The sequence below is a fragment of the Herpailurus yagouaroundi genome, unplaced genomic scaffold (assembly GCF_014898765.1).
Source record: "Herpailurus yagouaroundi ecotype Mexico unplaced genomic scaffold, PumYag 142, whole genome shotgun sequence".
NCBI lineage: Eukaryota > Metazoa > Chordata > Mammalia > Carnivora > Felidae > Herpailurus > Herpailurus yagouaroundi.
This window is the reverse complement of record NW_024412397.1, coordinates 8,906,421-8,978,509: the sequence shown is the minus strand read 5'-3', so window position 1 is coordinate 8,978,509 and position 72,089 is coordinate 8,906,421. Positions and strand designations below refer to the sequence as shown.

General features: G+C 35.9%; 2 long non-coding RNA genes across 2 annotated transcripts; one reads left to right on the top strand and one right to left on the bottom strand.

Annotated features, from left to right (window-relative positions):
• Positions 1–30,331: 30,331 nt before the first annotated feature.
• LOC121032818 (uncharacterized) lies at positions 30,332–58,558 on the top strand. Its single transcript, XR_005791502.1, has 5 exons — positions 30,332–30,773; positions 33,593–33,642; positions 45,984–46,058; positions 46,988–47,091; positions 58,042–58,558. It is a non-coding gene; the product is annotated as an uncharacterized LOC121032818 (long non-coding RNA).
• A 4,242-nt stretch (positions 58,559–62,800) lies between these two features.
• On the bottom strand, positions 62,801–63,728 carry LOC121032815 (uncharacterized). Its single transcript, XR_005791501.1, has 2 exons — positions 63,119–63,728; positions 62,801–62,873 (listed from the first exon to the last, which is right to left on the bottom strand). It is a non-coding gene; the product is annotated as an uncharacterized LOC121032815 (long non-coding RNA).
• Between the last annotated feature and the right edge of the window lie 8,361 nt (positions 63,729–72,089).

Sequence of the window (72,089 nt, the reverse complement as noted above, 5' to 3'; positions counted from 1 at the left end):
TAACCTACTAAGCCACCCAGGAGCCCTGATACTTAGGTTCTTTTTAACACATACACAATTATTACTTTTACAATAGTGGGTCAAAAGTTGGGCACATTTGAATTAATAAATTTGCATTACAAACATTGTCTCAAAAAAAAGTATCAATTTATTTTCATTAGCAATGGACAAGTAATTTATGCATCCTTTGACTATTTAGACATATTTCTGAGTCTCTGCCTTCCTCAAAGTCCTCTGTTTGTCTATTTCTGTCATAATATCACCTGGTTTTAAATATTATAACTTTCCTGTATTTTAACTCATCAAGTGAGGCTATCAGTAAATTTCTTGTTCAAGTTTGCTTGGCTCTTTTCTTACACACATTCTGGCAGATAACTTTCCAGATTATTGTTCTGTGTTCCTAAAGAAAGCCCATTATGATCCCATTGATATGGATGGCATTAAATTTGTGAGTTAGAGATTTGCTCTTAAATTATTAATAACTCTTTACATTGGTCTGGTCTTTCTCTTCAGAAAAGTTCATTTTCTTCATGTTCTTATGAACTTCCTATTCAGTTTATTCTTAGACATTTTGTATTTTTGGGATAGTATTAATTAGCTCTCCTTTTATTATAGTTCACCTCAGATCAATTCTGGAGTGTAAGAAAAGCTATGGTTTCTATGCATTTGATAGCACATAACCAGATTGGCCCCAATGTGTCTCATATGGTTTAATTTACAAACTTGGGGTTAGCTTGTTTATGCTCATGCAAAATTTGGTGATTTTATCCTGGCCTGGCCATAATTTAAAGAGCAACACTGAAAATAGGATTGGCAATAGGCATCCTAAACTCTTCCCTGATTTCATAGTCATGGTGTGATGTTTTAACATTAACTATGATGATGATATTTATGGGTTATGGAGACTGTATCAGTCTGAATATCATCTTGCTCAATCTAATTTACTGAATTTTAATTTTTTTAGAATATATTTTTAAATTTTATTCAAATGCCCTTAGGACCTATATTGACAGGACTTAAATTCTTCCCCCTCCATTTAGTATTATTTAAGATGAATTATATAAATAACCTCCTAAGAGCAATAAATTTCAGCCAGCTGGAATAAACACTTCCTTTCAGTTGTATTATTCATTTTAATTCACTGCTAAATTCAATTTACTGCTATATTATATAGAATTTGTCAATTTATACTTAAATTTGCTTTCATATGCAGTTAAATATGCTTATTTTTATTTGAAATATTTGCTGAGTAGCTCAGAAAATATATTTATCATCACAGTACCGGCCAAACTTATCTGAATGATGGAGTATATGGGATCCTATATTAACCTATTAATGTACTTGAGGACTTTTTGAAAGTGGGTTATTTCATGTTATATAAATTAGTGAATTAATGTATTATGGCTTTCTTTAGATTCTATTATGATTAGCACAGGGTTTTGGAACTTACAATTGATTTGGGTGAAAATACAGAGGCAGTTACACTCTTTGAAATAATGTAAATTCAACCTGGGAATTGAAGGGGTCTTGTCATTTGTTTATCTATAGAAAGCACAGCGTCTGACAGTCTGTCAGTCTTTGTTTTGTCTAGATCAGCTCAAATGGAAGCAATGAAAGCCATCAACTTGCAGGCACAGCCATATGCAAATATGAGTTGTTGAGTCCATTGTCTACCTGTAGAAATCTCTTAGATCACCCACTTCCAAAAGCATAAGGTAGAGTTAACAACTCAGGCCTTGGAGTCAGACTATAAAGCACATAACAATGTGACACCAACACAGAATTAAATACTTAGTAAGTGTTGATAATAGTACTATTGTTATCATACTAATTCTCTGGGGGTAAGCCCTGGGCATCAGATAGCCTTTTGAACTCTCAGGGAGGTAGTAAGCTTTTCTGGTGGTTAATACATTCTTTTTGCACTTATTTTAATATGAAATTAGGCTAATAGTTACTAATATCGTTTCTTCATATTGTCTGGAGAAATAATTACACTGTTTCCAGCAGAAGATAAAATATGCTAAACATTAACAAAAAGCAAAAGCTAAATTTTCAACTACATTGTTAAAAGTAATATTACTTAGAGATAATCCTAGATTGGGTTGATGAAGATTGGAAACACAGAAATGAAAGAAGGGAGGATAAAATGGGCCGTTTCTTTAAGTGTTAAAAAAATACTGAATTATGCTTAAATTTGGTAGCTACAACTACCATTCAAAGTGTTTATAACTTCAGACTAAGAATGAAGCCTTTGTGTATAAAAGGGAATCATAAACCTATCATAAACAGAAACAATCACAAAACGTAAATACTAAAAAATCTCAAAAATTCTCCAATCAGAAATCGCACAAGCCATAATGCAGCAAAATTTGGCAACAGGTATTTATGAATAAATAATTCTCCTAAATAATTGCATGAGAAAAAACTTAGTTATTCATCAAATGAATACTCCAAAAGATAACGGAAGTTAGCATTTTTTTCTTAATGGCCAAAGTCTAAAAATGATACAAATTTCATAAACAATAATATTGTTCAATCCATTGTATTTCTAGGGAATGTATATGGGAATGGGAGAAAACACATAAGAGCACGGCTGCATTTCACAGGTGGTTCTAGGTGGTTCTGATGTAAAGCATATTTGCTCCAAACATTTTCAACCCATAACTAATTGGCCCCAAGTCAATTTTGCTATAGAAGAAAAAAACATCACAAAAAAGAAGAGAGGGACTTTCATTTAAAAAGACCTGGCAAGGGGCATCTTGGTGACTCAGTCAGTGAAGTGTCTGACTCTTGATCTCAGCTCAGGTCTTGATCTCAGGTTCAAGCCCCACATTGGGCTCCACATTGGACATGGAATCTACTTAAAAAAAAAAAGACCTAGTGAAACATAAAAAAAAATGAATAACACTTATAAAGACTTTAATGAAAAATACAAAACATTTGAACATATTTAAAATGAGTGTAGATTCATGACAATGCTGCACAAAGAACTGATTTTGCTTTGCGGACTGTACCTAAGCACTGTCTTCACAGTCTTCCATTTATAGTGTTTTTACAATATGTTTTGCTTAGCGACTCACCTCCTCATTTGGCCTTGCACTTTTGCCTTTTTTGCTAAAATTTCTTCAAGAGAAGCATCAGTTTCCAAGTACTAGAATGCGTATTTGTTTTTTTTTTTTTTATTTTTTTTTTCAACGTTTATTTATTTTTGGGACAGAGAGAGACAGAGCATGAACGGGGGAGGGGCAGAGAGAGAGGGAGACACAGAATCGGAAACAGGCTCCAGTCTCGGAGCCATCAGCCCAGAGCCTGACGCGGGGCTCGAACTCCCGGACCGCGAGATCGTGACCTGGCTGAAGTCGGACGCTTAACCCACTGCGCCACCCAGGCGCCCCTAGAATGCGTATTTGTAATCAAGCTTTATATGGCATTGTGAAAGCCTTTTGCACAGGTGTTTGTTCTGGCCATATTGTCACATGTCTACTGATGGACATTGCAAAGTTCTGTGGGACATGTGGGTTTAAAACTCTGTGCCACTGTATAGACCACTATGAGGGCTAAATTTATATCCTATAAAAATAGGAGTACTGTGCCAATGGAGAAACGAAACCAAGTAGTCAACCGGTTATTTTTTTTTATCTCTTATGGCAAAACTACCCCGTGGCCAAGTAGTGATGCTGAAAATGTTTGTGGCAAAGATGTCTACTGTGAAGATACCAGACACGCTCGCACACAATGTTGAATGAAAGAAGCGGTTATAAAAGGATATAGACCATGTGATTTCATTTAGAGATTGTACTGGCAGAAGACACAGCAGCAGTTGAAAGATGCAGGTGGCTTTTGTCATGTTGGCGACCTTATAGATCTTAAGCAGGGTGCTGGACTCACAGGCCATTTTCCCCTCTGCAAAGTTTCTCCAACAGTATAACTCATGTTATACTTCATTCTGTATGAGTTATGTGTTATAAATAATTCAAAACCGCATAGAATGTGTTCAGGATGCTATTCAAGAGTGGTGATTCTACAGTGAGGTAGCATGCGGATATTCTGAAGAAAAAAAAAAACCTAGCAATATGTATAGGCTTAAAAGTATTCTTTTTCTGTAGTCCAATAGTTTCAGAGAAATGAGAACTCCAAAATAAAATGGATCTCTCTCCAGGTCATTTAACAGTGTAAAACTGAGGTCAAAGATACAGAAAGGAAGAAAAGAATAAAAAAACAAGCTAGTCAAAGTGATGCCTTCAGCCCAACTTTATGAAGAGTCAGAAGACCACTAATGTGGGGGGTGGTGAAGAAAATATTATTTATTAGATTTCTTCTTTGGCAGAATGCTATATGTGGTTTAATGAAGAAAATTAAGACTGAATAAAATGCAATTTCCTTCAGCAGAGGAATAGTGAATGGTTCAGACGTAGGATGAACTGTTAATCAGTTTTCGAGAAGACAATTGCAAAGACTTACGTGTTCACTTTCATGGAAACATACTTCTATTAAGTGAAAAGGAAGTCGGCAAAATGGATCATGGGAAATACTATAGATTGCTCTTTTCTGATGCTTTTCTTTGTTGTAGAGGCTAAAATGCTGATATATATATATGTGTATATATATATGTATATATATGTGTATATCTATGTATATATGTGTGTATATATATGTGTGTGTATATATATGTGTATATATGTGTCTTTATATATGTGTATATATATGTGTGTATATATGTATATATATGTTACATATATATGTGTATATGTATAGATGTGTGTGTATATATGTATATATCACTTTCTAAGATTCCTTACAGCATTACTTCTGGATGCTAGTTAGGTTCCATGCTTTTCTGAGACTTGAAAGGCCAAAGGAAAGCAGAATCCACTCATTGTTCTGTTATTTTCCCGTTGTGTGGGTTGGCAAACAAGCCTGTTGGGCAAGAAGCAACTGTGGGCTGAGATGGTATTTCATTGTATTCTCTGGACCCCAGGATGTCAAGGGCAGTTAAAACAGTAGCCACTTTTGTTAGGTCCTGGTTTTCTATTCCAACCTGTACTGAAACTCCCCCACCTTGCAGGTAGATCCCTTCATCGGTGAGTTCGCCAGTGGCTGGTGGCATTCTGGAGATCCAGGATGGAATTCTGTTGTCTAGCATCTTAAACATTTGATAAACACCTATTTCCTTATATTAAATTCCTTTCTTCTTGAAATACTTGCAGTTTCCTTCATTCATCACAGGATGGTATAGCAATCTTAAATAAGGTCGTTCGTTTATTCAAGCAATTCAACTTAGGGCTTGGAATTTTCTAGGTACTTGGGATACATCATTGAACAAAATGGACAGAGATCTTTGCCCTTGAACCGTTTAAAGTTTAGCCAAAGCTGTCCATGAAGGAAAACCAAAAATGATATAGAAGTATATACTCCCTGAGAAAGGTTGCTGTTTTGTTTTGCTTTGTAAAAAGAAATAAGATAGATCCAGGGAGGGCATGGATGACATAGTTTGAAGTATTAAACAGAGTGGTCAGATGAAGTCACATTGAGGACACTTGAGCAAAGATTAGTAGGAGTCAGATAACAAGCCAATGAATATATGGGGCAGAGGGAATGACTAGACCCAGGCCCAGAGATTGGACTGGGCCTGACGTGTTGGAAGAACAACGCAGAAGGAAGGCAGAGTATCGCGGGCGGTGAGGCCAGAGAGATGGCAGGGGCTCCCCACCACGGAACTTGCAGGCCAATTATTAGGACACTGGGTTTACTCGGAGACAAGGGGGGCGCTGTGCCTTTTGTGCAGATGAGTGTGCACCATCTGACTGGTGTTTTGAGAAGATCAAGGATCACTTAGCTGCTGAGATTGTCAATGGGATTGATGGGTCCCAGTAAGGAGGCTATTGCCAGGATCCAGGAAAGCTAGAGCTTGGAATCTGGGGGAGACTGACGGCAGTGAAGGTAGCATGGCTATCACCAGATGGCTGAGTTTGTTTTCATGTCTTTACTTTTCTGTGCCTTCAGATATCCTACAAGAAGCATAATTTACTTAATACTAAAAGCACTTTTAGGAATTAAAATTTATAGCTGGTAGAAGAGGAAAAGTGGCTAAAGGAGACAGGTATATTTAGTTCCAACGTAAAGCATCTGGAGAAAAGAGGGGAAGGAAGGGGGAGAGGAAGGGACGAGAAAGAAAGATGGAGAAAAGGTAGTTCATACTAGCAGTAAAGTACAAGGACCACAAAATGTATGCATGCATATGGTAATGCTGGCCTCCGTGCTGAGAACAGTAACAGTAACAATAACCCTAGCATCGCCGGGACTTACCAAAACAAAGGATTATTTCTGCTCACTCCACAACGCAATGTGGTCGGTGGGGTGGGAAGGTCAGCTCTAATTCCCGTATTCACGCGGGGACCCTCTGAGAGAGGAACCCCATCCCATTCTGTGGAGCAGCCAGGGACTCGTGCAGGAGACACCTGCCTCTAAGCCATGCTCGCAGAACATTAGGCCAGGTCTTGTCAAATGCCCAAACTGACCACAAGGTACTGGGAAATTTAGTGAGCAGCGCAGCCTTTAAAATTTGAGTAGAGAATGGAAAGAACACGTGAGAACAAAGGATACCCAGGTAAAAGAGAGCTGCCCTAGCAAAGGAAGAAGTAGCCTTTAAGGACACATGACTCTCCAGGGTCTTGGCTAGCTGTGACACTTCGGTGATCTGAATAAGAGTTGCTTTGAAGAAGAAGAGACAATAAAACCTGATCAGTGTTGAATGAGAATATAATTCATGGGAAGATAATGGTAGTGTATATACTTATATGCATATATGACCTAGAAGTTTTATTATAATATGAATGAGAAACCAGAGTGGGGCTTGCAGGGCTGTTTTGATATTTTAAATATTTAATGACATAAAGATCTGAGTATACTTAAAGGTATCAAGTATACTTAGTATACCGAAAGACGTCAAGTATGTTTAATATCCTTAAAATATTTGAAGGTATTAAAGATATTCTGTATTTCAAGGGGCGTGGTCTACCGAGATATGAAAATACTGAGGTCGTAGGTAAGAATAGGGCTCTGCTGAAGAGTGAAGTCCTTAGGAAGACCGTGGAGGTAGTGGAGAGGTTGGTCTTAAATAAGAAGAGCGCGTATTCCCATTTTTCACAGGAGAGAAGACAGAGAGTGAAGGTGAAGGTGAAGGCTGGGTGTTGAAGCTGAGGGCTTGTCTGTTTCCGTTCCTGTGCGATGTATCCAGTTAGGTGACTAGTGAGAGCGAAGAGGAGGAGAAGTGGAGATTTGATGAGAACGTGTCTTCAAAACTGAAGACATGAATTTACCGGTAGCGTGCAGTGACAGGCAAGTGCAAAGCGCCAGACCAACAGAGAGGAAGACGTGGGAATAGGTCTCGTTTGCCAGGGAGACATTTTATTGGAGTGCTCTTCACTTACGCTTGTGAGGAAAAGACGTGGAGACAACGGAAAGGTAAAGGAGAAAAAATTCTTGATTTTTGACAGAGTAGATGATACAGAGTCTTGATGAGAACAGCTGACACGGGAACATGAGAAACGCTGGACGCAATGGTTCGAACCTGCTGACCAGAGATATTTGAAAGCAAGATCCATCATTTTTAAGTCATTAACTCATTAATGTCATAAGCACCTTTTCGTGCCTGTTCTAACCATTTTCATGGAGGGCGCCAGGAACATGGCAGTGAAAACACACACGAGACCCTTGGCCTGACGAAGTTTGGCATTTCATTCATGCGTTCAAGAACCGATAGAGAGATTTCTGAGTTGGCATCCTAACCGGTTATGCCTGCTAAAGAGATAAGAAGGTGACATTTGAGCCGAAGCTCTAAAGTGAGTAGGATCTTGAGCTACTTAGGAAATAAGTGGGGAGATGAGAGAAAACTTCAAACGGGAATAAGATTCTTTTGAGGATGAAAACAAAGCCAGTGAGCTGGAGGTAATGTAGTGTGAGATATCAACGGTGTCTTTGATAAGACGATACCCTGTCCTAGAGACAAATCCATGCAGAATTTTGTCTGATAAAATATAGAACACTTATTTTCTATAGTCCAATACTCTCAAAAATGTTGTCTTCATTTATCCCTAAGAATGTAAAAAAAAAAAAAAAAGTGCAATATGTGGATGTTTTATCTGGCATTAGAATTTATAGATTACATATATTTAATGCATATGATATATGCATTATATATGGATATATATGATATATGCATATATATGGTATATATATATCATTATATATATATATATATCCACACATTTGTATGTATATAAATGTATGTATTAAATATATATAATGATATATGATATATATATGATAATTTTAAGGAATGCTCACACATAAATGTGTATACACAAACACATTAGTTGGGATATTTTCTTCCTGCAATCTTAACCAGGCACACTTATTTGCAGTGCACATCCCTCTTGAAATAGATCAGATGGGAGCACCTCGATGGCTCACTTGGTTGAGCGCCTGACTTTGGCTCAGGTTATGATCTCACGGTTTGTGAGTTTAAGCCCCGGGTGGGGGGCTCTGTGCTGACAGCTCAGGGCCTGGAGGCTGCTTCACATTCTGTGTGTCCCTCTCCGCCCCTTCCCCACTCACGCTCTGTCTCTTTCTCAAAGATAAATAAAAAAATATTAAGCAACGGGTCAATGCAAATTTTATTTTCTAGTACATTTTCTAAAAACTTGATTTTTAATAAAAACTAGTGATTTTATTTTAATTTTATATGGATGAGACGGGAAAATAATTTCTATTTGTTTTTACAACGCTGATTTGCTTTTGTCTTCATTGTATTTTAGTCCCTGGAATATGCTCTCCCTCCTTCTAGACTATAATCTCATTCCGTAAGAAATAAACGTCTGCAGAGTAATAGCCAATGAAAAATATTTGTTAAGTGACTAAGGACCTAGTGAAATATCACAGCAACAATTTAATAACCTATTTTTTAATCTTCTAATGTATCGCATATCTACATTTTCTTTCAAAATCATACATAATTCTGTATGTAGAAATTTTAAAAGGTATTTGTATCTTTTCTGGTTAGTGTCATAAGCCACAAATATTTGCACAAGCCACAAATACTTGCACCACAAATACAGTTCTTAAAATAAGTGCTTTTCCATCTGGTCATTTGTGTCTGTGTTATCCAATTTCCATTTTTAGTAGCATACTTTTTTCCCCTTATAATTGGAAGTATTCATTAATTTGAGAGGAATCCTGAGGGGTGATTAAGTTTTTTTTTTTCAGTATAATTTATGTAATTTTGGTGAATATATGAACTCTTTCAAGTCATTTAGTAAATTATTCTCTCTCTCTCATAATCTTATCTGTATGCCAAAGTGAAGTGGACATTTGGCAAGTGACCAGTTAATTTGATCAATGCAGACACCAGACAGGATTATGCAGGGGGGGAAAAATGTCACTTGGCAGCTTTACTAAGGTCTTAATGGATCAAAACGTTTGATGCAACTGCAGAAACAGTTTAGTCACCTTGTATGAACCAACCCACGCAATTCAGAAAACGGCAGTAGTTGGACCCATGAACTCAGGCAAATGTCCCAGCTTTTATTTTACAAACCTGTGATCGGATAGACGGGATCCATCCTACCCACACATGCAACAAAATGTCTGTTTCTTCTCAACTACCTGTTCAACCACATAATTACAAAGTGCGCTACTTTTGTGATCTGAAGTGGAAGCCTGAAAAAAACAATTTTATTTAATGAAGTTTCGACTAATGAAGTTTCGACTAAAATACTCCTTACAAGTACAAATACACCCTTACAAGGTGTTTACTAGGAGCTAACATTTGTTATAGGTGAATAAACTCAAAGGAAATCTTTTTGCTGAATTTTCTGTTTAGGGTTATTATGAACTTTATCTCGTACTTAAGGTTGAATTAATAAAATGTGTTAGTGTTATCTGATTTTTGGATGGTATGAAACTGATCTTGTACAATTATTATTATTATTATTATTGAAAGAGAGAGAGCAGGTCAGAGAGAGAGAGAGAGAGAGAGAGAAATCTGAAGCAGGCTTCGCACTGTCAGCACAGAGCCCGACGTGGGGCTCAAACTCAGGAAATAATGAGATCGTGACCTCAGCTGAAACCAAGACTCAGAGGCTTAACTGACTGAGCCCCCCAGGCACCCTGATCTTGTATAATTCCTGCCTGGAAAATGATAGTAATTCTATGTCTTAAGGAATGAAATAAATATTTTGGAGAATAATGCAAAAGTCATAATTAAAATAAAATAAATTACAATAATTTTTATAGCATTTTCAAGAAAAATTTTCACATGAAGGAATTCGGAAGGAAGTTGCTTTCTTGTGTACCAGAATTGCATTTGCAATTGCTTTAACTCTTGCATTTGTAAATGCATTTGTGCCTTGGCAGAAATATACTGTTTTCATGATGGAAAAAAAAAATTTTTTTTTGAAATTGTGTTAGACTGTGTTAGACAGTATCTGTTTATGTAAAACTTGGGCTTAAACAGACGGAAATAACCATATTTCATATTGCTCATTTAAAGGATTATGGACAGAATTCTATTAAAATTCTCGAATACATGTTTGATCCTCAATACACAAATTATACATATTGAGTCTACTGACCATATATCTAAATTGCTAAAGCATTTTCAGAGAAAGTGTACTTAAGATAGGCCATATAAATAGGGCAGGAAACGTATTTAGAGCTCAGAATGCTTTGTGTAATGCTTGGGGTAAGACCCTTTAACCCTATTCAACTTTGCACATAAAAGGTTTTATTAAAAAGTTTGCTACATGAGCTATGCATGCGTAATCTTTATTTAATAGCTATAGCATTGAAATATTTAGGAAGAACAGAAAAACCGTATCTGTGGCCCTATTTTCAATTATGGGCTTGGGAGGATACTTACAGTTGCCTATAAAAATCAAGAACATATTTCTAAATTTACCTTTTCCCTCCAGAGACTTTTCTTATTGCAAAGACAACAAGAATGTGTATAAATGTCACTTATTGCATAATGATAGCAGATATTGAAATCATTTAAATTCCTGTTTTTGCTATCAAAAAGAAAGAAGATGGGAGAAACTGTAAATACCACTCATGCAGGTTAAATTAATATGAATACCAGGAGCTAGAGTATATTCCCTACGTAGGAAAGTAATTAAGATTTTCTCTACTCTGTTTATCTGCGGCCACCACTCCCGGCCCTAAGGTAGCACTCATTATGTTCTATTTTAATGTACAGTTAACTCATTTCATCTTCTAGAACAAGAGCTCCCTAAGGCCAGGACTGTTACCTTTGTAACACAGGGGCTGCAAAAAATTTTTAAAGTAAACAGTGGTCTCTCTCTGAGCCCCTCCAGGCTGTTTCCAGCACTCTCCTGTTCTGACGCGCCCGAAACTACCCAGATTACGGGCAATTGGCATTTGGGACTATTTGTGTGAATGGCCAGCACACAGATTCCAATCACCAGGCACTGCTGACCATGCAGGGTGGTCAGAAGCAGGTGTTGATTTCCTGGGGGCGGGTCCAGACGATGTTTCCTGAAGAGCACCAGCTCTGGCGGTGTCTCTAGAAACATTAGGAACCTATGCCTTTCCTTTTTTTTTTTTCCCCTGACCTAACCTTTCCTAACTCTATTCTTTGCCCCCAAGAAACTATTCCTTAATGCACGCAACACCACCTTATTGAATTCCTTGCTAGCCCTGGAGCAAAGCTGACGACAGCTGCAACCACAAAGGGACCCACTTTGCACACCAGGCAAGCTCTATTAAGTATGAGGATATGTTCGGTTTTGGATAAACTTATTTTCCCAATTTTACTTTAAGGTTTGCCTAACTTTGGCCTCCAATGCTTCTCTTTTACAAACACCCAACACAGAAAGGAAAGATGAAACTCCAATAGTCTACATTGATGGATTTGTTTTTCTTAATTTACATGGAACCCCTTATTTCCAGACTCCCCAGGAGAGTGCCTGAATGTACCAATTAGTGCTAGCCTATTTGATAATTCCATTAGGTAACATATATTGATTTCTGGATATGGAAACTATCTGGGGAATTAAAAAAAATCTTTTTTAATGTTTATTATTTTTGAGAGAGAGACAGAGAGCAAGCAGGAGAGGGGCAAAGAAGGAGGGAGACACAGAATCGGAAGCAGGCTCCAGGCTCTGAGCTGTCAGCACAGAGCCCAATGCAGGGCTCGAACTCACAGACCAGGAGATCATGACGTGAGCTGTAGTCGCCGCAAACCGCCTGAGCCACCCAGGCGCCCCGGAAGCTATCTGGAGAATTAAATATTAATAAATGCTATTATCTATTTCTTGCGGTCTGAGGCAATCTGAGTTTGTGAATGAAATATGCACTACTTGTGTTAGATCAAATTGAAAAACTGAATTAGCCTCGTGGTTCTCTATCGAAACTTGTGTATTTCAGTGGAAAGTAAAAGGCTAAGAGCCCCACTCAATTTGTACACCTATAATCCCACGCCTCCTCCCCGTGGCAAATGTTCTGTCCAAAGCGATGGTGCATTTGGTATTCCACGGAAAAGAAAAATTCCAGAGGATGATATATATTTAATGATAAGACATGTTTAAGAAAGCTGAGATTCACAGTAACAGCGAGAAGCACTTTGTAATCTTTTCTACATCAGCAACTCATATTTAAATTTGATATACTCCTCTGGAGATATCATACACATGTAATACATTATAAGTGCTGAAAAGACACAAAATGAGTAAAATGAAACCACGTCCCTCATGAAATATACACTGTATGTCAGTGGAGGCCCAGTCAAGTAAACGGAAAGTACTCCTGTGTCTACACACAGAGGAGATTCAATTCCAGGGACTTGATTACATAGTAACTGAGGAGGTGAGACGCTAGGGAGACCCGCAAGCAAAACCCACAGCCCAGCAACAGCAGGGCCAGGCTGCCAGGGGAGAGGGGAATAGTATGAAGTAGTGTTGCCAGACCCCAGAGCTGGAGCCATCTGATAAGAATAAAACCACTGTTGATAACTTCCCTTTTCCAAGATAGGAGTTAGAGCCACAGCAGATAAGCAACTGCATGCGTGAGATAACTCTGGACAGAGCCAGAGAACAACTCTGGATTCTCCCCTCCACCGGACCTCCGTGGTCAGGATCCATGGCCATTGGCGGAAGCTGCCTGGAAGTCCATTGACCAGGAGCCTGGGAAAGGGACTGACTGCAGTGCAAACCAGAGCAGGAAAGAAAGAGGAATAGATCTGAGAGCAGATATAAGCAAGTGGCCAAACAGCACAGACAGATATTCAAACAACTAGTATAGTAGAGTATGGGAAAGGCCATGAGAAAAGTATAAAATGATTGCTCAGGTGATAACTTGAAGGCAAAACATAAACTGGTAAGAATAGATCATATTTGATGGGGGGGGGTGTCAAGATTAAAGTGAATCTATTGTTGATCATCTAAATCAAAAAAAAATTAACAACGTATGGGAGATTTTAGTAAGGACTCTAAGACTCTCAGCTGGGTCAAGCTTTTGCATTTCTTCAGTCTTGGCCTCTGGCTGGGAAACCTAGAGTGAGAATTGGCAATGTCTGCTTCTCTCTTTCCTACATCGCTCTCTCGCTCCGTCTCCCTGACTCACTGGGCCACCTCACATTTTTCAGGGCTGGGAGAGAGGAAAGGGGGGAGGGAAGGTCCTATGGCCACTCGTGCTTCTCTGGCCACTGGATGTTCCTGTGTCAGCTGTGTCTGCCATGGCACCCTTTCCCATTTAACTGCTAGGCCTACTCCTTGTGTTCTCGGCCCTTGTGTTCTCGGAGTTCCTTCTTCTCTAGCTACCACCTCACCCGTCCTAACTAGTCCTATAATAGGTTTTCTTGTTTAAATGACGCAAGCCCAGCACCTCTCCTGGGTCCACTTATGATTCATCCCAAACATTAATGCTTTCTTTTTCCACCAAATTGCCTAAGAGTGCAGGCAATTACTAGTGAGATACCATCTATCTGCCCTGTAGCAGCAGGTGCTTTTTATTCTTCTCATGTGACCAAGGTGCCAATCTGCCCCCCAACCCCAACTCAAATGACACATGTTAAGATTGTTTTCTGGAGTGCCCTTGATTTGGGTTCAGGTGGGAGTGGGTAAATTGCCTGCGTTTCTCAGGAAAAGAGGAGAGGACGTACCTCGGCACTCAGTTATGGCCTCTCCAGAGTCTCCATGTCAATGTCAAATCCTCCCTTTATGTACCCTCCAGATGGGGAAGAAGCTAATGGGTGCTACACTAAATTGCTCCGTCCTCTTATCCTTTTGCTGTTCTTGCCGGCCATCATGTTATCTGTTTCAGGAGAGGTACCTAAGAATCTTCTGATTCCATGTTGAAGCCTTGGGTAAAACTGAGCAAAAGGAAAGCCCCACTTCTTGTATATTTTGAATATCTTGCCACCGTGTGTTTATGTGGTATGTCCATACATCACTGGAGTTACTATGTACGTAGATTTGTGCATTGTGCTGTTTTATTCCTCATTACATTAGCCTCATTTTTGTATTACCAAAACACTTTACATATGGTTTAAAGGCATATAATATCATACTGTATGGATAATTATAATTTGTTTGGTAGGGGCCCAATCATATAGATCATTCAAGATGTTTATTTTTGTTGTTGCTATTATTATAAGTAACACAGTGATTTTTTTTAATATTAAGCTTTAGTATATGTCTTTGTATTTTCCTAAAATAATTTTCTTATTATAAAATATACTAGAGAATTAAGAATGGATTTTTTTTAGTAAATTATCTTCTCTCCCAAAAATGTCATGAAAATTTGAATTTTCCTTTAGCACCATATGAGAGCATGTTTCTCACCACTTCTGTATCAATATTCTTATTATTTTTTTTTTTTCATTTTTGGATTTCCTCTTCTGTGAGTCTTCTTTGCTCTGCGTATCTTTGTCTTAACCTCTGGATTATTTCCTATTTTTAGGAATACTTAATACAGTCTTTTTTCTATTTGCATTTCTGGGCACTTCCTTATTCCCTCCTTTACTGACTCCTCTATTCTTTTTACATAAACAGTAGGAATTATTTGGATATTGGGTCCGTAAAACTCAGTAAGCAAATCTATTTATTTTTTATTTAAGTTATTTATTTCTCTAGAATTATGACCAAAAGCAATAACCTTAGCTATCGGTAGAGTTTGCTGTGTGCAGAACCACTTTCACATAAAAGGGCTGCCTGGGGACTTGGAAAAGCCTGATTTATTAAATGAAATTAAGCATTTTCAACAATAAAGTGCTTTCTCTGAATATTTGTAGCTTTGTGAAATTACAGAGTGCTGAGTGTGGGTAGAGAGAAGATTGCAAACTTTGGTTATGAAGGATTACTTAGCTAAGTATGCATGGCTTTAAGAAAAAAAAAAAAAAACTATGTAGGAGTAATGCATTCCCCCACTGAGAATGAGTCAGTGATCAGTCTTTCTATTTCCCATGGAGGCCTGTAAAACAGAAAAAGAACTTGTGATTCCATCTACAATTTTGGTGGCTAACCATTAAGGATTTAACATAACATTTGTGTGTTCTTTAGAGACCCAGAATGCTGTGTGAATGCTAAATTATATTTGTAACTTATAGTTATGGTTTAACTGTAGGGTTAATAGCCATATTTGCAATTTTTTTAGAAATATTCAAATATCACACAGTCAGGATATGTATTGTAATACATGAAATGTATTGCCTACTGTTATAGAACTTTATTATGTATAGATTTAATTGGTGATTAATACATGCTTTAAAAGAAAGAGAGTCTAGAGAGATATTTTTTATTTAGCCTATCTCATGAGAATATATATATATATATATATATATATATATATGCATGAACCACATGAGATACTCAAGATGTATACATATTTAAACACATAAATGGGATAGGAAACAAATACAATATTGCTACTTAAGCCCTATAATGTTTCTCTGCAACATTTTTAGGTACATTTGATCCCTGTTCTAGCCTTACTTTTGCATGCTAGACTATTTTGATTGTTTTTCTTTGTTTTTTTCTTTCCCTTTGATACGGTTTTTTGACTAAAAGGAAATAACCAGCAGGTACTGTGTACTGAAACCTAAATGATCCAGACTATTGCTTCTAAAAGGAGCATGGACCTCCCATTTGGACTCCATTCTACATGTAGAATAGGACTCTGAATATTTTCATTATGCTTATTCATGGTTTCATTCATATAGATAACTAATGCTTATCAGCCACTATCCTTATGCCAACTCAAGAAAGAAATATATTGACGATGAATTCAGGAAGAAGGTCAGAGTCATCGCCTAGATTAACTCGGAAGCCTTCTGGCTGGACTCCACCTATATCCATCTCTGCTGCTTCTATTTCTTTTCACTTTGTTCTGGAACCTTCTCTTTATACTCTTCTTCAGACTTGATAGATATCACCAAACTCTTCTCCCAAGTGTTTAGCCAACTTACATTCCTACAGTGTGCATCTATACTGGGGTTATTACATTTTAAGTATAATTTTATAAGTATATATAAATATTTTAATGTAATTTTTGTATTTTTAATGTAATTTTTGGTAGACCTTTTGTATTCTCTGAAATAATACGGAGCAAGTTTATCCTCTAAAATTTGGTAAAATCTCCCTAAAATGCTTTCTGTGTCTTGATTGTTCAATTTTTTAATGATAATTCATTGACTTTAATTTTCTGTTTTTCTCAGTTCAATTTTGATAGGTTTTTCTACAGTCCATTTATTTATTTAAAAAAAATTTACACCTTCATATATGTTGGTATAACTATAACATACTTCATAGTGTTCTCAAATCTTTTATAAATATCTATTCTGTCTGCATCCATCCTGATATTTTTTCCTCTATTATTTTTTAAGTCAATTTTGTGTTCTCAATTTTTAATGTAATTTTTAAAGGAACTGTGTTATCTCTTTCTTCTCACTGTTTTTGTTAATTCATTATTTTTGTGCTTCCAATTTTCAAAAATCTACTGTTTTACTATCTCACGTTTCACAATTTTTAATTGAATTTGTTTTCAATCTTCATGTCATTTACTAAACATATCCAATGCTATAAATTGTCCTCTGAACACTGGGTTAGTTGAGTGAATATATAGGACTTTTTTTTTGTAATTTGTATTATAATTTCCTTTAACTCATGTAAATTTCCACATAATTTTTAAACTATTTATCAAACTTTATACTTTAATTGCTTTATTACTGCAAAATATAATTTTTTTGAAAATTGAGGTGGGAGGTTGTTGGCAATTGCTAAGACTTCTTTGTGAGTAGATATATTAGAAATTTTGTAAATATTCTATTAACTAAAATATACTTAGACAGGGATGTGTTCCCTTTTTGTTCTTTTTGTGTGTTTCCTTTTGGGGGGATGTATAGACACACCTCCACCCTCACCCATATATTTTATACTAGATCAAACTTTCAATTTTGCCATTCAAATATTCTATATAGTTGCTGTTTTAATTTGTTGTTTTTTTGTTTTTTAAATTTTTTTTTCAACGTTTATTTATTTTTTGGGGGACAGAGAGAGACAGAGCATGAATGGGGGAGGGGCAGAGAGATAGGGAGACCCAGAATCAGAAACAGGCTCCAGGCTCTGAGCCATCAGCCCAGAGCCCGACGCGGGGCTCGAACTCACGGACCGCGAGATCATGACCTGGCTGAAGTCGGACGCTTAACTGACTGCGCCACCCAGGCGCCCCTGTTGTTTTTTTGATACAGACTGGCATATGAACAGAGAACCTGTTTTCTCCTCTTTCTGGGCACTCTTCACTTATATGTGACCATGTGCCAAAGGAATGTGGGTCAATGTGATGGCTGCACTCCAGGACTGACAATTGGGGGCTTGCTAGAATATTATGGTTTATATATCAAGTAGACCACTGGAAATCCAAGTCTGGCCCTTAGTATTTTTTAACCCTTCTGTATAGTTACTTCATAATTCTTTGCTACAGTCTATATACTTTAATTATGATCTGTTGGGATAGTTAATTTCCTCTTCAGGGGTATCGAAATTTCTATTTAATTCATCCATTGACTTTTTAATTTTTAGAACTTTATTGAGATTTTCAAAGAGTTCTACTTGGTTCTTTTTCAGATCTGCATTTTCTATTCTCACAGTTTACTTTTATTATAATTTATAGTCTTTTTCAACAATATTGTGATTGCTTTGTAGTATTTTCAGGTTCTTGGGGTGCTAATTTTTCTGCTGTGTTTGTTTGCTCTCTCTCACATTGAATCACTACTTCTTATGGTTTGAAATTTTATTTTTGAGCTAATTTCCCCATCACGTTGAGCCATTTGGTTTGTTTCTTCTACGTGTTCCAAAGGTTTCACTGGTAATTAGGTTGGTTTTCCCACCTGGTGATTGCTTTAGCTTCTCCATGTCAGTGCCTGCTCAAGTCTGTGAGTTTTAATATTTTTTACTATGAGAGTGATTTGTTCACACTCTGTTGAAGGCAGAAACAAGCTTGCTTTTTCACCTGAGCTTAATATCACATCGCCTATGTTAGTATGAGCATTAAAACCCAACCATTAAATGCTTATTTAGGGCTTACATCTTGGTACTCCTCCTTATTTTCTCAGGTTGTGATGACTTTTATGTGTTTTTTAGTAAAAGGTGTACTGGTTAAGTTTCCCATATCATTGGAATTATTAGAACAATAAGTCGTATAACATTTTAAATGTCTATTAGACATTCAAATGTAGATACCAAGTTGATAGTTGGGTATACAAGACCAGAACTCAGCATCCAAAATGAATTGATTGTGTGTATGTATCTAAAATTATAATCATAAAATAAAAACATTGTTGAGAGTTCGAGTTAGGATTGCGACTGGGAGGCAAGCAATGTATTTGGCTCTCTAGAAGCCACTAGTGACCTTGACAAGAACAGTTTCTCTGGAATCATGTGAAAGAGTAATAATGAGAAGAGTTAAAGAAATTATCGAGGATGGAGAAGTAGATACAACAAATACAGAAACTTACTTCATGAAGTTTTATTTTGAGGGAGAATAGAGATAAGGACTCTATCTTGAATTGGGCATAGAATCAATATCTAAGTCTTCCCAAATCTTTCGTGTTTGTCTTATGTTACCTTTAAATGTGCCCCTTTTACACATTTCCTTGTTCTCCTTAAACTGTTCCTCTTATTTGCTAATTTGCCTGCATCTAAAATTTCATCTGTGAGGGTGGAAACAGGGACTTCAGTTCACACTTACCGTCGTCATCTAGCAGTGTACCTGAATGCAGCATAAACGTATTTGTGTTTTTAAATCACTTGAGCAGGAAGACTTAAGATTGGAGACAAATAGTATATATTGTTTCGCTATTGATATAGTACATGCCCTCTGGGAATTGTAAAAGAGAAATACGTGAAGTAAAAAGTTCTATTTACCCCAAGCAGAACTTACACATATTGAATTTTAATTTTTTTGAGTTCTTGCAGTCATTGGATCTGTGCAACCCATGATTAGAGCAGAGTGAAGATAATTTATTCTTAGTAATAACAATAATAATTAGTTGTGTATAAAATATCAAATCCATATTATTTTATATATATATGTACATATATATACTTTACTATGAAGAATATGCCTGTTTTAAACATACATGTTTATTACATTTAATATAGTAGAAAAATTCTTTTTGCCTGGAGAGACTCTCAATCTTTCCTCATCATATAGTAATTTTTAATGAACTCCAATTTCAGATACAATGTTCCTTTCTCCAGGAAATAATGCCTTCTTTGTGCTGTTAGCTGCTTTGTGTATCTCTTCTTGAGCATACCCCTAACATAGTTCTTCCCAAGATAGGTATTTCATTTTTCTGCTTTCATTTTTCTCAGCAAATAAGTATATGGGTTGATTTTATAACTCTATCCTTGGTGCTTATGATAGCGTCAAGTACATGGCTGTTTGTCAATAAACACTTGAGAGTGAATGAAAGGATGGAATGAAGAAGAGAGGGAAAAAAGGAAAGAGGGGGGAAGGAAAAGGAAATACAGAGAAATAATACGTTGGATAACAGGCATTTTTGGTTGTTCAATGTCTAGCTCCTTGCCCACTGTAGCTTTCTTGACACATAAACAAGTAAACACTTCAACATGTGATAAAGACTACGAAGAGAGATGAACAGATCATATAAAAGATAATTAAAAATAGTACTATGAATCCTTACTCAGATTCGGGTAACCAAGAAAGCATGTCAGAACAAATAATAGGTAAACTAAGACCCAAGTGATATTAGGATTCAGGTTACTGTAGAGCTGTAAAAGCTCTTGGCAGGGGGAAAGGAAAAGCACGTCTGAGTACTCGGAGGCAGGAAAGGATTTGATTAATTCAAACTGTAAAAAAGGTAAATTGCTGAAGACTGTCCTGAGTTCTTTCATCAAGATGTGAATGGAATATCCTACCTCTGCCTAAAACTACAATTGATTTTGCCCTGCCTCTCACATATTAGTTTACCTGGGTTTAGAATTCTATGTTATTCAGTAACTGAAGACATTCTTTTATTCAATCAGCTGTTGCCGATTATAAATATAGTATTCATTTATTTACATGTTCTTGTTTCCCCTAATCTGTTTGTGCTTTAATAATCTCTTTCAGCCTTTGATGTTTGTTTGTTTACAATATGTTTGGCTTTGAATATATTTTTGTGTGTCCTGCTCAATATTTTGTGCAATGTTTTTAGCATTTCCCCCCTGTAACATAGCGTTGGGAGGCTGTCTTATCAACAAAAAGGCAGAATCTCACTAGGAGAAAGCCATTTTTATCACTGCTCCTTCTCCTCCTACTTCCTGCCCAGCAAGATTCAGCAGATATTTTGTGATTATAATACAAGGAGCTTAAGGAAAAAGCCCATAAGAATGAGCTCAGGGTGGCAAAGCAGAGAGATGAAAAGGGTGCAGTCCTTGATGGTGTTTGCTCTATCTACTCTGGATTCCTGACACCCAGACTTATCACTGCATTTGATAAAAACCGAACGATCTAGTCAGTCTGTTTTTTTCTTCTTTATGTGTAATTAGTGTATCACAAATGGCCTACACATATTGTGTCATTTAAAACTTACAATTCTGTGAAGTTGCTGTTATTTGCATTTTTATAGATGAGGAAACTAAGACTTGGAAGTTAAAATTAGTGAAGCTTGGGCACCTGGGTGGCTCAGTTGGTTAAGCGTCCGACTATGGCTCAGGTCATGATCTAACGGTCCATGAGTTCGAGCCCCACATCAGACTCTGTGCTGACAGCTTAGAGCCTGGAGCCTGCTTCGGATCTGTGTCCCCCGATGCCATCTTTCCCCAACTCACACTCTGTCTCTCTCTGTCTCTCAAAAAATGAATAAATGTTAATTTTTTTTTAATTAGTGAAGCTTTTCCATATTTTCTCCAACATGAATATTTTGGGGAATATTGACTTAAATGACTAGATAGTCCTTAATGGAGGCTCAACAAACATTTTTTTAGCAAACTGTTTAGTTATCTCTGGCATTTAACAGTCCTACTCCAAAGTTCAATTTACATTCTGTGGCCTTTACCTTGTCCTATTCACTTTACACATATTCAAGCATAGTCTCTATATAGACGGTTCCAGATACTCTCTTTCTTCAGACATTACCATTGGGAATTCCTATCTCTCCACATAGATATACACAAGATGGCCCACCAACACCTCAAAAGAACATAGCAAAGTTGAACTCATTACCTTCTCTCATTTTTTTCAAACTTGTCTCTTTGACCACTGTTTTTTGCCTGAGCTACTTTAAGCAACATCTTTCCAAACTTCTAGGAAACAAAAAACCCTAAACTAACCTGCCTCCAAAAGCATCTGTAATATTTTTCCACTGCTGTTTATCTACATTCCCTACTCCAGTCCATAGTTGCATGATTTTTCACCCTGACCATTGCAATGTATTTGTAATTGACTCATTTCCTCCACTTTTTATTAGGTTTGTCTTTGAAACTCTGGTGTGAATATTTTTGTTCCTGCTTAAAGCCAGACCCTCTTTGCTTATAGAGTAAGTCTCGAGTGCCTTAGCATGACATTTAATGGACTCGTAATTTGTGTTCCAATATCTCTTTTCCAAACTCAAGTCTATTCCTCAATTACTTAGGTTCATTGGCTATCAACAAATTGTCGGCAAGTTACTTCCAGTTTCCCAAGTGCTTCTCTCTATTAAATATAGTTGAACTATATACTCTGTTGTAGATTTCAGATTTGTACGTGTCAATACCCTATTGATATGGATATTTGGTATTACATACAACACTGGTGCATACGATACTGTAAACTCACACTGTTTCCACATTATTTTGTCAGCAAAGTTTCTACCCTCTAGCTCTCCGTCCGTGGCCTTTTTGCTCTCATATTTAATTCTTCATGGTACATGTCCCCAAGCCACAGCCATGGGGCACTGCATGTTGAAGTTTGTGTTAGCCAGGAGGCAGATTCTGAGACAGATAACAACACGTGGGAAGTTTATTAGGGAAGACAACCCCTATGGGAAAAGGGAGCAGGCGATATACAGCAGAGGAAGAGGTAGGACTGGAATGAGAGAGAACAGTACTTCAGCTGGCCTCTGGGGAGTTCTGAAGCCAGGATAGACCCATGGAGCTGTGCCCAATCAGAGTGAGGAAAGCAGTTGTTTTTACTTCTAAAAGAGCCAGGCACTAAGTCAGTTAAGCATCGGACTTCAGCTCAGGGCATGATCTCGCGGTTGGTGGGTTCGAGCCCCCCTCAGGCTCTGTGCTGACAGCTCAGAGCCTGGAGCCTGCTTGGGATTCTGTGTCTCCTCTTCTCTCTGCCCCTTCCCTGCTCACACTCTGTGTCTCTTTGTCTCTCAATAATAAACACATGTTAAAAAAAAAAAAATTAAAAGAGCCAGGCTGCTCCTGGGAGAGGATATGTACTTAGGGAGAAGGCTCTTGTCCCCACGGAGAAAGAGCCATCTCACATTTCCAGCTGCCGGTGGAATACATTCTCCCACCCTGCCAGGGGTTCTGAGGAGCATAGGGCAGCATTCCCCAACACCAGGTCTTCCGTGTTTCTCATCCACCCTTCATAATTTATTCCCAATACCCTATCTTAACGACTCATTTGATTATTTCTTAGTAATTTTCACAGTTAGAAAAGTTGCTTATTAGGCATCTTTAACCCATTGCCTCTACTGGCTTCTGTGTGCCGCGAAGGTAGAGATTTTTTCTGCCTTCTTTACTTTTCTATGTAAAATGCAGAACCCAGTCATTGGCACATAGTAGATCCTCAATGAACGCTTGCGGAATGAATGACTGATAATGTGGCAACTCTATAGCTAGCACTAAAATCACTCTATTTTTATTTAACATATATTAAATGAGCCTTCTAAAGATGCTACTTACAATCACAGCGCTCTTATAATAATGTATCATAAGTATGTTTATGAATAACATTGAATTGATTTCTGTGGAAATACATGTTGCTTTGATTTCTATATTTCTTGATGTAAACATTTATTATAGATACAGAGGTAGGCACTTATCATAAGAAGCAGGCAGGTGGTACCAGATATTTTTAGAATATGCTTAATTTGGGTGAGATTGTGAGTTCTTTAATGTATTTAAGTAGATGGATTTGATCTGCTATCAATCCAATCTATCTGAGTCAACTCAGAAAAATCTGCCCTTGTTGATAGACTCCAGCTATGTAATAGTGCTAAGAAGGCCATCAACAGACCATGAGCAAGTTATTTCCAATTTTCCAGGTGCTTCTCTCTATTAAATGTAGTTGAACTATATATTATATTGTGGATTTCAGATTTATAAATGTTAATATACCATTATTATGAATATTTGATATTATCGATGTAAAATTCATAATTTCCTATAGATTTAAAAAATCGATCAAATAACATAACACATAATACTCTAAATTTCCTGCATGTTATTTTGTTTTTCCTTCAAATAGATGCCTAGAAATGTATCTGATTAATTTTTGCCAGCCTCCCATGTCATTTCAAGTTATAATAAATGCATTTTAGTTCTGTCAGCTTGTCACAATCAAGAACATGTAAGCCTCAATACTTGATGTATCAGATATAAAATTAATTCTAGGTAGAAAGCAATATTCTTACTTATAAGAGCATAAACTAATACATGTGTTCAAAAACCACATATAAAATTTAAATCAAATGCTTTATATCACTACAGTCAATTTGAGAAACTAGTATTATCCTATCAAAATATCTGTATATAAACACATTATGCATGTGTATTTTCTACATTAAGACTCAATATCATTACTCATATGCACTTATAAAAAGATTTTGAATTATATTTACTGTTCAGTTTTATAGCTTTAGATTTATAGAGGATTACACACTAACAAAAATCTGTAGTACTGGATATTCTTTACATATGCTTGATATCCATTCAGATTTTTCTCTTCCAAAATAAACTATAAACATATTACATCATTGTTTTATGTATTTTACCATTAAAATATACTAGAATAAGCTTGCTCTAAAAGACCATAAGAATCTGTATTATCCATTTAATTCTCTTTTCAAATGCAAAACATTAACTCTTAAATAAACATATATTTGGACGCCTCCCAATTGAACATTTAAGCAACTTACAGGGAAATGGATTCTTCGGATAAAGTCATCAAACATATGCATGGGACTATAATTTGTGATACTAAGAGCTTTCATCTTTTAATGTGTATTCAAAGAAAGAACTGGGGTGGTAGAAGTCTCATTACAAGAATAACAAGAAATGGGCATATAGTAGCAAAGGCCAGAGCTTTGAGAATTAAAGAAATCCATCTCTCTCCAGGAAGTAAAATGGGGATTTGGAGAATTAATGGCTTAAAATGTTAAAAAACTTTGAAGTCTTGAAAGTAAGGCCTGATAACAAGATTAAAGCCAGCTATGATATAGTGTTTTCATAAAATGAAAAATGCAGGAGTAATTTACAACTAGGTTGACTATAAGCAATTTGCATAGTGTCTCTAAGACTGAAGAGGGAAAATCGTAAAAAAGGAAAGGTATGTGAAGAATTTGGCATACAGCAGGTACTTAGCTAATACTAATTCCTTTCACCCTACACTGATTTTTAAAAACATCTTTGTATTAATGAACTAATCTTTTTCTTCTAATGTGGAATCCAGTTTTTATTTTTATTAGAATAGAAAGTAAAAGTATGCAATAAATGTAATTGAAATATGTTTGTAGATAAAATTTGATATATTTTCTCATGTAAGAAAACGAGGCCAGGCCAGGTTTGCCAAACTCAACTGTAAGCAGGATTCCCCTTTTGGCCTAGATCATTGTAGCACCTACAAACATGTATCTTCCCTTTACATATTTAAATGCTAAAAATTCTAGATCATCTCCTACCACCCAGTATTTCATTGTTCAGGTAGGTTACATCTACTTTACTAAAAAACTCACGGGTTAAGAGTAAAACTTTCTACAACTAGCATATACTACTATGCTAGTTGTATATGTATATGTATATGTATATGTATAGCATATACTACTGGGTCCCCAACTTTAAGTGGAATCACTAACACACAGAGGGCTTGTTAAACACAAAGTTGCTGTGGTTTCTGATTCATCTGGTCTTGGATGGAATTCCCAGGTGATGCTGATGCTACAGGGCTTAGGAACAATGTACTCGGAATAGAGTTTGTCCAATAATACATAGCCACCTCCTAGGCCTGAGAATAGGCTGACCTTCCCTAAGCAAATGGCCAAGCAGTAGAATGTGAATGCTAGAGCTCTGCCTGCAAGGATGACACATGCTTGAGGTGCAATTTGCACTGACAATTTTTTCTGTTTTTTCCTTCCTTCCTTTCTTTCTTCCTGCCTTCTTCCTTCCTCCATCTCTCCCTTCCCTTTCTTGCCTTCTTCCTTCCTTCCTCCTTTTTTTATTCTCTTTTTTTCCCCTATATGCACATCTCAGGGTTGTTTTTGTTCGTTTTCTTTAAATAGAGTTAAGTAAACAAAGTGAGACTTCCAGGGAAGATGGCAGAGTAGAAGGACCCTAAGCTCACCTCATCCCATGGATATACCTAGACAATAGCCACATCATTGTAAATAATGTAGAAAAGGACTGGAAGACCAGTGGAATGCTCTCTCCATCTAAATGTAGAGAAGAAGCCAGATCAAAGAGGGTAGGAAGGGCAGAGACAAGGTTGGACCCATGGTGGTGTCTGCAGGAGGGAGGGACACTGCAGGAGAGGACAGGGGAGAGGGACAGAACCTACCTTAGGCATCCCAGGCACAGGGAACTCACACTGGGAAGATGGATCTCCATAATATTTGGTGATAAAAACGAGATAGATTAACTTCACAAGTTCTTGTAATAGGTGGGGCTTAATACCTGGAACTTTAAACATTAGCAGGTTGGCTCTGAAAGCCAGAGGGTAATGAAAAAACTGAATCCCACCCTTGAAGAGATAACAAACAGATATAGCATAGAAACAGCAGTTTGAAAAACACCTAGTATATGGGAAGAATTATTGACTAATCTCAATGTGTGCTATAGGGGCAGGGATCATTAGGAGACTTCTCCAAGAACAAAAGAGCTAGAGGGCACCACTTCCCTCCCCTGACCCCCAGCCTAGATACACAGTCACCTGCTGGAACCAGCACAGAACAAACACTCTTGATCTAGCTTGCTAATAGTATGCCTGACCCCTGCATTCTCCTGCAACTTACCCCCTTCAACCAGGACTGGAAGGAAGTTTTCCAAAGCAGCTACAGGTCCCCTCCCATAGCAGCCAATGCAAACCTTGCTAATACCATGCACCCTGCCCTCATGTTCTGAAGATCAGCCCCCACCAACAGACCCTCAACAAGAATCCATCCAAAGCAGCATCATAAGCATAGCAGTGAGAAACCCCAACAGGGGCTGGCATCACTCCAAAGTGACTCCTGCCCCAGGGAAAGGGGAAGATAACCACACACACAAATTCAGCTGTGGTCCTAGCAGTGGGCTAGGGGCAGACATCTGGTGTGACTACAGGCCCTGCCCACCAATGAAAACTTCTCATAGGACAACACAGGAAGAACACCCTGCAGTTTGGTCCTACCATAGATCTGGCAAATGTCTGATCTGACCCAACTCAAGACCAAGGCCCCAGACTGGCCCATTAACACCACAGGAACCAAACCCTACCCACAACAGGCAAAGAGAACCATTGCAAATAACTGGAGTGAAGGCAAATACAGCTCATCCACAACAGTAGGATGCATGCAACACACATAAGAGATACCCATGAAGCACCAGGTTGCAGTAAGCAGGGGACATTGCACCACAGGGCACTACAGGATCTCTTCTTTATAAGGCCACTACTTTAAAAGGCAGGAGATGTAGCTGACTATCCTAACACATAGAAACAGAGAGAAAATGGAGACAGAGGAATGTATCCCAAATGAAAGAACAGGGCAAAATTTTAGCCAAATGAAATGGAGATAAGTAATATGCCTGATAAGGAAATAAAATAAAGTTCATAAAGATACTGGGCTTGAGAAGAGAATATTTCAGTGAGACCCTCAACAAAAAGATAGAAAACATTAAAGAAGAACCAATCAGAGAAGAATTCAAAAAATGAAATGAAAAATATAGTAGTAGAATAAATAGTGGACTAGAAGAAGCAGAAGAACGGATCAGGGACCTGTAGTCCAAAGTAATGGAAAGTAACCAAGCTAAAAAGAAGAGAAAAAAAAAGATTAATAAAAAAATGAGAATAGATTAAGGGAATGCATAGACATCATCAAGCATAACAACATTCACATCATAAGGATCTCAGAAGGAAAAAGAGAAAGAGAAGCAGAGTGTATATGAAGAAATCGTAGCTAAAAACTTCCCAAATCTGGGGAAGGAAACAGAAATCTAGATCCAGGAGGCACAAAGAGCCCCCTAAAAAATCAGCCCAAGGAGATCAACGCTATGTCTCTTACATAGAAATGAGAATGGCAAAAAGCATGGAAAAAGAATTTTAAAAGCAGCCAGAGAAAACAAAATAGTCACATACAAGGGAAACCCCATAAGGCTATCAGCTGATATGTTTTATATGTAATGTATTGTCAAATTGGTTTCCATACAACACCCAGTGCTCATCCCAACAAGTGCCCTCCTCTCTGCCCATCACCCAATTTCCCCTCTCCCCCAACTACCATAAACCCTTAGTTTGTTCTCAGTCCTTAAGAGTCTCTTATGGTTTTCCTACCTCCCTCTCTGTAACTTTTTTTTTCCTTCCCCTTCCCCTTGGTCTTCTGTTAAGTTTCCCAGGATCCACATAAGAGTGAAAATATATGGTATCTGTCTTTCTCTGTATGCCTTATTTCACTTAGCATAACACTCTCCAGTTCTATCCACGTTGCTACAAATGGCCAGATTTCATTCTTTCTCGTTGCCAAGTAGTACTCCATTGTATATATAAACTACATCTTCTTTTTTTTTTTTTTAACGTTTATTTATTTTTTTGGGACAGAGAGAGACAGAGCATGAACGGGGGAGGGGCAGAGAGAGAGGGAGACACAGAATCAGAAACAGGCTCCAGGCTCTGAGCCATCAGCCCAGAGCCCGACGCGGGGCTCGAACTCACGGACCGCGAGATCGTGACCTGGCTGAAGTCGGACGCTTAACCGACTGCGCCACCCAGGCGCCCCTAAACTACATCTTCTTTATCCATTCGTCAGTGGATAGACACTTAGTCTCTTTCCATAATTTGGCTATTGTTGAAAGTGCTGCCATAAACATTGGGGTACTAGTGCCCCTATGCATCAGCACTCCTGTATCCCTTGGGTAAATTCCTAGGAGTGCTATTGCTGGGTCATAGGGTAGGTCTATTTTTAATTTTTTGAGGAACCTCCACACTGTTTTCCAGAGTTGCTGCACCAGTTTGCATTCCCACCAACAGTGCAAGAGGGTTCCCTTTTCTCTACATCCTCGCCAGCACCTATAGCCTCCTGATTTGTTCATTTTAGCCACTCTGATGGGCGTGAGGTGATATCTCATTGTAGTTTTGATTTGTATTTCCCTGATGATGCATGATAAGCATCTTTTTATGAGTCTGTTGGCCATCTGGATGTCTTCTTTAGAGAAGTGTCTATTCATGTTTTCTGCCCATTTCTTCACTGGCTTATTTATTTTTTGGGTGTGGAGTTTGGTGAGCTCCTTATAGATTTTGGATACTAGCCCTTTGTCCGATATGTCATTTGCAAATATCTTTTCTCATTTTGTCGGTTGCCTTTTGGTTTTGTTGATTGTTTCCTTTGCAGTGCAGAAGCTTTTTATCTTGATGAGGCCCTAATACTTCATTTTTTGCTTTTAATTCCCTTGCCTTTGGAGATGTGTCGAGTAAAAATTGCTGCGGCTGAGGTCACATAGGTTTTTTCCTGCTTTCTCCTCTAGGGTTTTGATGGTTTCCTGTCCACATTCAGATCCTTCACCCATTTTGAGTTTATTTTTGTGAATGGTGTGAGAAAGTGGTCTAGTTTCATTCTTCTGCACACACACAAGTTGTATACTTATGTGATGACATTTTAAAGCTCTGATCTCATGAATGAGATTGTGCTTAGAAAAACTTGCCCTGTTTGGTAATTTAAAAAGGATCCAAATGTTTTCCCAGTATTTTCTAATGCTATATGGCTTTATTTTTACTGTTGGATCTCTGACTCTTGATTATTATTAGTGGTAGTGGTACCAGTATAATATGTGGGAAAGAATACTATTTTCGGTTGTCTGCCTACTTGTTGGAAAACAATTTAACTATACATTTTTAACTAGTATCATTTTATGTGATTTTCATAAAGTACCATGATGGTATTTTTCTGAAATTTAAATAAATAGTTTTAGATGTTTTTCTTAAAGGATTACAATATGATGAAAAACTAGATGTTTTCTACAATAACAGTACTGTTAACTTGGCCCAACACATTTTATGAGAAGCTACATTAGTGATAATCTGAGGCCAATTAGTGTAATATATTGATTCATATCTTATATTTATAACAAGGTTGGTTGGAGATACAGTCATTTAATGATAGGTTTATTCTGTTTCTTCCTAGGGTAGGACCCTTACTCCAGGTATCTTAGCCCAAACCATGTGGTTTTTAGAAAGGGAATGTTCACAGCAGGACTTCAGCAGTACAAAACCTTTGTTCTTAGAAAAATAATTAAAAGCAGATAGCTAACTTTTAATACTTATCCTAATTTAGCAGAGGAACAGCTCTTCTCGCATTTATTTTTATTTTATTCTTCATTTGTGAATATGTGATTTCCTGTTTTGGAAAGCATACATACAAACCATATTTGCATAACAGAAATGGATCATTCATTCAAGAACATAAATTTACATTGTTTTTCAGCCATTCTAGTCACACAAAAATAAAGTTTCCATTTATGGTTATATGCTAATCATATTTTGTTGCAGAAATAAAGAGTCCCAGTTGAAGAGATGCTTCATCTGAATTCTTCCTAAAATGTTCTTCTCCTTTGTCAGAAGAAGTTGCCATTCTTCTGACCTTATCAAAGCGAATTATAAATAATGGAATTTGTTTTCTTTTCAAAAGAATTGTCGGGCTTTCAACGTGCCCGCTATAAATGAAGCAGACAATACCAGGCAAAAATAGTGGAACTGACACATGCAAACAACTGTGTGGACCAAAAGGAGTCTGAAGAAACAGAGGTCCAATGGAAGGACTAAAACAGGGACTCATCCAAAAGGAAGAGTGAGACACCTTATGTGTGAGCACATGTTGAATAACGTCAAAGTAGCATCTTCTAGCTTATATAAAGCATTTCCCCCTTTATTAACGTATGGTTTCATTGAGATAAAAATCTTCACATCTTAAAAACTAGAATCAGTAAAAAGTCAAATGTAAGGGAAGAGAAAAATATCATATAGACAACATACTCATCTTTGTGAGGACAGTAGTATATTCTTTATGTGTGCTCTACAACTCCAAATACGCTTCGTCATGGTCCTCTATGTGTGTGTTTCCATATGGGTCCAGTATCACTGAAGCTTGATGTTTTAAGCTTTAAGCCTATACATCAGAGAAATGTGATATATGTCATGATCGTATGTTATGTCATATATTATAATACGTATTCTCAGGGCTCTCTGGTGTTTAGAAAAAAAATGTAGGCATCTTGTTTCATTGGGTAAGGTCAACTTGTTAATGGTTTACGGAGTATGTAAGAGGTTTCTGGAAGGTGGAAAACTCAGTGTCATGAGCAGCGTGACACCTGCAATGAGGAGGTGATTCGAGTTACAATTACAAACCACAGAGATTCTTTGGGAAGGGAACAAAATCTCAAATGGTAATGTTCTCGTGGGACTGTCACCACATGGCGACAGTTACTTCAGATGGTGTTCCAGTCACCACATCTGCTCCTGTTGGACAACTTATGACTTGAAAAGTATCAGTTCCCTGGTTGGTAAGACTGTTTCCTGGTAATGCCAAACAGTTAGAAATTAAGAAAGAAAAGAAAAGAAAAGAAAAGAAAAGAAAAGAAAAGAAAAGAAAAGAAAAGAAAAGAAAAGAAAAAAGAAAAGAAAAGAAAAGAAAAGAAAGAAAAACATGGAATCATTTTTCCAAGTGGTAATTCTGTAACAGAACACATTTAACATTTTGAGATTTTATGTTTAATCAATACTATTCTAGTCAAGCAAACTACGGTTTCTCCTCTAATAAAGCACCCGAAAGAAGAATTGTTGGCCAGCAAAGCTCATACATTGTCCCCTGCTGTTACTAGCAATGACTTTTTGGAGGACATTGTATCTGTGATTCCTTCCCCCCCCCCCCCGCATCCCCTTCATCTATTTTATCATCCCCTATCCCTCTTTCTTTGGCTACCACCAGTTTGTTCTCTGTATTTATGAGTCTGTTTCTGCGTTTTGTTTGTTTATTCATTTTTTTTGATTCCACATATAAATAAAATTGTATGATCCTTTTCTCTGACATTTCACTAAGCATAATACCCTGAAGATCCATCTAGGTTGTCACAAATGGCAAAAATCTCATTCTTTTTTATGGCTGAATAATATTACTGTGTGTATGTGTAATATATATATATATATATATATATATATATATATAAAATCACATCTTTTTAAATATAAATATACATATCACACACTGTGTATATTTTTTCACATATTTTTCTTTTTTATTATTTTTAAAAAATTTAAATATAGTTAACATACAGTGTTATATTAGTTTCACATATATGGTACGGTAATTCAGCAATTTTATACATTACTCAGTGCTCATCATGATAGGTGGATTCTTTAATCCCCATCACCTATTTCACCCACCTCCCCACCCTTCTCCCCTCGGGTAACCATCAGTTTGTTGTCTATCGTTAAGAGTCTATTTCTTGGTTTGTCTCTCTCCTCCCCCGCCCCCACCCTTTGCTCAATTGTTTCTTAAATTCCATATGAGTGAAATCATTTGGTATTTGTCTTTCTCTGACTGGGTTATTTACCTTAGCATTACACACTCAAGCTTCACCTATGTTGTTGCAAATGGTAATATTTCATTCTTATTTTTATGGTGAATAATAGGCGTGTGTGTGTGTGTGTGTGTGTGTGTGCACATGCGCACATCTTTTTAATCCATTCATCTTTCTATGGGCATTTGGGTTGCTTCTATACCTTGGATACTATAAATATGCTTCAATAAAAAGGGGTTTGTATATCTTTTCAAATTAATGTTTTTTTTAATTTTGGCAAATATCCAATAGTGGAATTACTAAATCATATAATATTTACATTTTTATTTTTTTGAGAAACCTCCATCCTCTTCTACAGTGGCTGTACCAGTTTGCATTCCCACCAACTGTGCATGAGTGTTCCCTTTTCTTCACATCCTCACCAACTCATTATTTCTTGTCTTTTTGATTTTAGCCATTTTGACTGGTATAAAGTGATATCATATTGTGGGTTTTAAATTTCATTTCCCTGATGATGAGAGATGTTGAGCATCTTTTTATGAGTCTGTTGGCCATTCTGTATATCATCTTTGGAAAAATATCTATTTAGGTCTACTGACCATTTTTCAATCAAATTGTTTATTTTTCTGCTATAAGTTTTGTGAGTTCTTTATATATTTTGAATACTAACCCCTTTTCAGGTATATTATTTGTAAATGAGATTGTGGTATAGTCCCAATCATTTGTGTTTGCTTTTTTTTTCCTTTGCCTGAAGAAATGTTCCATAACTATGCTGCTAAGTCTGATATCCAAGTGATTACTTCCTGTGTTTTCTTTTAGGAATTTAATGGTTTCAGGTTTCACAGTTTTAGATTCCACATAAATGAAGTCATATGGTATTTGTCTTTCTCTCCCTTACTTCACTTAGCATAATAACCCTGTAGGTGCATCCATGTTGTCACAAATGGCAAGACCTCATTCTCTTTTCTTCATCATTTATTTGAAAAATAAATGTCAGTTAAAGTTGAATTTTCTGGTAAGGATCAAATCAATGGTGTAGTCATCAAGTCTGTTGTTAAAACCTCTTAATCTCCTAAATTATGTTCCCTGTAAATTATTTGGCACAGGGAGAAGAGCTTGATATTGTCCTTCTACCAGAACATCTCCCAGATTCAAGGTAAGTATGAATAGTTCGGAGATAATGGAACATCTTCAAAAGATTTACAGATGTGACAATTGACTTGTGTAAGTTAATGGAATTAAAAAAAAAAAGACTACTAAATTTTTGTGAACGTTATACCGGCAAATGAACCTCTGGCCTGGGATAAAAGAGTAATTTTCCAAACTCGACTGAATCCATCCATTCTCATGCTTCTAAATTTCCATGGGCAGAAAGCTGGCTGAGCATGCTGTCAGCACCTTGAGATGGAATCATGTCCATAATATCCATTGCCATTCAAATATGGATACAGTATGGATATATATGGACCTCCTATAAAGTAAAACCAAGGACCATATAAAACTGCAGAATAGGTAGGGGCGCCTGGGTGGCTCAGTCGGTTAAGCATCCGACTTCCGCTCAGGTCATGATCTCACGGTCCGTGAGTTCGAGCTCACGGCCGGTGAGTTCGAGCCCCGCGTTGGGCTCTGTGATGACAGCTCAGAGCCTGGAGCCTGTTTCAGATTCTGTGTCTCCCTCTTTGTCTTTCCTCCCCTGCTCATGCTCTGTCTCTCTCTTCTCAAAAATAAATAAACGTTAAAAAAAATTAACAAAACAAAACCGAAAACTGCAGAATAGGCAACTCTTTTCAGGGGTCATAAATATTTTCAATGATCTCCTTTCTATATGGGGTCTTTATTGCCCTGCGGTTTCAATATAGTACATTGGGTGTGGGGGGGAAGGGGTTAAATCACGTGCTGTTTGAGTACATAGACTTCTGGAGCAATCAGACATGCTGATTTCTGAGGTACATATTATTGTAAGATCTTTGACTGTGAGGAAGGTTGCTTGGGTAATTTCTCTTGGGGAGAGAAAAAAAAATTTGAAGACGTAAGGCTGACAAACTCTGTGACCAAGAGGATGGACTGTGTTATATTGTATGAGAATGAGTGTGTATGATCGTATTTTAATACTTGCTGCCCTTTTCTGTGGAGAGAATATAATCCCAAACACAAAGGATGAACACTATCCTGTAATTTATTTTGCAAAGGGGATTTGTGCTGTTCTCCAACGGAAAGTTTGGGAATCAGAGTTCAATGCGGAAAAGTATTTGGGAACATTTCATGTTTGAAATCTAGAAATAGAAGTATTGAACTACGTGTTCAGGACACAAAATATTTCCATGTTCTACACCTCTACATACAAGCAGTTGAGCACCAGAGAGGATTGACCCAAAACAGCATCAACTCATAGGAATATTGTAATTTGGATTATTTGATTGCAGTTGTCAAATATCAGTTTTTCTCTGATGAAAGGTCATCACTGTTTCTGGCGGTGGATGGGAATGAACATAGTCCTCACGGAAATAAGATTTTGTAATAGCAAGCAACGCTTCCACATTTTGACTTATCGTTGAAAGCAAAGAAAATTCTGTCACTTTTCACTGCTGAGTTTTTTAAATTTATAGTAGCAAATTCTTCAAAGTATAATTAGGTGAAATTAATTCTTAATTGAAACTGTCAAATATGAGGTTTCAAACTCCCTAAGTCAACAGATTTCAAATAAATGAAAATGAAATATTAATTCTCTATGTTATAGAGCGAATACATATTTGGGGGCTCATAAGAGAAAACATAGGGCTTAATTAAAGAAATGAACAAATTAAGAAATCCAGTGTTTTGGATGAGTTCTTTTCTTAAGGCATATTTACAAAACAAACAATTTGATGTATACATGTTAGAAGGTAAACATTCTTTTTTCATCATTTCATTGATATCTCTGTGAATACATAATTTCAAAATATGTAATTTGTGAAATTTAACTGAGACTTCATTCCCATACTGCAGGACCAATAACATCTATGGCCAGATTAAAATACTGAAAATAACTGACCACTTTAATAAATACAGTAGAAGAAAAGCCTAATGAATAATAGGGTAATAAGCAAAGCTATTATAGACAGAACAGGTGTCAGCCAAATTTACAAGATTATGCCTCTAGTGTCTAAGAAGAAAGGAGTATAAAATAAATGATTACGGGGATGCCTGGGTGGCTCAGTTGGTTAAGTGTCTGACTTGGGTTCAGGTCACGATCTTGCAGTTCATGAGTTTGAGCCCCGCGTCGGGCTCTGTGCTGACAGCTCAGAGCCTGGAACCTGCTTCAGATTCTGTGTCTCCCCGTCTCTGCCCCTCCCCTGCTCATGCTCTGTCTCTCTCTGTGTCTCAATAATAAAAATAAAAACATTAAAAAAATAATTACGAAGACACATGGATGTTCACACTGCAGAAATAGTGTCAGGAAGGCTAAAGGATGATTGAGATAAGGTTTGCCAAGGAACATTTTACAATTTGTGAAGTAAGATCACATTACATAAAGAAGGAAAAATAAAGGGAAAAAGTCAAATTATCCACTGCACTGTGGTATCCTTCAGTGCATTGATTTCCAACATTTAGGCAGTTTTACGCATAATTGCAATCATTGTTTGCAAATAATATACTCTGCTTTTCGATTGCCATATCCAGTTTTCATGTTGCTGTGTAGCTCTCATACTTGGTATTTCAAGGGAATATGTGATATTTATTTCCTTGAATATAAGTTTAGTTAACCAATCCTCCCTCATTTAGGTCATTTGGATTCTTTTCTGTAGATCTTTTTTCCCCCATGGGATAAAAAAAATTTTCTAGGTGGAATTATTATGAATGCTTCATATACACAGTATTCCCAATTTTCTATGCTTCTCAGTGATAGGTCAAATTGTAGAAATGTTTATTTTCTAATGCAAAATGTTGACTGCATTTTAACTGATAGAAAAGTATTTAAATCTCAAATGATTTACTTACAAAATTAATACAAGCTGAATCACTCAATTTTCTGGGTTGTTAATTGGATATACTTTTCAGTTTCATCCTTTTATTGAGCTCTTTTCCCCCTAGTGTAATTCAATACTCTTGTTTTGTTTTCTCTACTTAGTAATAGCTTTTCTATGTAAGAGAGCTTTCAAAATACTAGTGAATATTTTACGTTAAAGAGGTGTAAATCACGAGGTCAAGTAGTGTCCAGACTCTAGACACCTGTTCCCCACAAACCAAGATGTAGGTGATAAGAGTGAGCCTCGTAATTGAAAAATAAAAGTCTTATGGTAATGGGAAGAAGAATCACCGAACTCTAAGATGATATTCATGCTTTAGGTAATGCAGTGATTTCTTTATCAAACTTAACATTCATTTAGGGGCTTGCTACAATTCTGGGTGAAAGACTATAGAGATGGATAAAATATAATAAGGTTTAATGTCTAATACATTGATTTTCTGTCTGCATGATAGAAACACTTCAGAAGATTTTTTAAATACTAATATTCAAGTCTCATCTCCAGAATCTGACTCAGTTGTTAAAGGGGGGACTTGTGCATGAGTATCTTTAAAAGCTTCTCAAATGATTGTAATGTCTAGTCAACTGTCAGAACGCCCGGTCTAATGAGAAAAAGCTACCAACAGTGAGACTCAAATTCATAACTTTGGCTCCCATTGAACATATATTGAACATAGTTGTGATAACAGCTTTTACTAGTAATACATATGTAAAATAGCTTGCAGCTAAAGAAGTTCTTATTTCATTGTAGTCTGTACCTGTTAGCATAACATGCAAAATTAATGTATCGTCTTCTAGTTTGAGAAGAATCAAAAGAAGAAAAATCACTTCAACAGATGGAAAGAATAAGCTACTACTGAACACCATAAGTTCACACTAAAAGTGTTAGTGTTTTGCTAGATACATTGTTGGTGTGGCTTTACACTTAGCAATTATCACATTATTACAGTTTAGCTAATTCTGGCCTCACATTTTAATGCCTTCTGGTGTCAAAAGATGAATCTTTTCAAAAGTCTGATATCATCAGCGATGATGAATGTGAGAGACACTTTGTTTAAACCTACAAACCAGTAATTATCTAAATTAACAGCTAATTTATAAACAAGCCTTTATTTGGAAGGACACAGAAATCCTTTTCTAGCCCTAAATATACTTTGGTAAATCTCATTAATTTGCACCTCACTAATTTTAGGATTGTGAGAATAACGATAGACTGAAATTCACATTTATCTATGAAAAAGTTGTAAGTGTTTCGGGTAAGATGAGTTAAAATAAGAAAGAGGCCAAATCTGCAGGTTCGCACGGGGACACGGGCAGTGACCACAGACCCCAGATCTGAATTGACTATAACAACCAGACTGTTCATTTAATATCTATTACTTCCTAACCTCTATGTTGGATGTTAGGATATACTGGAGGCTTCCCAAGAAGAGGTTTTAGTGTGGCAGGGGATTTTCAAGCCTAAGTATAGGAAGTTTGAATGAAACAAATGTAAAGATGTTCTTTTCATGTTTCTTTTCCTTCCAGTGCTTAAGGGCCCTTTGTAATTATGTGCTCGTTTTAATTATTTCTGGTCTGACACCTCAACTGGACCACATAGGCAAAGACAGCACTGTCTGTGTCCATAACAGCGCCAACATTCAGTAGAGCCATCCAGAGTTCTCTAAAATGAAGACACAATGAACGCAGCAATACAGACAGAAGTCCAGCAGCCCAGTCTCTCCGTATTTCTAATCTAAGTCACTCTAATGATTTCATTCTGCTTGCCCTGAATAATGTGAAGGTCACCAATTTCCTGCAATCCTTTATCATGACTTTGTTCTCCTTTTACTTTACGAGCCACCTCCATTGCCCAGCACTTCGGTTCCCCTTCGGACACACCAAACTTGGCAGGCGTGTCCTATCCTCTGCTAAATCCTCTCCAGGTTTTGTGGCAAGGTTTAGATCCTGATCTTCTGTTAGTTTTCTCTCCTCTTAAATCCATGCACAGCGCTCATTAGATTACCATCCTTTACCTTTTATATTTGTTTTTTGAATATTTGGCAGTTTATTCCTCTCGTTCAGCTTTATTGTTGTCTACACATATATGCTCTGAAAAGTGATGAAGTGACAGCCCTCATTCTATTGGAATGAAATGGCAATGGGAAGCCCAGCAGAGAACAATATATATATATATATATTTTTTTTTTTTTTTTCTTCTTCTTCTTCTTCTTTGGGGCTCTGTGCTGCAGGCTTAATTAATCTCACTTATTTCTTATCACATTCGTTCCTCCATGTGAAGCCATTCTTTCCGTGTATACATTCCTTTTTACCCTCCTATCCCATCCCATTCACCTCTGCCCCGTGCAGCCACTTGAAGGAGGATTTTGTGTAGCTTTTTAAGTGTATTGTTGCACAGTGTGTCCTTTGTTTTGTGTATATGTATTTTAATTTATGCTAACCCTGTTCCCAGTCATCTCCCAGGGAAGTTCCCACGCAAGAGCCGGGGTATTTGTTGCAGGATTGTTTCTGGGGGCTGAAAGATGGGTGCGGTTGGGCTTTGCTCCCGGGGAGAGCAGACAGAGCAAATCTGTGGATGTGCACCCCAGAGGCTCTACCTTACAGCAGATTACACAAATACACTGTAATGCAGAGGGATTTTAACAACTATGTTAAGTGAAAATAGAGGAGATTTTTTTTAAGTATCTTCTGGATCTGAGACTGAGATTGAATACTACACACACACACACACACACACACACACACAGACAGGTGAAAACTGTAAACTCCATCTAGCTTCTGAAATTTTCACACAATGTATGGTCTAGTTGGCAAGATAAACAAATGGAGTTAAATCTGAAAGTAAACTGATGTACACATTTTCGTGGTGTGATCTTGGGCTAATCATTTAGCTTCTGTGGGATCCACTTTCCTCATCTATAGAATGAGGACTAATGCAGGAAGTTACCTAAGTTTAACCATTGAAATACATGTAGTTGATTTAATAAAATGTTAGAGGGGAGTAAAGAAACACTGCATCTTACAATATGAAAAAATCATGCATAATTAACTAGGTCTTGGGTCAGGTGTTTAGTGTTTAATGTTACAGTATGTAGAAGTGCTTAATTGAATGTCCTAGTTTTTAACATATAATATATATAATAACCTAATTTTTATTATAAACTTATAATGGCTGTTATAGTAATTTATCAATATAAATATTGATCTCATTAAGTTTTACTACAACCATAAATGTAGGTATTGTAATTATAGTAATTACAAAAATTTGAGATTTAAGCAAGTAAATGACAAGACTGTAGTCATAGATGGGCAAGGAAGAGTTAAGAGACCAACTCAGGTACTGTTAAAATATATTAAAAACATATTCTATTTTTATGTTTTATCGTATTCTCTACATGATGACAATATTTATGATGTTAGGTCAGCTATTTTTACCTGCAAATAAAAATGTAAAGAGAAAATATTATTTAGTATCTAGGCTTCCATTTCGGATTACCAAGCATTCTGATAAAAGATTCATATTCTTTATTCCTTGTGAGCCATTCAAAGGGAACACCCAGGAACATATTGTTCCTGTTCTAATCAGAATGTTCTCTTCACGCAAAAATCAAAACTAAGTTCAATAGTAAAATATTTCACATAATCCAGTAAAATGAAAATATAACAAGGAACATTTTATTGTGTTGAAGGAAGTAAAATTCTAAGTTTTCTTGTATACAATATATAATAATGGGAAATAGTGATATCTTTGGGTATTAATTTATGTTCAAGAGAAAACAAATGTCCAGGGTAGACTTAAATGTTTTCTAACTTCTAAAATAAAAATCATATTAGTTTTCACCAGTGACATTTTAAGTTGTGTCTTTTTCAAACATCTTTCAGGGTATTATAAGATATTTTGTTTACCTGATATAAAAGGTTAAAAAATATATATATATTTATATTTATAAACATATTTATAAACACATATTTATAAATATATATATTTTAGGATTGTTCAATCTAGAACTATTTTTAAAAGGAATGACTACTTGTATTTAAAAACTCAGAACTCTGAACCCATGAAATTATTTTTATTTTTTTAAATTTTAATTCCAGTATAGTTGATATACACTAGTATGTTAGTTTCAGGTGTACAATATAGTGATTCAACAATTCTATAAATTACTCAGTGCTCATCATGATAAGTGTACTCTTTTTTTTTTTTTTTAATATTTTTTTTTCAACGTTTATTTATTTTTGGGACAGACAGAGACAGAGCATGAACGGGCGAGGGGCAGAGAGAGAGGGAGACACAGAATCGGAAACAGGCTCCAGGCTCTGAGCCATCAGCCCAGAGCCCGACGCAGGGCTCGAACTCACGGACCGCGAGATCGTGACCTGGCTGAAGTCGGACGCTTAACCGACTGCGCCACCCAGGCGCCCCATGATAAGTGTACTCTTAATCTCCTTCACCTATTCCCCCCCCCCCCACTTCCCCTGTGGGGAATTCTCTATAGTTAAGAGTCTTTTTCTTATTTTGTCTTTCTTTTCCTTTGTTTTATTTCTTAAATTCAACATGAGTGAGATCATATGTTATTTGTCTATCTATGATTTATTCCACTTAGTAGTATACCCTGTAGGTACACTCATGTTGTTGCAAATGGCAAGAATTCATTCTTTTTTATGGCTGAATAGTATTCCCTTCTGTGTATGTGTGTGTGTGTGTGTGTGTGTGTGTGTGTGTGTGTGTATAACGTATATATAAATTATATATACTACTTCTTAATCCATTCATCTATGGATGGACACTTGGTCTGCTTCCATAATTTGGCTATTGTAAATAATGCTGCAAAAACATAGGGGTGCATATATCCTTTTGGGTTACTGTTTTTGTATTCTTGGGGTAAATACCCAGTATGTGATTCCTAGACCCATAGTTCTATTTTTAAATTTTTGAGGAACCTCCATACTATTTTCCACCATGTCTGCACCAATGTGCATTCCCACCAACAGTGCACTAGGTTCCTTTTTCTCCATATCCTCACCAACACGTGTTGTTTGTTGATTTTAGCCATTCTGACAGGTGTGAGGTGACAGCTCATTGTAGTTTTGATTTGCATTTCCCTGATTAATGATGTTGACAATCTGCATATCTTTGGAGAATTGTCTCAGTCTTCTGTCCATTTTTAATTGGATTAATCGTTTTTTTGGTGTTGATTTGTGTAAGTTCTTTATATAGTGTGGATACTAACCCTTTAGGGCTTTATTTGTTTGTTTATTTATTTATTTATTTATTTATTTATTTATTTATGAGAGCACATATTAAGTGAGCAAAGGGCAGAGATTGAGAGGCAGAGAGGGAAAGAGAAAGAAGCAGGGCTCACATGAAGTGGGGTTCCAGCTCACCTGCTGCAAAGCAGGACTCAAATTGACAAACCATGAGATGACCTGAGCCTGAGCCAAAGTCAGATGCTTAACTGACTGAGCCACCCAGGTGCCCTAGGGCTATGATATTCTTAATGAGCCATTTCTCCTTCATACTGCAATAAAGTTGAGAGTTTTGGGAATTGGAAAAGTATATATGTGGACACCTGGTTAAGCGTCCAACTCTCGATTTGGCTCAGGTCATGATCTCATGGTCTGTGAGTACAAGCCCCACGTTGGGCTCTGCGCTGACAGCATGGAACCTGCTCATGATTCTCTCTCTCTCCCTCTGTCTCTGTCACTCCTCCACTCTCTCTCAGAATAAATTAAAAAATAAAATAAAATGTATATATGCCAGAGTTGTAATTATTCATATGTGTGGGTCTGCTGGTGTTGAAAATTAGATAAAACATAAATCACACAATTATATATCTAAGACTTTATTATTTGATGTGTTTCACACTTAATGACTATAAATATAAGAAATTTATATTGGCATAAATTATCAAGAAATATTGAATAACAGGTCTTTTTCCTTTTGGTGGAAGAAAAATGAATGTGTTGTGTGTTTTTTTTTAATTCAAGATGGATAAATATACCTGATTTTATACTTTAAAATATGTATAGATTGGGCTAATTATATTTGAATAAAGGTATATGAATAATTATAGGAAGTTTTCTAGAGTAGATATTTATGAACATTCAGTTTTCCCTTGTATCACTGACATTGAGAATTTTAGGGAAAGCTCAATAAATATTTTTGAAGTATTGCATAAACATACAATTTTTTATAAAGATTTATCTTTTAAATAGTATATATTGAAATTTTATGCATTTTTGCGTATGTTGGTCATTAACACCTTATCAGATATATGATTTGCAAGTAATTTTTCCCGTTCCCATTGTCTTTCACTTTCTTTTGCTGTGCAGAAGCTCTTTAGTTTTATGTAATTCTACTTGTTTATTTTTATTTTGCTGCTTATGCTTTAGGTATATCTAGAAACTCACTGCCAAGACCATGTCAAGGAGCTTTTTTAAGGAGTTTCCTGGTTCAAGTCTTATGTTTAAAATTCTAATCCATTACTAGTCAATTTATGTAAATGTTTAAATTTCTAATACATTACTAGTTAATTTAGGTGTTATAAGGTAGAGGTCTTCATTCTTGTGAAAATTCAATTTTTCCAGAACCATTTATTGAAAAGATTGTCTTTTCTAGACTGAGTATCTTTGGCTCCCTTGCCAAACATAAGGTCACTGTATATGCTTGGGTTTATTTATGGGCTCTCAATTCTGTTCCATTGATCTATTGTCTGTTTTTATGCGAGTACCATGCTGTTTTGATTAACATAGCTTAAAATTAGGAAGTATGATGCCTTCCATTTTGTTCTTTCTCAGGATTCTTTTGGCTATTTGGATCTTTTGTGGTTCCATATAAATTTTAGGATTGTTTTTTTCTCCCTCTGCAAAAAATGCTACTTGAATCATTGTAAGAATTGTATTGAATCTATGGATGGCTTTTGGTAGTATGGACATTTTGATTCTTCCAATCTATGAACATGGGATACCTTTCTATTTATTTGTGTCTTTTATTCCTTTCATCAATATCTTGTTTTTGGAGAGATCTTTTCCCTCCTAAATTCATTCCTAAGTATTTTATTGTTTTTGATGCTCTTGTAAATGGGATTTTTACAATTTCTTTTTCGGGTAATTTGTTGTTAGTGTCTGGAAATGCTGCTTATTTTTTGTGTGTTAATTTTGTATCCTGACACTGTATTGAATTTATTGATTAGATCTAACAGGGTTTTTTTGTGGAGTTTTTAGGATTGACTCTCTATAACATCATGTCCCCTGCAAATAGAGACAATTTTATTTCTTCCATTCCAATTCTGATGCTTTTCTTTTTCTTTCCTGATTGCTCTAGCTAGGACTTCTGGTACTATGATGAATAGGAGTGGTGAGAGTAGGCACTTGTTTGGTTTTGTTCCTGATCTTAGAGGAAAATAATTCAACCTATCACCATTTAGTTTGATGTGAGCTGTGGACTTATCATATATGGCCTCTATTATGTCAAGGTACATTCCTTTGGTACATAATTTGTTTAGAAGTTTTATGATAAATGGGTGTTTAATTTTCTCAAATGTATCTATTGAGATGATTATACGAGTTTTTCTTTTATTCTATTAATGTGATGTCTCACATAGCTTGATTTGATTTTGTTGAACCATCCTGGTATCCCACACATATTTCCACTTGATTGTGGTGAATGATCCTTTTAATGTGCCAAATTTAGTTTGCTCGTATTGAGAATTATTTAGAATTTTTGCATTTTTATTCATCAGGGATATTGTTCTATAGTTTTTTGGTAGTGTCGTTCTCTGACTTTGGTATCAATGACCTGATAAAATGAGTCTGGGAATATTCCCTCCTCTTCATTTTTTTGGAAGAGTTTGAGAAGGGCTGGCATTAATTCTTTAAATGGTAAAATTTACCAAATTTACCAAAAATTTACCGAAAGGAAACCATTTGGTATTGGGTTTTTCTTCATTAGATTTTTGCTTACTGACTCAATCTTGTTATTATTAATTGATCTATTCAGACTTTCTATTTCTTCTTGTGTCAGTCTTGGTGGTTTATGGCTCTAATTTTTTTCCCATTTTATTCTAGGATGCCTGGTTTTTGGGGGGTATAGTTGTTCATAGTAAACTCATGATTTTTTTATTTTTGATGTCATTTGTAATATTTTCTTTTTCAGTTATAATTTTGTTGATTTGGGTCCTATTTTTATTTCTTGGTTTATCTAGGTAAAGATTTATCAATTTCGCTTATGTTTTCAAAGAAACAACTCCTAGTTTGGTTAGTCTCACCTACTGATTTTCTGTTTTCTATCTCATTTATTTCTGTTCCATTCCTTATTACTCCCTTTCTTCCACTAGCTTTATACTCAGTTTGTACTTCTTTTTCTAGATCCTTAAGGTGTAGAATTAGGATCTTTCTTGTTTCTTAATGTAGGCACTTATTGCTATGCACTTCCCTCTAAGAACTACTTTTGCTGCATCCTGTAAGTTTTGGTATTTGTGTTTTCATTTTTGTTCATCTCAAGATACTTTAATTTATTCTTTGATCCATGGTTACTCAGGAGAATGTTGTTAAATTTCCACATATTTGTGAATTTTCCAATTTTCCTCTTAGTGTTGATTTCTAATTTTATATACATATATTTTTTGAGAGAGAAAGAGCACATGTGCTGGGGAAAGGGCAGAGGGAGAGAAAGAATATTAAGCAGGCTCCACACTCAGCATGAAGCCCAATATGGGGCTCTCAATGTCATGAATGTGAGATCATGGCCTGGGGAGAAATCAAACATTGGACACTTAACCGACTGAGCCACCCAGCCCTATGTGTATCTTTAAGCATAAAGTCAGTGTCTTATAAGCAGCATATCATTTAATATGATTTTTAAAATCCATTCAGCCATTCTGTGTCTTTTGGTTAGAGAATTTAATATGTTTATATTTAAGGTAATTATTGATAATAACTTACTATTGCTGTTGTTTTCTGGTTGTTTTGTAGATCCATTGTTCCTTATTTTTACTCAGGTGTGTGTGTGTGTGTGTGAGCGTGCACACATGTGTATCAGTGTGTCTGTGTTGGTGCCATGTGAGATCAGTATGTTTTGACTTCTTTTAATCATGTTCTTATGTGCAATTACTCCAGGTTTTTCCTTTGTGGCTACCATGAGGCTTACCTAAAATAATTTAAAATTATAACATCCTATTTTAATAACAACTTAACTTTAATAGAATTCCTTAGATTTACACTTTACTTCTCCCCTTCCTCATATTTTACATTATCAATGTTACAGTTTACATATTTTTATATTGCATAAAAAAATAACAGGTTATTATGGTTATGGTTCTTTTTACTCATTTTTAAAAATTTTTAAACTAGATTTGTTAAATGCTTTATGCACCACCATTACCATATTACAGAATCCAACTTTGAATATATACTTACCATTACCAGTGAGTTTTGCACTGCTTTATGTTTTTATGATGTTCATTAGCATCTCTTTATTTCCCCTCAAGGAACTCCCTTTAGCCTTTCTCCAGTGGTGAGGAAAGTCTTCCTATCCCCTCATTTCTGAAGGACATCTTTGCAAGGTAGAGAATTCTTGGTTAACAGTTATTTTCTTTCAGTGTTTTCAATATATTGTCCCATTGTCTTCTGGACTGAAAAGTTTCTGTTGAGAAATCTACCAATAGTCTTATGGGGTTCCCTCATATGTGACTTCTCTCTTTTGCTGCTTTTAAAATTAGCTGTCTTTGACTTGACAATTATTTGTCTTGGTGTAGCCCTATTTGGATTCAACCTATGTGTAATCCTTTAGGCCTCTTGGATGCCTATTACTCTCCACAACATTTTCAAAGTTTTCAGCCATTATTGCTTTAAATATACTTTCTCCCCCTTTTTCTCTTCTCCTTCTGGAATTCCCATAATGTAAACATTGTGGGTTTTTTTTTCATTGTGTCCCATAGGCTTTCTTCATTATTTTTTATTCTTTTTTGTTTTTGCTCCTATGACTGGACAATTTCAAACATCTTCTAGGTCATTGATTCTTTCTTCAGCATGGTCAAGTCTGATTTTGAAGCTCTCTATTGAATTTTTCAGTTCAGTTGTATTTTTCAGCACTAGGATTTCTGATTTTTTTAATGGTTTCTATTTTCGTCAAACTTCTCGTTTTATTCATGCATTGTTTTCCTAATTTTAAAGAGGATTATTCAGAATTTTTGTCTGACAGTTCATATATCTCCATTTCTTTAGAGTTACTGGAGATGAGTTTCTAGTAGCCATTCTTCATTCTACCCTAGTATGTCTTGGTCTCTGTGCTGCAGGGTAGTGCTTCATCCTCCCTCTCATGTTCCAGGATTCTCTCCAGTGATGTCTTGTCCCTAAATAGTCAGTCTTCTTGTGAGGGGGAACAAATTCAGGAATGACCTATGTTGCCATCTTTTTGGTGTCACTCTCAACAAATAAAAATCAACTTTTCAGAGTTAAAGTAGTGCATTGAATTCCAATTTGTATGTTCCAGGGCTGATCATATTTCAGGACATAATTGGACACGACGGTAGAAGAGTACAAGAGTGGAACTGAGTAAGAGTTGAGATCCAGAACTCAGTACATGCTCGGATGGAGGTAAGCCAGAGCTGGAATGCCAAACCTAACTTGAAATCATTATGGTAGACAATATACACAAAGTAATTCCAAAATTGGCGTTCTAAACATGATTTGGAAGAATCTAGGAGGGTGTGGTCCTTAGAGTTGGTATACGATTATCACCCTCCATCATAAAACTCTTTTGCAGTCATTTGCACTGTTTTTTGTTTTTTTTTAATGTTTATTTATTTGAGAGAGAAAGAGCATAAACAGAGTCGGGGCAGAGAGAGAGGGACACAGAATCTGAAGCAGACCCCAGGCTCTGAGCTGTCAGCACAGAGCCTGATGCGGGTCTTGAACCCACAAACTGTGAGATCATGACCTGAGCCGAAGTCTGACGCTTAATTGACTGAGCCACTGAGGCACCCCTTTGCATGGGTTTCTAAAGGAGAGAAATCTTGTTCTGAGGGAGAAGACAGCTGTGATTCAATCAGGGTCTCAGGTGAAAAGGAACTGGAATACTCAGCAGTGTATCAAGAGAGGAATCTAGTCTCAAAGCTAAGAAAAAGGTGATGTCTCAGAATGAAGCAGAATATGTCAGAGATTCAGCATAAAGGCAGACTATCAACAGATGTTCAAGAATGGTAATCCTGGAGTCCTTAAAATATTCTTTACTAAAGCCGGGAAGAACTTTAGGAAAAAAAAATTATTATATATTTAATTATATCTGGAGATGGGAGAAGAGAAGGCGGCAGAGACTCAGAATTTGTTAAGGTCTTCAAGGTGACACCTTTGTCACCCAAAACATTATGTCCTATTTCTTTTTCCTGCTGTATATCTGTTTTTTTCTACTTTATACATAGGAATCATTCTAGGAAAGATACAATTATAGAAATAGCATCCAAATGTACAATACAAATAAGCATATGTGGGGTGGGAAAGTATGAGAAAGGTCTGGGAGGTCCCACTCACCTTACTCGGTAGTGTTTGAAAATGAGTCTTTCTATTCCTCAGCTACATCAACCATGAACTGACAGAGTAGGATTCAAATGAGGTTCAATCTCTACTTCTAGTATTATTCATTAGAACTTTCATTCAAAGCTAACATAAGTTTTCCACAGTTGTCTGTTTGGTAATGTCATCTCACAGGTGTTAAGTAGGGCTCACCAGATCTTTATGAATAGAGTTTATTCAGTAGAGGTGGATTACCCCATTGTTTGAGGCAACATGACGGTTTAGATGACATCAGCAAGTGATTGTCATCTCTATGAGCTTACGGAAACAGTTTGCTTCACTCTTAAAATGGTTTTCAAACTCTAAGTCCTAAAACAATGTAAAGCACATTTTTAAATTTTCTCATTTGCCGTAAGATAGGCACATACCCTTCTCTTTTCATGCACTCAATTTTTATTATGTCAATGTATGTACATTGAGAAATGGAATTTTCTGTATGCAACAGGAAAGACTTATTTTGAAGGTTCTGCATGCTCTGTCCAGATGTAAATCATTTGTAACATTTAACTTTTTAACTTTCAAGATCTGGCAGTTGAAAACCTTGTTCAATGTTCTGTTTTACACATTATGACATCAGCAAAATTTTAGACTACTGACAGATTGATAGAGAAGGTAAGCTTTAAGTTTTAGGCAAATTAAAACTACTTCATAGTAAAAGCATTCCATTTTCAAGACAGAATTTCTTTTTCCCTTAAGCAGTGTTTATGTGCAATATTGCTATGAGTGACAGATAACCAGTGACTATCACATAAAATACCAATAAGTGAATTCTCATTTATATCACACATGCATTTATACATGGAAGGATAATATGTACCGAATGCTTACCAAATTCTAGGTCTTAATTAAATAGCAATGATACAATGATGATATAAAAATTTCAATAATAATGATGAGTACTTAGTAGACGCTCAAATCTGTTGAACCAATGCATGATCTCTAGCTTTGTGGCATTTACATTACACTTAATTTGAGAAAACAGACAACTGAAAAAATAATTAACCTGAAGAGGATTTAGTACCCTATTGAGGCAACCAGGGACAAGTAGCTTAATCTATTTAGAAAGCTTCTTGGAAGAAATGTAAGAAATTGAGGACAAAAATGGGGATTATCACTTAACTAGGGCACGGGGAAATGAAAGGAAAGGGTAAAAAGAACAGCATCTCTGAAGGCTAAATGATGAATGAATGGCAAGTTTGAGGAAGTGAAGTGTGGCTGATCGGGGTAGGTAGTGAGGACAGAATTTGAAAAAGCTAGGGCCGAAAGCACAAGGCCTTGAATGCCATGTTAAGGAAGTTAAATGTTGTTTGGTGGGAATGGGAAGCCACAGAAGTATTTTATATAGGCCAGTGATAAGGCTGATTGCCACCTCTCAGATGATGACTTTTTTCCCTATTCTGGAGGTGAAGGAGGTGACCTCTCTTCTATTCACCTCTTCATTTCTAACTGCAGACCTTTGTCCCTTTCTTTAGATGACAGATGGAGAACTGGCTGGATAGGTATGGTATGCCCTGTCCCTGCTCATTGCTGTCATTTACACAGATCTGGCCAGTCTCCATCACTGGTATTTTAGCACCTTGCTATTTCTTTGCAACTCTACCTTTGAGTACAGTATCTGAAACAACAACTTTTAATACCCTATACTCTCAATTCCTCAAATTTTTCTCTTCCAATCATCTTGTCTTCCACCGGACCTTAGGAATCCACTCCTAAGGTCATACTGCAGATATTATCCTCACAAGTTAGGACATCTTCTTTAGGGTCTCTAATCAAGCAGTCCACTCCCCAAACATACTTTCTTACTCTTTCCAGCTAACTCCTTTCAGTACTAACTACAAGACTTCAACCACTGGGGCATATAATCTTGATGACCCCACTTCTTTGCTGTTCTTTACCAACCCCCATTTCTGATTTTGCTCCTTACACAGAAATGTAATGGCTCAGCATTATAATCACTTCAATGCATACACCTCAATTTCCTTGCCCTCATACCCTTTGCAAAAGCTTACCTGTGATACTCAAGCTTTGGTAAAATGCAACCCTCTGTTCCGTCTGCAGCTGAGGGAAGAAGCTGCATGAGGTCACAGAAGAACTATGGTGATAGGTCTTGGTTTAAATCCAGGACCACTCATCTCAAGTAGCATCTTAGTACTCCATTCAGCATTAAATTCTTCAAAATGACTACTTCACTTGCTCTCTTCCCTCCAACCTGTAATCCCTCCTCACTTCTCCACACTCTCCGCTGACAGTCTTTCCTTTTAATTTACTGAGACACAGAAATGGGAGTAAGGAATATGTACACACTCCCACCATTATATCTACCAAACTATACCAGTTAGAACCATTATATTCTGCCAACATTACTGACACTATGGATGCAATTTCTCCTACCTGTGATCAGCCCCTCCATGTATGCAGAGTCCTATCTATTTTTGCCAACAGATATATATATATACACACACACACACACACACACACACATTATATAATAGCGATATCTATCTGATTATATAGCTCAGCAATAAAGACTACATATGTATCTGATATATCTCAGATATTTATAGTATAGATGTACATACATATGTATTTACACACATACATGCATATTTAAAGATTTTATGTTTAAAATAAACCAGCTTTCTTTAAGCATGCATTCCATTGCTGCTACTCAAAATTTCACTCCCTCCCTTCACAACAAAAAGTCTTGAACGAGATATATTTATCTTCACTTCATCCCCTAAATCCCAGCAGTGAGTGATATTCTGACCACTTTGTCTTTACCCAAAGATGTCAAGAACACATGTTTCCCATACTTTTAAAGCCAGAAGTCCATTATCAGTCTTCATCTTTCTGAAAATATCAATTTGACGTACCCAGTCATATTCATAAGGGAATTTAATCACCTGGATTCAAGAAAAAGTAGTCTTTCTTGAGTTTCATCTTCTGCTGTACTTTTTGACCTCAATCTTATTGACTTCTCTTCATGTCTCCAATTTGATATGTGCAAAGGTCTCCAAAGTTAGCCATTAGTTTACTGTTTTTGCTGTGCTCACCCCAGAGATGATATCGTTAACCCTCATGACTTCAGAATGTTATATTTTTTTAAAAAATGTTTATTTGAGAGAAAGCATGTGAGAGAGAATCCCAAACAGGCTCTGTGCGGTCAGTGCAGAGACCAATGTGGGGCTTGATTCCACACACTGTGAGATCGTGACCTTAGCCTATATCAAGAGTCGGATAATGGGGCGCCTGGGTGGCGCAGTCGGTTAAGCGTCCGACTTCAGCCAGGTCACGATCTCGTGGTCCGTGAGTTCGAGCCCCGCGTCGGGCTCTGGGCTGATGGCTCAGAGCCTGGAGCCTGTTTCCGATTCTGTGTCTCCCTCTCTCTCTGCCCCTCCCCCGTTCATGCTCTGTCTCTCTCTGTCCCAAAAATAAATAAAAAAACGTTGAAAAAAAATTAAAAAAAAAAGAGTCGGATACTTCACTGACTGAGCCACCTAGGTGCCCCTCAAATTTATATCTTTAAACCTGCTTCTCTACCCATTCCAGTGCTCAATCAAAATGCTCTTTTCTCCCCCACTCCATATAAAATCAGTCCTCACATTCTTTAAGCCTTATATTCTTAATATATCACAAATGTGACCACTTAAGACCAACCTCATAACTTCCAGTCTTGCTCAAGACAGCACCATGTTTGGTCTATTCCACACTAACACAAGATGTTAATAATAGGGGAAAATGGGGTTGGGTGGGGGGCGCAGGGCTACATGAGAACTCTTTACTTCCCCTTCAGTTTTTATGTAAACTTAAATCTGCTCTAGAAAGAAAACTTAAAGTCTGCTAAAAGTCCCTAAAATTCTTACATGCAAAAAGTCTATTAAATGTATAGTCAACTAAACATCATTAGCATTATAGCACTTAACTTCAGTATCTGTGCTATCAAACTGCATTTAAGTTCAAAGTAAACAAAACTAAATATTTCATAGCATATTGTCTTTTAGAAGAATATGGCCTTTGGGGAAATAAACTTAAATTTTAATAAATAATCTTTCCAAGGAGAAATATATCTAAATTTAGTAACGTGATTAGAAGTAGTGTTGTCTTATGTAAGTATACTGGTGTTCTAAGGTGATGGCTATTTTTCACAAAATTCCCTGAATAAGAGAGTGGACTAGTAGCCCAGAACATTCTGCATTATGATCCTCAGCTAATGTGACATTTCTTTGATGTTTACAGTTTCTATTACAGAAAATATACATGGTAATCTTAATGTAAAATATTTAAAGATACTGTTTAATCAGTTTACATTTGCCCACATTTAGGAAAAAATGGAATTCTAATGATTGCATGATTTTTGTCTTACCATATAGATATGGAAAGTCTTACAGTGGCTTCTCTACATGGAATGTGTTCACTCAATGACCTAGGTGTGGAGGGCAAAGTGGATGTATGTAAACCAGAAGTAAATACCCTGTTGGATCACCAATAGCACTGAGGACTTTTTTCCAATCCACATCTCACTTCATTTGTATCCATTTTAGGCATGTTTGTTTGCTTTCATTTACTCACTTATCTTTAGTTCTTTATCAAGAAGCTGAATGTGCTATGAATTATTACACTATTACACTATTGGAAGATATCTCCAAAACTTTACACAGGTAGTTTTAAATGAACTGAATAGCAGCATTCCCCACTGGTATCTTTTAATGTTCTTTTTTTTTTTTAAGTTTTAATTTAAATTCCAGTTATTTAACATACAGTGTAATAGTTTCAGGTGTACAATACAGTGATTCATAAGCTGGTGTCTTTTAAAGCAGGTAGTGTTCTCTGCACATTCTTCACATGAGGGGCCTTCATTCTCCACCAGGTTGGATGATGTGCTTCTCCATTTATTTGTAGCCTATATGCAAGGAAGTTTGTGTCAGATACAAGAGGGTTTTTTCATACCATCTCTAGTAACTTCTAGCCGAATGCAAAGTAAATTAAAAATGCTATGAACTCTTCCAATTTGGAATGTACTGTATTGAGAAAACAGTCTTCAAACTAGCAGTCCTCAACTGTGGCGGGTCCTAGAGAATCTTTCTGGAGATCCTGTGAGGACAAAACTACTTTTATAATACTTTAAAGATGTTGTTCACCCTTCTCATTATATTGACTTTGAATGGATAACACAAAATAAATAGCAATGCAGTTACTTCCAGGGACCCAGACTGTAGGCAGAGGCGATGCTCAGAGAAACATACAAAGAAATGTTTTAAAAGTTTGGAATGCATGTTACTCCACTGAAAGAATACTTACTATTTTATCATTAGTTTTCATAGGTCAGAATTGGGTTTCTGTTTTAAAGAATGTACTTTAGATACTGCTCATCTGTCTTTATCCTATCAGCACCAATGAGTCTCCTTTGACTTTTGTAATATCACTAATGCTATGACTGGAAGTGATATGTTGGAAGTAAATTAAAGTGTGCCAGCTTTATCCTACGTCTTATTTAGTGGAAAACATGTTTTCCTTATTATTCAAGACTGCATAAAGTTTGTAAAGCATGACTACATTTTCCATTTACTATTTCTTACTGTCATTTAAAATAGTTTAACCATGACAATAAGGAAAAATCTAAGTTGATCATAAGCTTATATAACAAGGAATATGTAAAATAAAATATTTAAATATTTTTTTTCCATTTAAACACTTATCCTAATGTGCCAGTTAGCTCCTCTTGTCTCACGGATTAGGCAATTTAGTTACTTCTATAAATGCTGATTATTCCAGATAATAGTCATCAAAATTATTTAGAGGAAATTAATGAGAGTTTCTTGGTGGAGACTGATCTGGAAAGATAGGACTATAGGTCCAGTTAGGAAACGATCAAAATTATAGTAGACAAATGCTGGAAGTTTGGAGCTCAGAAACCTAAATATAATGCAGCAAATAATGAGTGTCCATTTCTGTTTCAGAAACATTTTTAGAAACATAGTTTTGGAATCTCTTCTGGTTCTTTGAAACTTTCATAGGAATGTGTCCAACAAACATGTTTATGGGTTATATAGAAGTTCATATACAAGTCCATATGCATTTTTTCTTTAAATGGAAGGGCATATATTTCAGTATAAGCTTTTTCTACTTGAGTCTTATTCAATAGAAGAAAGATTTAGTTTGTCCTATCTTATTTTCTATCCGAGGAAAGAAACCTATATAACAGCTTTTAGGTACCTCTGAAGGAGATACTCTCTGAAGGAGAAGGAGAAGTTGCAGGGTAAGTAACTTCACCTGCATGCTTTTGTCATTTTGGAAACTGTAATCTGGAAAATATTTGTATTATAGAGGAAAATATTTTTTCCTGTTAACATACATTACTCATCTTTCATCATAGTGCCTTTTAGAGATTTAGAGGTTCACTTTTAAATTAAAACAATGAATATTACAATATCCTTTCCTCTGTAGGAACTTAAGGATTAGTCCTTTGATTTATAAGCCAATCATACAAATATCATTTTATTTCCCCTTAATTTGTATTCATTTCTGTATTACTTTTTGTAGCCTGCTTACTTGTAGAAACAACTTTTTGAAGACTCTTCTACTTACTCTTCATGTCAATTTCATTTTGAAATAACATTGTTTCCCTAATTTTGGATATCTAATTTTTGTTTGATAATAGCATGAACATTAGTCGTAATCAATTAATCAACAGTACTTACTGGTTTTTAAATATTCCATTAGTCGCTCAAGTTAGTTCCTAACTTGTTTTTCCTTCAGTTTTTCATTTTCCTTCATTTCCTTCATCCTTGGTTGCAGGTCACAGGCCTCTTAATAAAATTACCATTTCCTGCGTTTCATGAAAATTTCACATCTTTGTGGGACCAGATTTCTGGTCTCACTGTCAGATAGTGCTGGCCACACCACAGGCCGTCTACACAAAGGATTGTCTTAATAACTGGGCTGAACTGCTAGAGTGTGCAGAGCCACGAGGAAGGGTTTCCAAATCATGTTTTAATGAGTAACATTGAGTAGTTTGGTACTGAATTCTCTTGTTCTTAATGTTTACATTCTTTTAGCCAGCTTTGTAATTTTAATCCCATTTTACCTTTGCATTTCTATAACTAATGTTTCTGCAATTTCCTTTTCTTTGGATTAAAATAGTAAGAGACATAATCGGATTTTTATACCCATATTCAACTTTGGTTGGAGATGAATTCTGGTGGCTCATGATTGAAACTTGGGGTAAAATGGCAATTTGACTTCTTTCATTGAGTTTCATGATTCTGGAACTCATTCCAATATCCGAAGGCAAAGAGGCACATAGCCCAGTGCTCTTAAAAAGCTTCTGGAAGCAGACATCTGTTGTATGTTAATTGACTAATATAAAATAGGAAAGGAGGGATTGTTTGTTCCCTGGGTACGTTATTAGAGTTCTCACTATTCAGATTCTCAAAGAGAAAAGTGGGGAATACATATATCATGTGATGATCAAATACAAGTGCTGTTGTCATGAAAATTAATATATTATTTGACAATGTTTTGTCTTCCTTTGATGTTAGACAAGATATTGTTATCCATGCACAAACATTTTAGCACATTACTAAGGTTACTGCAACTTGAAATCAGCTTTAATAAAGATCCATATCAAAACCCTTGTGAAATACTAGTTACAAATTAAATACCCTTAACATTTTGTTACACGTTTTTATGAGACCATTCTTCTCTATGGAAAGAGATGCTTTAAAGTCGTCTTTAATTTGGATAAATTAACACCAATTAGGTGTCCTTTATCAAGATGCCACACCATGAACACTTGGAATAGTGCTGCCCCAGGTGATCCCACAGAATCCTGAAGTGTTCTCTCAGCTACAAACTTGCCATATGAGATCATTGCTTTGATTCTGCAGTTGCTATGGTACCCTGAACATATTCTCAGTATTAGTCCCTCAGGACATAAATTAAGAATCACCAGCATTGTAGGATGTCAAGTGCTTCGCTCCCACTGGTCATGAGGCTGGTTTAATTTATTGAAAAGAAAAGACAACTAGCTCTGAGCTGGAGCAAACTGTTTCTTGATATTTATATACAAAGGATTCTATTAATCATATAAGATTAAGGCATCAATGTCCATTTATCCACCCAACTCTTAGGGAATATTTCAAAAGTTCATTATATAAAGAGATAAAGCAATGAGATATTCTAGACTCAATTGATGCAATTATTTAAGATAATATGCCTAAGAATTTTGGAACCACTAGTTATATTCAATTGACTTCTTTTGCAGATACCCTAAAACTAATTTTTATTGGCCTTATATATACATATTATAGCAACTGAAATGCATGCCATATTTACTTTTAAGAGCTAATTGATATCTAATTCATATACCACAAAGTTTACCCATTTAAAGTGTTCCATTCAGTGGTTTTTAGTAAAATCAGACTTGTGCAACAATTACTATAATTTTAAAAGAGTTTCATCATCCCCAAAAGAAACTTCCTTCTCACCAGGAGTCATTCCCCATTCTCCCTTTACCCCCAGCCCCTGCCAAATACTAACCTACTGTCTGTCTCTATGGATTCACCTATTTTGGACATTTCATAGAAGTGGAATCATAGAACGTATGACCTTTTGTGACTGGCTTCTTCGACTTAGCATAATGTTTCCAATTTCATCCAAACTGGAGTATGGATTGATACTTCTTTCTTGTTATGGCCAAGTAATATTCCATTGTATGGATATAGCACATATTTTTTTCGTTCTTCAGTTGATGGGTATTCCGATTGTTTTCATTTTTTGGCTATTATGAATATGATGCTATGAACATTTTATGTACAAGATTTTTTGCAGATGTGTTTTTATTTCCCTTGGAGTTGCTGGATCCCATAATTCTTATGTTTCCATTTTTAAGGATAACCGAACTACTTCCAAAAGTGGTTGCAATACTTTAAGCAATGTTTGAGGGTTCCAATTTCTCCACGTTCTCACCAATACTCGTTGGAGTCCATCTTTTTTATTACGGCCATCCTGTGGAGGTGAAGTGGTATCTTATTGTGGCTTTGATTTGAATTTCCCTAATGGCTGATAATGCTGGTCATGTTTTCATGTAATTGGTCACTTGTATATCTTCTTGGGAAAATATATATGTTTAGATACCTTGCCTATTTTTAATTGGGTTATCTGACTTTGTTTTTATTGTAGTTTTGCATATTTGGGATACAAGTCCCTTCTAATTTGCAAATATTTTCTCTCATTATGTAGATTGTCTTTTCAACTTCCTCACGGTTTTATTTAAAGTATAAAACTTGGGGCACCTGGACGGCTCAGTTGGTTAAGCTTCCGACTCTTGGTTTGGGCTCAGGTCATGATCTCATGGTTCAGGTGTTCAAGCCCCACGTTGGGCTCTGTGTTGACAATGCAGAGTCTGCTTGGGATTCTCTCTCTCTCCCTCTCCCTTGTCTCTCTCAAAATAAATAAATAAACTTAAAAATAAAACATAAAATTTAAATTGGCTTCATCAAAATCATTTTTTAATTGTTTTGTTGTGTTTTGGTATTACATGTTAAAACCACTGCTTAATTCAATGCAATAAAGATTTACTCCCATTTACTCCCATATTTTGTTATAAGAATTTTATAGTTTTAGCTCTTACATTGAGGTCTATAATCTATTCTGAGTGAATTTTTATAAATGAGGTGAGGTGAAGTAGGGGTTCAACTTCCATGATTTGCTTGTGGCTATCGAGTTGTCCCAGAACTATTTGTGGAAAAGATTATTCTTTCTTACTGAAATAACTTGCCAATATCCAGGCAACCATAAATTTAAGAGTTTATTTCTGGTCTGTGGGCACAAATTTTATTCAATTGACCTACATATCTATACATCTATCCTGCCAGTTAAACATTGTGATTACTATAGCTTTTGAAACCAGTGTCAGTTCTCCCAATTTTTTATTCTTTTCTAATTTTATTGTTCACATTTTTTTTCTTTTTTTAGGTGAAGAATATTGAGCTTTATTACAGATTTATCCACATGTGCTTCCAAAGAGAAAGAAACACTGGCACTAAAGCACAGCCACTTGGAAAGTTATTATGGCTTTGGTTGCTAAGACAGAAATAGAGCCTTTGGAGAAATGATTGGTTCAAATCATTGGGAATGTAATTTTCATCATTGCATTCACTAAAAGGCTCACTTAGAGAAAATGGCCTCCCAGTTTCCAAAAATACAGTTTCCTTAAAATGGGAATATCTCAGATCTGATCTTTGTGGGTATTAAACCAATTTACTTATAAGCAAAAGTTATACCTTTTGCCCTAAACAAATTTAATTCACAGATTGAGTTATTTAGCTGAGATATACTCCTATTAGTTTCATTAATCTTATTGACAATTACACTGTCACCTTAGTTCATTAGAAAAGTTTATAGACCTCAAAGGTCTAGGGGTGCCTGGGTGGCTCAGTCGGTTGAGCATCCGACTTCAGCTCAGGTCATGATCTCATACTCCGTAAGTTCGAGCCCCACGTTGGGCTCTGTGCTGACAGCTCAGCAGCTGGAGCCTGCCTCAGATTCTCTGTCTCCCCCTCTCTCTGCCCCTCCCTGCTCATGCTCTGCCTCTCTCTGTCTCAAAGATAAATAAAAACATTTGAAAAAAATTTTAAAAAGGTCAGTAAATTATTTCAACAGTGCATTTATCCAGTACTAGCTTCACATTTCTCAAACATTTTTCACAACTGTCCAGGAGACAATGAAACTACTTACTTTAAATGGAAAATACTTGGTAAAAAATTTAACAGCCAGTTTCATAAAGCTTCCAAGTCCTATGAAATAAAATGACATATGTGTAAAAAGGTAAGTAAGTATGAGGAATAAACTTGGGAATTCCCTGAGCCCGCACTGATGGGTTAATGAGGCGTAAAGAAACTAGCCATAGGATGTACACACCCAAGTTTGGGTAAACAAAGTTAGGTAAATGGGGCAAAGGCCCCCAGTATAGGACAAAGGTATAAAAATAGGGAATCTCAGGATGAAAACATCCAAGATGAGGTAAACAAGATTAGGGTGGAAATGCCCCCAGCTTAGTACAATAGCAGAAAGCTGCTTTTACAGGAAGGAAGGACCAAATTAGGTAAACAGGTAAATAGGGCTATAGGCTGCTGTGGAGTGAAGTTGCCCACAGAAGAGCTAATTAGCAAAAGAAAGGTGCCTTGTTGACCCTGAGGTTGCATGCTCTTTCTCCTTCTCTGTTTACCTAAACTGGTCTAGAGGTGGGGACTCATGTTTGCTGTAAACAACCTTCCAACCCTAGCCAGGGTTTTGTTTTGTATTGACCCAAACCCCTAATACCACATATCTTCAGAACCCCCTTTCCCTTATGCACATGAGTTAATGTTCACGATTTCATTGTCTCTTTGTGCACATCCATCAGCACATTTGTAAGCCTTTTGATCCTAATACAAATGGAGCAAGGACCCTTACTCAGGGGTCTTGTCTCCTCTCAGACATTAGCCTCTCTCACAGTTTTAATCCTGCATCCTGCTTTCTTGCTGGACAAGAGAGAACTCCAGACCCAGAGTCTATGACAAGTAAGGAAACAAATAATTCTGGTATATAATATAACACTTATCATCATGGGTTATAAAACCACACACATTTTATATTCTATTAAAATAAGATCACATTAGATCATAAATAAACTTTTATTTAAATAAAATGAGATCACCATTTAATTTTTGAATACCTTAGTAATAATTACTTGAAGTCACTGAATTTAAGTCATCCAATAATTTCTATACAGGTAGGAATGAATTATTATATTTAAAGACTTGAAGTTAACTTTGACATTGCAAAATAGGCGGGATCATGTAACACGAGCTATATACTTAACAAACCTTTAAAAATACAACCACTTTCCTTTAGAGATCACCAAGAAGTTTTAGTAAACCATTGCTTTTTTTTTTTAAGGAGAAAAGCATATTGTGGTATAATCCTTAATAAAACAGTTCAGAATGCTTCAGTTCCGATTATAAATGTCTGTACAAGATTTAGTCTATTAATTATTTGAAGTTGGCAAGTTGTTGTACCCACTCATTCCTTACAGAGACTGCATTGCATGAGTTGGGTTTAGGGAATTTATGAATAGGATATTTATTTGAATTTGTGCCATCATTCCTTGTTACCTTAATCAAATTCCAGGCTGGAAAGATTATAAAGACACCCCACTGTGGATGCCCTGGAGCAGAGTTGGAGCAGATTGGCCAGGAGGACTTGCCAGAATACTCCATGCTCAACATGTCAGTTCAATTGCTGTGACAAGAACCAGTCCTATTCAGTTGCTAATGGAAAGGCATATCCAAACTGATTATCAACTGTTTTCAGTTAGATTTAGAAAAAGATTTATAATACAAGTAAAAATATGATTTACATGCTGTTGTCCACAACATCTAACAAGCTTTCCTTTTCTAGTCTTCTCCTTTCCTTTCTTTCCAATAGTAGAAATGAGTATTCTCTAGGAATTTCGCCTTTTGTTTTTTGGTTTGTTTTTGGTTTTCGGTTTTTTTTAGCTGAAGTCATTGTGTCCATATCAACAAGGCTTGGACTATAGTTTGGATCTTGTTATATTGCCAGTTTGATCAGATTCTAAAGATATGGTTTGCACACATTTTTTCTTGAATCATAAATTTTTGGGAATCTACCCAGATTTTAGCCAGATTGCCTGGAGCTTTAACAGAGTAGCAGTAGGAACAAAGCAATTATTCTCTACTCACAGAATATATTGAATTGGATTTATCTGGCATATGAAAGTTCTAGGATACTATTGATACAGACTTTTTAAATTACAGCCTACTTTCTTGGCAAAGAAATAACAAATTAGAAGGCATCTGTTGCTTTAACCCATCCATCATCCATTTATTCCTTATTTCTAACATGGAAACACTATTCCAAACACTAGAAATACATATATGAATAAAATAAATACTTTCTTGCTTAAAATTTGCATTCCAGTGGAGAGAAACTGACCTAATATATAAATCATATACCTGGCAGAAAAGAAAAAAAACAATGTTCTTGCTTTTGGGACAGGTTGCAGTATTAAATATGGCATCTGGTCCCAGATTTGAGTAAATACATGAAAAAAGTTAAAGAAAGTTAATTATTCAGATATCTGTTGAAGAAGGTTCTAGGCAGAAGGAACAATCAGGAAGCACAAAACTCTTGATGGGAATGATCAAACAGAGAAACAAAATGACATGTGAGTAAGCAGTGCATATTGAGGCAACTTTAGTAGGTGAAGAAAATGGGGTCTAGTGCACAACTCAGGGAAGTGCAAGTTAAAGTATATGTAAAGTATATATTTATATATAGTCTATAAATTGTGTGTGTGTGTATATATCATACCATATATATATGGACACACGCATACAATATATATGACTGCAACATTATCAAGAAGCCCATAATCTATGAGAGAAAGAGACAGAAAATGACCACCATAGTTTGATCAGTTCAAGGATAAAGGTAAACAACAGGTATAATGGAATATCTAAGGAAAGCCACAGCATTCAGGTAATTGTCCTGACTTCTACTTACAGTATATGCCAAGAACCAGAACGTTAGTATCACCTGGGAACTGGGCAAAATAACAAAACTCTTGAGCCTTACCTGAGAACAGCTGAATTATTATTTTCATTTTAACAGGATCCTAAGGTGATTCACAAAAAGAAGTCCAGGAAGCCAGTTTTAAAGAATTTTAGGAGCAGGTCGTCCATTCCAGAGAGAAGATAGAATGTGAGTAATGGCCTGGGAAAAGAAGAAGAAAACCAAATAAATAACATGACCAACATCACTACCGCCAAACTGTCTTGCTTGTATGCTTAGAACAACAGAAAGTTCAAGGTTGCTGGGGAAAAAAACAAAACCTGGGGTTACCCTGGGAGGAAGTAATGTGAGAGATGAAAATAGAGGGGGGTTTACAGGCTAATCTGGGCACTGAAATTCATTCTGCAGGTGCCGGAGGCTATTAAAGATTTGTCAGGTGGGGCAGCATGGTGAGCATTTTGGCCAAGTCTTCGAGGTGGCCAGATGAGAGATTGTTAAAGCCTGGATCTCATGTTGGGTACTTTCCATTGCACTTAAAACATCCTTAAAGTTATCTGAAAACTTTATTTATTTTTTTTTTTTTACTGTAAATTTTGTGAGAGCTTGGCACAGATTTAGAAAACATCAAAACCTCTAAACACCTCCACCAGTATTCTGAGGTCTGTGTGTGTGCATAATTTTACCTGAGAAATATCATTCACGACTCACAATATTTTAAGGGTTTTTTTTTCTCAAATAACAAAATAACATTATGAAAACCAAATAAACATTTTGAAGTCTGTAGAATGTTCTATCAGCATGACAGACTATAATTAAATGTAATACTTTTAGTAACCATTCAGGTCAATCTGACTTTTTCATGATTATAATAAAAAATATTTTTACTGAGAGCTTTTATGTTTTTCTGATATTTTATTCAGACATTCCACTACATGGTAAAAAACCACGAATGTTAAGACTTTTGGCATACATTTCCAAAACATATCACAAAACTTATTTATTTCATTTATTCTAATTTTGGTATAACTTTTACTTATTTTAGTATCAAACTCTACCCAGTATTTCATATCATCGAACCAAAATATTCCTTCAACAGCTAACAATACCAGTCTGTGATTAAGCTTCTCAAGCATTTATCATGTATCCTATATTAGTATTCACATATTGAAATCAGCAATGAAAGCATAGAAGCTAAAACTTTATACATTAAATAAAAAAAACTAAAAGATAACCTTTCTCATTCTTTTTTTTTTTTTTTAAATTTTTTTTTCAACGTTTATTTATTTTTGGGACAGAGAGAGACAGAGCATGAACGGGGAAGGGGCAGAGAGAGAGGGAGACACAGAATCAGAAAAAGGCTCCAGGCTCTGAGCCATCAGCCCAGAGCCCGACGCAGGGCTCGAACTCACGGACCGCGAGATCGTGACCTGGCTGAAGTCAGACGCTTAACTGACTGCGCCACCCAGGCGCCCCTAACATTTCTCATTCTTAAGTCATTTAGGAACTGTCCTTGGAACCGGCACCATCATGCAAAATAACTGCTGTTTTTACAAGTAGATATTTACGAAGGAGGATTAAAGTATGAAATAATCTGAGGTTCCAGAATATTATTAGTCAAACATTATTATTAGCCTATTACCTTATTGTTCTAATTTACATCTTGACCATATATATAGTCTGTATACATAGCCTATTAGAATTTTATAAAAACATTTAGATTATATACAGGATATAGCTGCGCTCAAATACTTTTGTGATCTTTACCCATTAAATTGACAACACTGTCTTTGATATTAATAACTAACTTTAGGTAAAATATAATGATTAGAATGCAACACACACCTAGTATATTAACAAAAACGTTGTATTAACAAATGCAGACAAAATTAGAACTGGAGAAATGTAACAGTTTTGTAAAATTTTTCTAATTCAACATTTATCTATATAAAGTGGAAATTTTAAAAAGTGAGGTCTGCAAAGATCTATGCAAGTTTGATAAGGAACTTCTATGGTAAACAAGTAAACTCAGATTTACATATATAAAGGTAATTCTATTAGGTGTCTATGAACTTAAGAATTGTGGCTGTAAAGGGGCGCCTGGGTGGCTCAGTCAAGTGTCCGACTTCAACTCAGGTCATGATCTCACAGTTTGTGAGTTCAAGCCCTGCGTCGGGCTCTGTGCTGACAGCTCAGAGCCTAGAGCCTGCTTCAGATTCTGTGTCTCCTTCTCTCTATGTCCCTCCCCAACTTGTGCTCTTTGTCTCTCAAAAAATAAATAAATGTAAAAAAAATAATAAAGAATTGTGGCTATAAATAAAATGGGTATTACTAAAAATGTGTGAATGTTTGAAATTTAGAAATAAAATTTGGGTGTTAATTTTGAGATCCTTTAACAAAATGTTCATTCTATGGGAATAAATAATTGATAAAAAGAACTTACAGAATGGTATTACTCCATGAGCATATGAAGAAAATAGCTATTTTATTCTCCCTAGAAAATGGTACCAACTTAACTATATACAATTCTTTCTAATGTTTAAAGTGATTTAATTTGAATAACACTGGCCTAGGGGATTAGGGTATTGGGACCAGATTTTTAGCAGTACTTTGATTTTGTACATCATCAGGAAGATTTGATTATCCTTACAGTTTTATTAAATACTAAAATTATTAACTCTGGGGCGCCTGGGTGGCGCAGTCGGTTAAGCATCCGACTTCAACCAGGTCACGATCTCACGGTCCGTGAGTTCGAGCCCCGCGTTGGGCTCTGGGCTGATGGCTCAGAGCCTGGAGCCTGTTTCTGATTCTGTGTCTCCCTCTCTCTCTGCCCCTCGCCCGTTCATGCTCTGTCTCTCTCTGTCCCCAAAATAAATAAATGTTGAAAAAAAAATTAAAAAAAAAAATAAAAAATAAAATTATTAACTTTATGTTACTAGACTGTTAGCAGAAATCTGCTTGGAGAGGTGGGAGTTTTGTCTTGAAGATGAATATGCATGGAAATTTCCATGAGATTTTGAAATATTCCATTGGATTGGAGGAATATGATTGCTTAAAATTATTGTGAGGAAAAGGATAGTAAAACTAAAAATATTTAATGATTAAATTGAAGAAACTCAATAATATTTGAAAAAGATATAGTTTTTCCTAAGAAGGGCAGTTCAAAGCCAAGAACTAACCTTGTTCCGAGTATGCCAGGATCCGTTGCTTAAACTTGCTTTTCCAGAAACCTGATATTGTCTATGAACCAAGAGTTGAAGGAGTATTTTGCACACAGGTTTGTTCTCCTCTAGCTCACAAGGCTTGAGCATTTCAACTTGTAAATATAAAGATAAAATATAATGTCAGTACGATTAGATCTTTTTGTGAACTTCTCTTGTTGAAAATGTCTGATTTCTGGTTCCACCGTCTCTGTTACACGCTGGTCATCACCTTAGATTAAGTCTTGCTCCCTCTAGTTTTGCCTTGATGAATATTCTGCCTTTAAAGCGACTTACACATTTTTACTTTGATGTGCTCATTTTACTGCATTAGCATTCCCAGTCATGATGATGTCACACTGTAGCTAAGCATTACTCATAATTGCAGTACTCAGAATTACTCTTGACTCTTTAATCCTAATTATCCTTCCAATAAAACGAGTTTAGATTAGTTAACATACAGAGTAGCACACAATGTGCTTTATGTGTATTATTTTATCTTCTCAACAAGCCTGTAAAATAAGTGCTAGCATTACAACCCTTTTATAGAGAAGGAACTTGAGACTCTCTATGAATAAGAAATTTATTCAATGACACAAATCAAAAGAACTGTAATATGGACTCTAATTGTTTGATTTCAAAGCTTAAAGTCACTTTTCAAAAATTATTTTAAAATAATTACCTTGTATCAGAGAAAAAGGAAAATACAGGCTAATTTCTAGGAGTAAAATGTTTAGCAAGATGTAAGTTATGTAAAATAATTCATTAATAATACAATTACTATATATCTACAATAAAATTGAGAAAATAGTTCAATTATCCCATTTAATACCGTAAATATAAAATTCTGAGAAATAAAATGGAGCACAAAACTTCTAATGAATAAATTATAATATTTAATTGAAAGAATTTAAGGATGACCTAAAATATACCTTGCTCATGGACATTAAAACATTAAATATTGAAATAATGTCAAATATACCTGATTATTCTATAGAATTAATATAATGCCAGGTTAAATAAGATTGTTCATGGGATTTACTATGTTATTTCCAAACTTATGAAGAATCAAAATACCCTTAATATTTCTGAAGAGGAAAAGCCAGGAGAAGGGAGCTTACCCTAGTATATATAAAGGTTTATAATAAAAGCTCTAGCAAGTCATAGGAAAAAGAAAAAAATAAGCACCAAAACCTGATCCAAAGGAAGATTTCATAAAAGAAACTTGATGCATATAATATAGAATTTTGATATCTGACAAATTTGATATGTCAGAGCAATAGGAAAAAGTTTATTCAATATATATACCTATTAAAATTTTCTGTATAGAAAAATTAGAATTAGATATCTACTATACATCATACATAAAAATTAACCCAGAATGATCAAGGACTTAAACAACAAATGCAAAATCTTAACAAATTTCAGTTCAAAATACAGATTGATATTTCTCTAAACTGAGTAGGGAAGTATTTTTAGCATTATTAAATGAATTCCAATGTAAGAAAATATTGAAAAATTGTATTAGTAAAATAACTTATTCAAAGATATTTTAAAATGGAAAAATACGTTATAAATTTGATATACACTGGGTGAAGTCAGTCAATATTAATCCTTTATCAGTTACAACAGTTCCAAGATTGTACCATACTAATGTACAGGTTAATAAAGGAAAATCTCCAAATAGAATGAGCATAAATTTGAATAAGCATAAATGAAGAAAAATTTTAAAGAGGTATCAAATATAGTTATTAATCAGGGATTGGCAAAGTTTTATCCCACAACTTGTAATTTCCCTTAGGAGGTAAATTACTAAACCATGTTGGGGAAATTTTGGTATTATCTTAAAAATTAAACATTGGAAAATTATAACTTGGTAATTCTCTACTAGTTATGTCTCAAAAGAAAACTTTGCTCATATGCATGGAGACATATACAAGAATATTCAGGGCAGCACCAGGCTACAAACTAACACTGATGGACAGGAGGGTGGTGTAATATCATGGCATATTTATGCAATGCTCTAATGCAGTGCAAAACAGATACAACCAACAGACTACAGTGTGACACCAATATAAATTAATTTTACCAGTTGAAATAAACAAGTACCAAAAGATTGGATAAAGCAAGATAACCAATTTTTTGTATATTTAAGTTAAAAACTGAAAGGAAATAGATCTTAAACAATATTTACATCTATCTATCTATATATATATATTCATATACTTAGTATATGTGTATGTAAATACACATATATGTTTATATATAAATATACACATGTAAATATATTTATACATATGTTAGAACTGTTATTTTCAAAATCACAGATGAAGTAAGTACATGTTCCAGTACAGTAACTCATTTAAGGAAGGAAAGGGTACAAAAGGAAAAAGAGTGCCTAAATAGAGAAGATTTTGTCTAATATTCGATACTCCATAGAGCTATCTTATTGTTGAATACATGAGTTAATTCATTGAAAGTAAATGAATATTCCCAATATTTGTGTATATATGCACAAGAAACTCATGCATCATAAGAGTGTGTCATACAATAGTGTCTTTAAACAACCTGTTAAACTAGATGGATATAACAGATGTATACAGAACATTCCGACCCAAAACAACAGAATATACATTTTTTTCAAGTGCACATGGAACATTCTCCAGGATAGATCACATGTTAGGCCACAAAACAGTCTCAATAAATTTAAGAAGGTTGAAATCATAGCATGTATCCTCTCCAACCCCAATGATATGAAACTAGAATTCAGTCACAAGAAAAAAAAAAAAAACTGGAAAAGGGGAACCTGGGTGGCTCAGTCAGTTAAGTGTCTGACTCGTGATTTCGGCTCAGGTCATTATCTCACTGTACATGGAGCTCCACATAGGGCTCTGTGCTGGCAGTGATTCTCTGTTTCTCTCTCCCCTCTTCCCCAACTCACACTTATGCTCTTTCTCTCCTCCATCTCTCTCAAAACAAATAAGCAAACATTGAAAGAAATAAAGAAAAAGGAAAGAAAAAAGCTGGAAAAAACACAAACACTTGGAGGCTAAGCAACAGCTTCTAGATTACCAATGGATCAACAGACAACAAAGTAGACATAAAAAATAGATGCATGGAGACAAATGAAAATGAAAATGCAACAGTCCAAAATCCATAGGACACAGCAAAACAGCTGTGTATATGTGTAGCTGTATATATGTAGCAATATAGGCCTACATCAAGAAATAGAAAACCGCTCAGATAATACAAATTTACATCTAAAGGAACTAGAAAAAGAAGAGCAAACAAAGCCCAAGGTGAGTAGAAGGCAGAAAATAAGGATCAGAACAGAAATAAATGACATAAAAACTAAAGAAAAATTTTAAAAAGATCAATGAAACCAAGAGCCGGTTCTTTGAAAAGATAAAATTAATGAAACATTAGCCAGACTCAAAAAGAAAAGAGAAAGGACCCAAATAAACACAAACAAAAACAAGTAAAAACTGACAACACTGAAATACAAAGGATTATAAGAGACTACTATGAAAAGTTATATGTCAACAAATAGACAACCAACGAGAAATGGATAAATTCCTAGGAGTATACAATCTTATAAAACCGAATCAAGAACTGAAAACTTGAATGTGTATTACTGGTAACAAAATTGAATTAGCAATCAAAAAACTACCAAAAAATAAAAGTAAAGGATGAGATAGGTTCATAGGAATAGAATTTAAATGGAATTTAAATGGAATTCTACCATTTAAAGAAGAGCTAATACTTATTCCCCACAAATTATTTCAAAAAATAAAAGAGGAAGGAAAGCTTTCTTTCAAAAACATTCTACAAAGCCACTATTACCCTGGCATCAAACCAGACAAAGACACCACAAAAAATGAAAACTGCATGCCAATATCCTTGGTGAACATAGGTGCAAAAATCTTCAACAAAATAATGGTGTATCAAATCCAAAAATACGTTAAAAGGACAATTCAGGGGCGCCTGGGTGGCGCAGTCGGTTAAGCGTCCGACTTCAGCCAGGTCACGATCTCGCGGTCCATGAGTTCGAGCCCCGCGTCGGGCTCTGGGCTGATGGCTCAGAGCCTGGAGCCTGTTTCCGATTCTGTGTCTCCCTCTCTCTCTGCCCCTCGCCCGTTCATGCTCTGTCTCTGTCCCAAAAAATAAATAAACGTTGAAAAAAAACTTTTTAAAAGGACAATTCATCATGACCAAGTGGGACTTATTCCAGGGATGAAAGTTTGGTTTAACATTTGCAAACAAATTAACATGATATGTCACATCAACGAAACAAAGGATAAAAACAGTCAATGAAGAAAAGCATTTGACAAAAGTGAACATCTGTTCATGATAAGAACTCAACAAAGTGGGTTAGAGGGAACATACCTCAACCTAATAAAGGTCATATATGAAAAACCCACAGCTAACATCATGCTCAAAAATTTTTAAAAATGAGCTTTTCCTGTAAGATCAGGAATAAGACAAGGATGTCCACTTTGACCACGTTTATTCAAAACAGTACTGGAAGTCCTAGCCATAGCAATTATATAAGAAAAATAAATAAAAGGCATCCATATTGGACAAGGAGTTAAACTGTCACTATTTGCAGATGACATGATACTACACCTGGAAAACCCTAAAGACTCCACCAGAAAACTATTAGAAATAAATGAATTCAGTAAAGTTGTGAAATTAATATCCATAAATCAGTTGCATTTACAAACACTATAAGTGAAGTAGTAGAAAGAAAATTAAGAAAACAATTCATTTACAATTGTACCCAAAAGAATAAAATAGTTAGGAATAAACCACACCAAGGAGGTGGAAGACCTATACTCTGAAAAATATAAAACACTGATGAAAGAAATTCATGACACAAATGGAAAGATCTGCATGCTCATGGATCATAGGAGTATTGTTAAAATGCTTATCCTACCCAGAGTAATCTATAGATCCAATGCAATTCCTATCAAAATACTAGCAGAATTTTTGCAGAACTAGAACAAACAATCCCAAAATTCCCATGGAGCCACAAAAGACCCTAAATAGCCAAAGCAATCTTAAGAAGAACAAAACTGGAGGTATCACAATTCCAGCTTTTATACTACACTACAAAGCTGTAGTAATCAAAACAGTATGGTACTGGCACAAAAAAAAATTGACATATATTAATGGAACAGAATAAAAAGCCCATAAAGAAATCTACACTTTTTGGTCAATTAGTCTATGACAAAGGAAGCAAGAATACACAACAGGGAAAAGATACTTTCTTCAATAAACGGTGCTGGGAAAACTGGTATCTACATGCAAAAATAATGAAACTGGACAGCTCTCTTACCCTATACACAAAAATTAACACAATGTATGAAAGACCTGAAACCATAAAATCCTAGAAGAAAACTAATTTCCTAGAAGAAGACAGTAATTTTTTATGGCATCAACTGTAGCAGCATTTTTCTAGGGGTCCCCTAAAGCACGGGAAACAAAAGCAAAAATAAAATACTGGGACTACCTCAAAATAAAAATCTTCTGTACAACAAAGAAAATCAACAAACCAAAAGGCAACCTAGTAAATGGGGGGAGATTTTTACAAATGATATATTTGATAAGGGATTAATATCCAAAATATATAAAGAACTTATACAACCCAACACCAAAAAAAAAATTAGTCCAGTTAAAAAATGGGCAGAAGATACAGACATTCCTCCAAAGAAGACATCCAGATCACCAAAAAACACATGAAAAGATGCTCAACATCACTCATCATCAGGGAAATGCAAATCAAAACCACAATGAGCTATCACCTCGTACACAGAATGGCTAAAATCAAAAACACAAGAAACAAGTGTTGGCGAGGATGAGGAGAAAAAGGAACACTGGTGCACTGTTGGTGGAAATCCAAACTGGCACAGCCACTGTGGAAAACAGTATGGAAGTTCCTCAAAAAATTAAAAAAAGAATTAACATAGGATCCAATAATTCCACTACTGGGTATTTACCCAAAGAATATGAAAACACTAATTCAAAAAGATATTTTTATTATAGCATCATTTACAACAGCCAAAATATGGAAGCAATCCAAATGCCCATCCATAGATGAATAGAGAAGTGGTAATATATATACACAATAGAATATTACTCAGCCATAAAAGAGGAGGAGATTTTCCATTTGTGATAACATGAATGGATCTAGAGCGTATTGTGTTAAGTCAGACAAATACCATATGATTCTACTTGTATGTGGAATCTAAGTGAATAAATAAACAAAAAGCGGAATCAGACTTACAAATAAAACTGATGGTTGCTAGAGGAGAGGTAGCTGGGAGTCTGGGATAAATGGATGAAGGGGAGTTGGAGATACAGGCTTCCAGTTATGCAGAAAAAGTCACAGATATAGAAGATACAGCATAGGGAATATAGTCAATTGTATTAGTGTTGCATGGAGACAAATGGTACCTACACTTGTGGTAAGCATAGAGAGTTGTGGAATCACTATGTTGGATACCTGAAACTGACATAACATTTCATGTCAACTATACTCAATGTTAAAAAAAAATTAAAAAGAATGTCATGGAAAAAAATGAACTTGATTTTAAAGAGGACTGTCTCATATCAATCATTGATTTCAGCTTGAATTGTTTTCTTTCACCCTGAAGATTTCTTGAATCAGATCTGTGAGTTCCAGGGATCTCTAGATGAACAGAAACAAACAAATGAGAACTTGGAAATCCAACTCAGGCACTTACAAAACTAGTAATTAGCTCACAAAATATGTTGAATTCAAGGATGAAATCTTAGATAAGAAAATTCTGATATCCATTTTTTTCACATTTTCTCAATATCAATATTTTCATTAATTAGAAATATGAATGAAAGACACTAAATGCCACTTAATACTTGAATTGATTGGCTTCTTAGCTTTTATTATTTTTTACCCAATAGACGTTGCGTGTTATGGTAAACATAATTCAAATGTCATTGAAAAATAACTTTAGTTCTAAAAGGTATAGGAGCTGTAGGTGAAAAGTAGGTAGAGATGTCAAACAATATGATTTGTGTTATAAGGAGCCAGAAAGGGCAAGCTAAGATTTGCATTCTTAACTGATAAAAATACGCTCAGAACAGTAATAGATCACCTGTGATTGAAGCTATGGAAAAGTTACAAGCACCTCTGAGAAACTCAGAGGGTTTCTGGCTTCATTGGGATAGTCATTTTGCAGTAAAATCATAGAAAACCCACTAGTGTTGAAA